General features: G+C 23.9%; 6 protein-coding genes across 9 annotated transcripts in view; 1 reads left to right on the forward strand and 5 right to left on the reverse strand.

Moving 5' to 3' along the window:
* Positions 1 to 6,028: 6,028 nt before the first annotated feature.
* On the reverse strand, positions 6,029 to 12,831 carry LOC127291581 (pyridoxal kinase). Its single transcript, XM_051320777.1, has 7 exons — positions 12,626 to 12,831; positions 8,949 to 9,048; positions 7,956 to 8,099; positions 7,635 to 7,755; positions 7,215 to 7,357; positions 6,859 to 7,038; positions 6,029 to 6,185 (listed from the first exon to the last, which is right to left on the reverse strand). The coding sequence occupies exons 1-7, from the start codon at positions 12,716 to 12,718 to the stop codon at positions 6,076 to 6,078; spliced, it is 891 nt and encodes a 296-aa protein (XP_051176734.1). The 5' UTR covers positions 12,719 to 12,831; the 3' UTR covers positions 6,029 to 6,075.
* A 4,124-nt stretch (positions 12,832 to 16,955) lies between these two features.
* Positions 16,956 to 27,889, forward strand: LOC127291557 (metal regulatory transcription factor 1). Its single transcript, XM_051320746.1, has 5 exons — positions 16,956 to 17,265; positions 23,327 to 23,550; positions 25,203 to 25,485; positions 26,213 to 26,399; positions 26,544 to 27,889. Exons 1-5 carry the CDS (start codon positions 16,967 to 16,969, stop codon positions 27,882 to 27,884), a joined length of 2,334 nt encoding a protein of 777 aa, XP_051176703.1. The 5' UTR covers positions 16,956 to 16,966; the 3' UTR covers positions 27,885 to 27,889.
* Positions 27,890 to 31,574: 3,685 nt separating this feature from the next.
* Positions 31,575 to 35,034, reverse strand: LOC127291558 (ATP synthase subunit delta, mitochondrial). The gene is made up of 4 exons (XM_051320747.1): positions 34,897 to 35,034; positions 34,513 to 34,655; positions 32,198 to 32,395; positions 31,575 to 31,951 (listed from the first exon to the last, which is right to left on the reverse strand). The coding sequence occupies exons 2-4, from the start codon at positions 34,630 to 34,632 to the stop codon at positions 31,784 to 31,786; spliced, it is 486 nt and encodes a 161-aa protein (XP_051176704.1). The 5' UTR covers positions 34,633 to 34,655; positions 34,897 to 35,034; the 3' UTR covers positions 31,575 to 31,783.
* A 1,828-nt stretch (positions 35,035 to 36,862) lies between these two features.
* On the reverse strand, positions 36,863 to 41,510 carry LOC127291556 (uncharacterized). Of its 2 annotated transcripts, XM_051320744.1 has the most exons (3): positions 41,273 to 41,510; positions 37,673 to 38,093; positions 36,865 to 37,588 (listed from the first exon to the last, which is right to left on the reverse strand). In XM_051320744.1, the coding sequence occupies exons 2-3, from the start codon at positions 38,082 to 38,084 to the stop codon at positions 37,158 to 37,160; spliced, it is 843 nt and encodes a 280-aa protein (XP_051176701.1). In that variant the 5' UTR covers positions 38,085 to 38,093; positions 41,273 to 41,510; the 3' UTR covers positions 36,865 to 37,157. The 2 variants fall into 2 exon arrangements, with proteins under 2 accessions (XP_051176700.1, XP_051176701.1); XM_051320743.1 differs by having other exon boundaries at positions 36,863 to 38,093.
* Positions 41,511 to 42,081: 571 nt separating this feature from the next.
* LOC127291582 (zinc finger protein 728-like) lies at positions 42,082 to 47,522 on the reverse strand. The gene is made up of 4 exons (XM_051320778.1): positions 46,829 to 47,522; positions 45,313 to 45,565; positions 44,544 to 45,189; positions 42,082 to 42,857 (listed from the first exon to the last, which is right to left on the reverse strand). The coding sequence occupies exons 1-4, from the start codon at positions 47,036 to 47,038 to the stop codon at positions 42,614 to 42,616; spliced, it is 1,353 nt and encodes a 450-aa protein (XP_051176735.1). The 5' UTR covers positions 47,039 to 47,522; the 3' UTR covers positions 42,082 to 42,613.
* Positions 47,523 to 70,806: 23,284 nt separating this feature from the next.
* LOC127291580 (radial spoke head protein 3 homolog B) overlaps positions 70,807 to 72,089 on the reverse strand; it is a 17,880-nt gene continuing 16,597 nt past the window's right edge. For all 3 annotated transcript variants that reach the window (XM_051320775.1, XM_051320774.1, XM_051320776.1), the window contains one exon: positions 70,807 to 71,028. The gene's annotated coding sequence lies outside the window, so the exon portion shown is untranslated. The remainder of the gene's footprint in view (positions 71,029 to 72,089) is intronic.

The following is a 72,089-nucleotide window of genomic DNA, read 5'->3' on the forward strand; positions in this document are numbered from 1 at the left end:
ACATTCCATCCAAAAAAATGGAATAAAATTGATTATTCTTAGTCTACAGCAATTTAGGTTCATTTAGTAGGTTTTTTTTAAGGTAATACGTGTTGTTTTAAGGTAAAAAAATAATAGAGACATGCTTATTAATTTTATTTGAATTTGTAAGGAATTTTTTCATTTTCCAGGAAAACATTATATCCAAAAAAATGGAATAATATTGATTATTCTTAGTCTACTGCAATTTAGGTTCATTTAGTAGGTTTTTTTAAGGTAATACGTGTTGTTTTAAGGTAAAAAAGTAATACAGACATGGTGATTAAGTTTAATTGAATTTGTAAGGAATTTTTTCATTTTCCAGGAAAACATTCTATCCAAAAAAATGGAATGAAGTTGATTATTCTTAGTCTATTCCAATTTAGGTTAAATTGGTAAGTTTAAGGTAGATTTAATTTAGGTTTTCAGCGAGTTTTCAGTAGGTTAAATGTATGTTTCAGGTATGTTTAAGGTAGGTTTTTAGTAGGTTAAAGGTAGGTTTCAGATAGGTTTAAGGTATGTTTTCAGTAGGTTAAAGGTATATTTAAGGTAGGTTTAAGGTATAGATTTAAAGTAGTTTTAAGATAGCCTTAAAGTTTTTGATTTAAAATTAAATAATGTTTCTTCCATCACTCTTAAATATAATTACAATAACGCAAATATTGCTTAACGTGTTAATATATATTAAATATTAAAAAAAAAAATCTTTCACTCTTTAATCATAATTGCGGTTACCAAAAAATAAACGATGTCGTCCTTTTATGTGACAGGCGCGATAAATGAGCAAAATTTATGAGTCAATTTTTGTTCATGGTCACCTTGAAAATGACGAGGGCATATTGTGAAACTATATATATATATATATATTATATATTAGGTATTTATACACATTGAAAAGAATATAGAAAAAGAGACTAAGAAAAAAAAGACGTTTTACGAGCCCTCGTAAATAAAAAAATAAAAGAAAAAAAGATTAAATACAAAATATAGTCGTTGGCAAAATGAAGAAAAAAAAGAAAAGAAGAAAAGAAGACATAAGCCATAAATAGAAATATATTATATTGTTATATACGTGTTGTCGGAGGTCGTTCAACGTCGAGTTGAACGAACGTATATTATACATATATACAATATAGAAAAAGAGATGCGCTGTTGCGTCTACCTGTCGCGCGTATTTGCCGAATCCGGAAACCTGCGGAATCCGGGACGAATCCCCTTAACAGTGCGTGCTAAAAGGCGACGAAGGAAATCGAGATCCCGAGATTCCTTTCACGATATATATATATTTCCACACGTTTCTTTTACTTTTTTTCATTTAGCCAAATATCTTATTTATTTAGCCAAATTTTTAATTTAGAAAAAAATTTATTTTACCGAATTTTCATCTAGAACAGAATTTTTATATTTAATTAAATTTATATTTTTTTTCTATTTAATGGAAACTTTTATTTAACCAGAATTTAAAATTGAGAAAAAGTTCTATTTCGTCGAATTTTTATTTAAATCTAATTTTTAAATTAAAATAAATTTTAAATTTTATTGAATTGTAATTTAGTGGAATTTTTTTAAGACAATTTTTTACATATTACCGAATTTACATTTAAGGGAACATTTATTTAGCCGAGTTTTTCAATTCAAAAAGAGGCTATTTAGTAGAATTTTTTATATAGCCAAATTTTTAAATTAAAAAACTTTTTTTAATAGAATTTTTTATACAAATTTTGTACATTTTCGCCAAATTTCTATTTAACACAACTTTTATTTAGCCAGACTTTATAATTTATAAAATGTCTATTACGCCGAATATAATTCACTCGACTTTTTTTTTATGGAACATTAAAAAAAATAAATTATACTAAAAAAAATTATACTAAATTAAAATTATGCTAAATGAAAATTATGTTAAATGAAAATCATTTCAAATAAAAATTATGAGAAACAAAAATTATTTCAAATAGAATTTTGCTAAAATATAAAATTATATTAAATGGAAATTATGCTTAATTAAAAGACATGGGAATTAGAAATTAGGCCAAATGAAAATGATGCTAAATGAAAATTAAGCCAAATATAAATAAATTTTATAAAAAAAATGAAAATGAAAAAAAAAACAAATGAAAATTCTTTTAAAAATTCTTTATAAAAATTAAATTTAAATTAATTAATATTTAAATATTAGTCAAAAAAATTTTTACTTAATCCTTTTTTTTAATAAATATATTTTTAGAATCATACCTATAAATAGGAAAATAGAAAAAAAAATTTATTTCTATATAATTACATATTTTTAATTTCTTTTTCTTTTATCAAAAGAGAGATGCTTGAACGTCCCTGAATTATATTGTGGTGGGGGGTCGAAGAGGATGAGAAGAGAAGCGCCTAGGTCGAAGACACGAGACGTGAGGCGAGTCGTTATGTAAGTAAGGTAAAGGATCTCTTTTGCTCTCCTTGAGCGATCCACATCCGCGATTATGCCACTTTCCATTGACCTCAACTCTATCCCCAGATTGAATGCTTTGCTTCTCACTTCTCTGTATTCAAAAAGTATAAGCACAGGCGTTTCTAAATAAACCATTTTTTTCTAAATGGTATTATATTATTTTTAAATTATTATTTAATATTATTTTTCATTTTTCCGAAAATTTCAATTCATCAAATTTCTATTTAGCCGAAATTTAAATTCATCAAATTTTTATTTAGCCGAAATTTTATTGATTAAATTTCTATTTAGCCGAAATAAATTTTATTTAATATGTAATTTAATTGTTACGAATTTTCATTTAGGAAAAAAATTTTCATTACACCAATGTTCTATTATGCCGAATTAAATTACAGAAAAATATTCATTTAACATTAGTATTGTTTTTTTTAATTTTCATTTAGCTAAAATTTTAATTAACAAAACAAAATTCTATTACGGTAAAATTTTATTTGTCAAAATTTTCCATTTTATGATTTTTATTTTACCACATTTTCTTAAGCCGAAATTTTAATTTATCAAATTTTTATTTAGCCGAAATTTCAAGTCATTAAATTTCTATTTTACTGAAATTTCAATTCATCAAAATTTTATTTAGCCGAAATTTCACCTTATCAAATTTTTATTTAGCCGAATTTTTATTTAATATATAGTTTTATTGTTTCGAATTTTCATTTTGGGAATTTATTTCATTATACCAATTTTCAATTTAGCCGAAATTGAATTATAGAAAAATATTCACTTAGCGTCAGTTTCATTTTGAAAAAAATTTCCATTCAGCCAAAATCTTAATTAACCAAACAAAACATTTTATTAAGTTAAATTTTTATTAGGCAAAATTTCTAGTTTATATCATTTTTATTTTACCAAATTTTGATGTGTCGAAGTTTAAATTAACCGAAACTACTATTTAGCCGAAATTTTATTTATCGATTTCCATTTTACATTATATTTATTAGGCCAATTTTTTAATAACTGAAATTATGTTTAACCTATCTTCTACTAAGCCAAATTTTTATTTAATAAAAGTTCCATTTTATGCGTTTTTTATTTCACAGAGTTTTTATTTAGCCGAAATTTATTTATTTACATAAATAAAAACTGCATCTTTTATGAAACAAAATTTTGTATATAAATAAACTTCTATTTTTATTTCAAATTTTACTTAGCAGAATTTTTCATTCCATTTCTTTTTATTTTACTAAATTTTATTTAGCCGAAATTAATATTTTAAAAAAGCAATTTTTTTATAGCAGAAATTTTGTGTAGCCATTATTTCATTTAGTCAAAATTTCATTTAACATATAATTTTCACTTTATCGAATTTTTTCTCAAACAAAATAATCTTATTTATTGTGGATGAATTAATATTTAGCAGAATATGTATTTTATGTTAGTATTATTTAACCTAATTTTATTTAGCCAAAGTTTTAATTAACCAAAACGTATATTTAGCCAAAATTTGGTTTGCCAATTTACATTTAACATTAAATTTATTACACCAAATTTTTAATAACAGAAATGTTGTTTAACCTAATTTCTATTTAGCCAAATTTTAATTTAGCATAATTTTTTATTTTAATAAATTTTCTTTAAACAAAATACCAATTTTTTATTTCGCCGAATTAAATCAAAGCAATATATTCATTTAAAATTAATTTTGTTTAAAAAAAAGATTCCATTTAGCTGAAATTGTAATTAACAAAACAAAATTCAATTTAATTAAATATTTATTTGGTAAATCTTCCAATTTATATGATTATTATTTTATCAACTTTTGTTAAGCCGAAATTTTAATTAACCAAAGCTTCTATTTAGCCGAAATTTTATTGATAAGTTTCAAAAAAAAATTTTAAGGCAATATTTTTATTAAAAAATAATTTTAGAAATTAGACTTAAAAGAAATTTAGCTAAATAAAAAGTAATTAAGACTACCAATTTTGGCTAAATAAAAATTATCTTACATGAAAATTTAATATTATTTTACCAAATATTATTTAGCTGAAATTTTAATTCACCAAAACTTCTATTTAGCCTAAAATTTATTCAGCAATTTCTATTTTACATTATACTTATTACACACATTTTTTAATAGCAAAAATGTAGTTAAACCAAATTTTTATTTAGCCACATTATTATTAGGCTTCATTTCTTTATTTTCATTTTAGTGTTAGATAATTTTTATTTCGCCAAATTTGTATAAATATTTGTTAAATAAATATAATAATAATATTAATAGTAATATAATAATATTTGTTATTTTTGCAATATTTGTTGTTAAAAAAAAACAAATATTTATAACGTTGGCTTAAAATAAATTTAGCTAAATAAAAAATTCTTAATAGTAATTTGGTTAAATAAAAACATTCTTACATGGAAATTCAGCTTAATAAATACATTGCTCAATGAATGTTTTAAATTAAATAAATTTGTACTTTTACATTTTCAGTTATGTAGAAATTTGGCCGAAAAAAATTTCAAATAGAAATTGTGCCAAATAAAAAATGAAAATTTGTATTAAATAAATATTACGATGATAATATTTTGTTTAAATAAAAATTAGAAAAATGTTAAATTGAAATAAGAAAAAAAATTAAAATAAAAAAAATTAAATTGAAAAATTGAAATTTATATTTAGCCAAATTTTCATTAAGCAAAATTTTTTTTGAGATAGTAAACATTTATTTAAAAATCTATTTTTCTTGTAATGTAAATTTACAAAATTCAATATAAAAATTAATTTTGTTTCATTTAAACCATTTTCAATTTGGCTAAATAAATATTCGGCTAAATAAATATTTTTTGCAAATTTATAAATACAAAAACATAATTTTAAAAATGTGAGAGGGAAATTTTTGGGATTTTTTTGAAAGTGAAATAATATTTTTTTTCTCAAAAAATTTGCATACATCATTATAAATATATTTTTTTGTTTAACAATTTCATTTATACAACATATTTTTCTAAAATAAACATGCGTACAAATTCCCGAAGCATTTTGTATAGTGTTATATATATATATATATATATATATATATATTTAAAAAAATCTAATCAAATTATGGCTCGTTTGATATGATTTTTTTTTATTAATTAATTATAAATATTATATTTTTTTTTTAAAATTGGCGTACATCACAAAATTTTCTATTTTTACTTTAAAACAACAATGACAATTTTTTTTTATTTTGATATATGGAAGACATTTTGCATTGGTCATTGGAATATTTTTTTTATATATTTTTTTTAAATCACTTTTTGTCATTCCTATATACAATGACGATTATTTTTTTTTTTTTAAATATAAATCCTCAATAATTATTGTAAGAGATTCCTAATTTAAATATTATTATTATTATTATGCACATATTAAGAGATTCTCAAATTAAGTCACAATAAAATTCTCTTTTTTTTCCCACTGAACACAATATTTTTAAGTACAATAATCAATTAAAAATTATTTTTCTATTTTTTTTATATAGAACATAAAATTTTTTTATTTATTTTATTATTTTTTTACTTTTTTATAATTTTTTTTATATTTTTTTATTATTTTCTTTTTATTATTATATTTTGATTTAAAATTTTTCAGCTCGAAGTTGAATGTTTGGATTTTCAATGCATTTTTTACTTTGAATTAATTGTAATTCTATTTTTCTTGACTGTTGCATTTTTTCGTCCTTTAATGCTGTAATTAAATGCATAAAGTGAAATTATATTTTTATATAATATTAAAATTTTTAATTTAAAAATATGTAAAAAAATTTAAATTTAATTTTAATATTATTTTGTGTGGCAAATATTCGAGGACATAATTATGAATATTTCACATATTTTGCAGTAATAAAATTTTCATTGGAGATGAATAATTTAAATTTCCATAAAGAAAAAAATAAATAAATAAAAAAAAGTCTTTTTACACCAAAAAGAAATTTTTTTTTATTCAAATAATCAGTTGACTATTATCAAATAAATATTTACTTAAACCAAATAATTTTTATTTGAATTAAATCAACTGTATTTGCATCAATAATTTCTGTATTTGAAGCAATAATTTTTATATTTGAAACAAATTCAGTTTATTTAATTCAAATAAAAATTATTTAATACAAATAAATAAATTATTTGATAATAGTCAAGTAAACAATTATTTAAATCAAATAAATTTTATTTTCAGTGTTTACAAATTAAAAAATTTAGTATATATTTCATTTGACGAAAAATTTTAGTTGGAAAAATTTATTCATTAAGTTTCCATTCTATGTTTATGTCGGTAATGTAGATGCAATAATATTGAGCGCGAAATTCAAATTTTTTTACTTTCTGAATAAAAAGTAGTTAAAAAATTTCATTCTACTTACTTAAGGAATGTTCATAGGTCTTTTGAAGAACTTCAAAAAGAGTATTTATTGTTTTTTCGAGGGCAATTTTTAGTCCCTTCTCCAAAAATGTATGCGCCAATAGTAAAGCGGCAAAAAGATCACCAGATCCCGTGTAGATAGCAGGAATTTTTGGTATGACAATTTTTATTATCGTATTGTCTGTAAAGTGAAAAAAAGAAAATAAAAAATTTATTCATTAATTACAAAATTTTATAAAATGAAATTTTCAATTTATAATTGTGTAAAAATAAATAAATAAAATTGTAATTTTTTTCGTTGTAACGTTATTTTTTAAATAATTTTTTTAAAAACAATTTTTTTTTTTTTTTTGTTACCTTTGCTTGAACTAGTAACTGAAATCAATTTATTGTCGATAAATGATGATGAAATTGCAACGGTTTTTGGTCCTTTCCCGTGAAGATATTCTATTGCCGTTTTTAAATCAGACATTGATTTTACAGTAAGCCCAGTTAGAAGTCTATGGAAAAAAAATTGAAGTTAATAATTTTTCTTAAATTCTGCAATTAATATATAAAATATTAAATATTAAATAAAATATTAAATATTAATGTATAATTATATTTACCTATTAATAATAAAATTCTGTAATAAGTAAAAAAATAAATTCAGAAAAATTTTTAAATTACGAAAACAAAATTTTCAAGTTGTTGCATCTCTGGAAAAAATTTTTTTTTTTATAAAAAATTCTCTAGTAAATAAAAAAAAAAATTTTTTTTTGAAAAATCAAAACTTACTCTAATTCAAATTGATTGGGTGTTATAATGTCCGCCAATGGTAGAATATCATTTTTGTAAATGTCTTTCAATTCTTCCGGTACATACATTTTTCCATCGTCTCCCATTACTGGATCGCAAACTAAATTTTTGAAAATATTAATAATTAATTTTATAAATTATAGAAAAACTAAAAGTTTGCAATTTTTTATTATTATTTCTATTTTTAAATATTATTATCTAAATATTTTTTTTATCAAAATACAGACAAATTTAAAAAAAAAGAGTTTTTTTTTTAAATTTTGAAAATTTGAAAAAAACTTGTTTTTATATAATGCTTACCGTAAATAAGATCTGGATTTTTCACTTTAAGGGCCTTTACAACCTGAATAATTTTTTTTAAGAAAGAAGAAGATCCCACATAACCAGTGAGTAGGTGAGTATATTCAGTGAGATCATTTTCCATTAAGCCATCTATTAATACATCTAAATAAAAAAGGGTAAAAATTAAAAATTTTTTTAAATAAAAAGTCATATATATATATATATATATATATATATATGTAAAGAAAATAATTGTAAAATAAAAATTCTATTTAACAAAAATTCGGTAGTTAAAAATTTTGTTATGTAAAAATTCCTATAAAAAGAAAATCAAATTTTAATTCGAAAATTCATTTAAAAAATAATTATTTCTATTAACTCTTTAACTCTGGCACCATAGGTCTAGTAGACCCGAGCATTTTTTCTCGCTAAAATTAATTGAATTTGGAATATTTTTTCTATTTTAATATATTATTTTGACATATATATTATTAGTAATTTTCTAAGTATTTTTCATACCAATTAATTTGATACAAAAGAATAAATTAGCTTCAAACATTAATAAATTAGAAATTTTTTTTTATTTTAACCTAAAAAGTCATATTTTATTCTGCAAAATAAATTCCCTTTTTTGCAAGTCCTACTGCGTTGTGATAATTTTTTCCCTAAAGAATAATACATCATAACCTTAAATTTTTAAATGATAATATTAAATTTTAAATAACTCATGAATTTTTATGTAAAAACACGAAATTTTTTGGTTTTTATTTTTCGCAATTTTTTTTAACCAACTTAAATTAAATTAATCCCTGTAAAACTAATGAAATTTAAAAAAAACACATCATATGCTACCGGAGATTAAATTTTTGTGCAAAAATATTCAATACCGGCTTTATAATACACACGTTTTAATACGTCGGGTCCAGCAGACCCATTGTGCCATTTACGTTCGAATTGTGCCACAGTTAAGGGTTAAATATAATTTCTATTATTTTTTTTATATATATATACCTAAATCATGATCATTAAGTACTTGTCCTTTGAAAACTTTATAACCCGTGTGGTTTGATAGTTGGACGGAATTAATAGCATCAACTTCAAATCCGAGCAGCTGAAAATTAAATGAAAAAAAAAAATTATATTTTTTAAATATAAATTGTGACGAAGTGATTGATCATGAGCTTCTTTCCTTTAAATTACGCGCCTAATTTGTGATTCCGGGATGTAGCGCCACCAATTGGGACAAATGTGAGTAAAAAGAGAATAGCAGACGACAGAAACTAATTGAAGATTTTTCATAGAGTTCGTGAGGAACCAGAGAAATATTTGTTTTTGTATGTAGTGATAGTCAGAGTTGCACAATGACCCTACCTAAACGCTACTGCGCTTGCGCTACGACAACTCTCTTATAGGTCGAAAAAAGCGCGCTTATATAAAATGCCTAATAATAAGAAAACTTTAATAAAGCAATATAAAAATATTTTCACTATTGAATTTTTTTTTTTTGTTAATTATATTGCTTCCTAATAAAAAAAATACTAATAGTTTTATTATATTTATATCATTATTGGCATTATTATTTACATAAAATATTCATAATCTATTATTATTATCAATATAATATTTATTATTATTATCATTATTTTCAATAAATTATTATTAAATATCTATGAATGTATTACATCTATATTTACATTTCAAAAAAATGAATTGAATTTTTTTTTGTACTTTTTTCCCAATTCAAATTTTGCTCATAAAAAAGTACAAAAAAATTTCGCTAAAGTTTTCAAAAAATATATATGTATATATCATAGATAATTAATTAATAACAATTTAATGATAATAAGAAAAATAAATAATATATACCTATTACATAATTTATTAATAAATATTAAATTTATAATAATAATAATAATAGATTATATATTTTATAAAAAAAATAATAACAATAATGATATAAATATAATAAAATTATTAATATTATAATTATTATTCTTATTATTTTTACATATACTTAAGTACATTAAGTAAATTAATATTTGTTTATTAAGAAGCAATATAATTAACAAAAAAAAATTCAATAGTGAAAATATTTTTATATTGCTTTATTAAAGTTTTCTTATTAATTCTTAAAATAGAATTTTTTTCTAATTCATATGTTTAATCTATGTGTAAATTTTAATGTTGAATCATATCTGTACATAAATGATTGAAAAAAAAACAATTTTTGTCTCTTTTTTTTCATTTGGAACAATTCTCGAGGGGCGGCAGCAAGAAAATTCTAAAAAAAAATTGATTTTCTTTTATATTTTAGGACCACCCTAAGGTCCAAAAGCATATTCAATATAGGGTCAAAGTAGGTCAGAATTTAATTAGGTCCAATGTAAAGCAGAATTATCTTCAATTCAAAAAGAAATTTTTTATTTAATTCAAATAAAAGTTACTTTTACCCTATTAAGAATTACTATGTTAGAATTTTTTGATTTAATTCATATAAATTTCTTTGAAACTAAGAAGCTTTTTTTGTTTCAAAGAAAATTTTATTTTGAGTTAAAGAAAACAAGTCAAAGAAATTGGTTTCTTTAAACCCTAATAACACAAGATATCTTGGGATATATTGATAATATCCCGCAGATATCCTAGGGATGTCCTATGGATATCAAAAGGATCTCTTAAGGATATCCAAAAAATTGGTGGTTTGGATATCCACAGGATATCTTCTGGATATCTCTATAGACTTTCATAAATGTCCTCCAGATATCCCACAAATATCGTCAGGATATCCCACAGATATCATCAGGATATCCCAAAGATATCATCAGGATATCCCAAAGATATCATCAGGATATCCCATAGATATCGTCAGGATATCCCACAGATATTTTCAGGATATTCTCAGTATATCTTCTGGATGTCAAGAAGATATTCTCAGGATACTGTTTTTAAAGTCGCATTATGAGACTACGAGTGAGAATATTCTGTTAATTAAATTTTATATAAATAAAATAAAATGCAACTTGTTTTTCGAGAAAGTTGTTTAATTTGAAAAATTATTAACTAATTTTTTTCTCATTCGTGATTCATTCCTTTATTCATATGCTTAATATTGTCAGAAAATAAATTGGCTTTAAACAATATAAATTCTTCCCCGCAAATAACGAATAACTATTAATATTAATTATACATTAAGTGCATGAGTTTATTTAAAAACTTTGAAAAATGCGTTTCAAATCTTTATTTAAAATAAATTAGAAGCTCATAAAATTTTTCTTTTTTTGTTATATTATTATTCATTATATTAGCTTAACAATTTTAACCTTTAAAAATATATGTTGAGATATTAAATATCCCGTGAATATCCTAAGAATATCCCACGGACATCCTGAGGATATCCCATGGATATCCTGCGATATAATATCCAATAGATATTTTGTGGATGTCTTAGGGATATCCTGTGAATATCCTATGGATATCCTGTTGATGTCCCACAGACCGGCGGTTTGGATATTCTAGGGATATCCCAAGATATCCTGGGGACCATTCTAGGATATCGACCATTGATATGGATATCCTATGGATATCCTAGGGATATCCTTTTGTTATGAGGGAATCAAAGAAATCTTTTTTCTGGGTGATATATATCGAAAGTGGGACAAAATCAGGTTAAAATGGGTTCAATCTAGGTCAAATTAGGTTCAATGTAGATTCAAAATTCAATTTAGGATATAAAAGTAAGTTTATTGTAGATTCAAATCAAATTCAAAATAGGATCAATATAATTTCAATGTAGGTCAAAATAGGCTTAAACTCAAACTCAAAATTAGTCAAACAAAATATAACTATGGAATAAAAGAAAATAATTCCTATTCGCTATATTTGCAGAAAACTTATTTCTATTTATAATTATTATCACTGATGGCTTTAAAAGTTGTAAAATTACATTTATGAGTCAGACATAACCTTGTAATAACTATTTAACATCAATGTTGTATAAAATTTAATTTAATTATCTTTTATTTTATAACCGATCAATATATATTTAAAAAATTTCAAATAAAACTAATATAAAAATTGGTCATACATTAATTTAATTTTCTCTTTTTACATATATTAGCATGTTAAATCAAATATAAATAAATAAATATATATTTTCTAAAAAAAAAAGTGCAAAATTGTATTTTTGTATTTTTGAATTTTTGTGGTAAAAAAAATTTCAGATATAAAATCATGTGATTGTGATAATAAATATTTAAAATTGATAAAGCGACCATAAATATTGATAACAAAAAGTATTTATTTAAAGATCTATTTAATGAAAGTCTAAAGTCGATTTTATATTTTATTATATACATAAAGTGTGACGAAATTTTAATTACATTATAAATACGTTATTGATTATTATTATGCGTGTATATGTAATTCATATATTGATGCTCCAAGAATGAAAATTCAATGACAAGGTCATATTAGGAGTGTCGTCTGCTAGGATATAAATGAATGAATATAATCATTGAAAAAGTATATATCTATAGATATATATATATATATATATATATATATATATATATATATATATACATGTTTAATATAGTAAAAGGCATGAGAAGAGAGTGGGGTAACGTGCGAAAATTTAAGATTCGTTTACAATGAAAAGTATAATATTTATTAATGAATTTATTTAGGCTCACCTGTAATGGAAATGTTGCACTTTTATTACCAACATAGCCAGATACAACATGACTTTGTATTGAAAGAACGCGTGCCATTTTTTTATTATTCATTTTCAAAATATCGACTGTAGTGTGCCAATAGGTTTCTCGTTATGGGCATTATATTCTTAAATAAATCTTTATTATCCATTCAATGATCACACGTGATCGCAGTAAACTTGCGCGACAAGCAGACGACGCACAGGGCCGTGACAATATAAGAAATTTCCCACATTTATTTTCGCATATATTTTCTGAATTTTCATTGAAAATAATTTTTTATTTTACTTCTTATTTTATAACCAATATATGCAAAACTATTTTATTTTTGAATTAATATAAAAAATTTTAACTACTATGAATTAGTTAAAAATTTAACTAATTTGAATAAGTAAAAATTTTAATAACTAATTTCTATATTAGTAAAAAAATTTAACCCCTCCCTGAAAATAAAGAAATTTTAATTTTTTGCCGCCACATTTGATCTTGCATTTTGAATTTTATAAAAACTAACCTAAAATTCGTTTTCAGCGACCTCAAAAACCACCGAGTAACAAAAAATCCAGACGAATTCAATGAATTTTAATTTTTTCGTCCGACATATTGGATCCGCCATTTTGAATTTTTGAAAGTCTAAGTTCAAATTTAAATTAAATGACCACAAAAACATTAAGGTAGTCATTTTCATTAGATTAGCTCAACTTTTTTAAATTTTGACGGCCATATTGGATCCGCCATTTTGAATTTTGAAAAACTAACCTCTATTTCGTAATCAGTGACCTCAAAAACCCTGAAGTAACAAAAATTCAGACGAATCGAATGAATTTTAATTTTTTTCGTCCACCATATTGGATCCGCCATTTTGAATTTTTGAAAATCTTACTTCAAACTTAAAACCAATAACCCCGAAAACCCAAATTTAAAATCTAACTCCGATAAAAAATTTATTTTGTCTATAAAAACATTTTAATTTAAAAATATTTTGATTTTGTACGTTAATAAATTATTATTATTACTATTATTATTATAGAAAAAAAGTTTCAATTATTATAATATAATTTTTATTATTATTTATAAATTTATTATATTATATATGAATTTTTTTATATAATGATTATTACAGATAATTATAACATTTTAACTTATAATTATTATTTTTTCATTATTCATTATTATTTATTATATATTATTATTTATAAATTTATTATTTTATTATTTATTTTTATCAATAATTATTAAATTGTTCTATTTATTTTATCTGTAAACATTTCGTATCAAAAAAAAAATTCTTTTTGATATAAAAATAAATTGTTTGCTTTTTTTAAAAAATTTTCAATTTGATTTTAATTTTTTAATTTAAGTTTAAAACATTACAAATTTTTTTTTAGGTTTTATTTTTTCAAAATTTTTAAATATTTTTTAATTGCTCAATACTTTTTAAAATATAATTAATAATTTTCAATTAATTTAATTTTCTTTTTGATTACATTATTAATTTTTATTAATTATCAATTATTTAAATTTTTTGAAAAAAAAACATAAATTTAAAATTTCCTATTTGCAATGAAATATTTATATAGAAAATAAAAAAAAATATTTAGCAAAACTAATTTTTATGTTATTTTAAAGATTATAAAATATCATCAAACATCGATTTTATCAAAAATATATTTATTTCTAAAATTTTAATATTTATAATTTTTAAAATTTTTATTTAAAAAATCTTATTTTTTTTACTATCAATTCACAAAAAAAAAATGATCTTACTCGTTATATACATTCTGTCAATAAGAAAATCCATTCGTCAATAATATCTTTTATCACAAAAATCTTTGCCTTTTCGTATACAGTATATACATAAATGACAAAGAATATTGTAATCATAATTGACATAACATAATTAATTTTTCTCGACATTTCAAGTATCAGCGGTAATGTTGGCGATACTAGAATTGATTTATCAACATTTACACCGCCAATTGTCACTGTTGGTTTTAATTTATGTTTTTCTTATCATCACTTTTTCGATAGATTTTTTCTTAGGTTTTCATTGTTGTTATACCGTTAACAATCGAACTAAAAGTTTTACAAGTTTAATAAATTTAAAAATTAACTTAGCTAAATTATTTTTGCTGTATTAACTAATTATACGAGCTGCCTTAACTAAAAAATCACTATTTATATAACATCAAACTGATTTTTCTCTGTGTATAAATAAATGATAACGTGAAAATTAGAAATATACCTATTATTAATTTATTACTCCACGGATGCAGAATTATTATTATTATTATTATTATAAATTTATTATTGAAAAATGCTTAATTTATATTTGCTCACTTTAAACACGGTCCTGATAGGAGATGTCAAAAATTTGTTATCGATTTTATCGGAATATTTGAAAATTTTTTTTTTTTTTTTTTTGGTAATATTGATGACCTTGCCGACTTTCTTTCACGATCATCTTAAAAGAATGTTATAGATCCGCAGTTATATATATGTAAATTCTTCTTATTCTTTTAACCGTCATTAACACAAAATGTTTGTCTCAACTTTTTATCTATATAATTACGTCATTTAAAATTTGTCCGTATTCGAATTCCCATTCTTTTTTCTTAATTTTTCAAATTTTCAATTTAAAATTTTTTTTTAAGTTTTATCCTAAATCTGAAAAAATCGAAATCTCAAATAATCGAATTTCTAAAAGTATATACAAATTTATATTTAGAAATATTTATAAATTCGAATTATCAAAATATATCAAATTATTAAAACTTCGAATAACCAAAAGATCGAATTTTTAAATGTATTCGAATTTTACTCACCCAAAAGTAAAAAGTTTCGATTTTTGATAATTCGAAAACTTGGAAATTCAATTAAATCAAAATTCGAACTTTTTGAAATTTATATATTCTTTTTAGAATTTCGATCCGTTGAGAATTCGAACTTTTAAGAAATTAATTTTTTTAGTAATTCGAATTAGTTTCTAAATGAAAAAAAAAATGGAAATAAAATTAATTGATTTTGTGATTTAATTTTTTTTCAAATTTAGATGATTTGTTTTATATATATTCAGAAACTGAAAATTATTTTGCAAATTACGATTGAGTTTTCTAACGACAATTTTTACTGCTACTTCCTCGTTGAATATTCCTTTTTTTCTTGAATTGTTTGCTTTTTGCGCCAAAAAGAAATCTGAAACATAAAAAGGTTTTAATTTAAAATATTATTTTATTATAGTATTATGTTAAGTTATTTTAAAGTAATGTTAATATTATGTTAAATGAATATTCGAATAAATAAAAATTTCGTTTCTGTTAACTAAATGAATTTTATGTATTTATTGAAATGAACCAAATTTTTATTTGAATCAAACTAAATTTTGCTTTCTCATAGAGGAAGCATTGTAATACCGAAATTTTTCGAACTTGATTTTTTTATGTATCTTTATGTTTTTCGACCTCTGGAAAATTTTATTCAGAGTTATTAACATTTTAAAATTGAAAATTTTGAATAACCTAGTACCTTTTTTGCATTATTTATTAAAAAATCTTTATGTATCTTTAAAAGTATTATGAACAATTTGGAGAATATAGTTAAAAACAAATCAATTGACCTACTATTTAACCTTTTATTGTAAACTATTACGAAGTTATTGATGTTAAAAATCTATCTCTACAAATACCCAAAAATACAACTTAACACCTTCTTAAAATTATTATAATAACAAATAAGTTACCATAAATTGATCACAAAAAATCTCCATGGGGAAACAAAAGTATTCATTTTGTGAATAACACAAAAATTTCATACTTTAACTTGGCAGCGATTTTTTATTTTCAGAAACTGAATATTATTTTGCAAATTACGATTGAGTTTTCTAACGACAATTTTTACTGCTACTTCCTCGTTGAATATTCCTTTTTTTCTTGAATTGTTTGCTTTTTTGCGACAAAAAGAAATCTGAAACATAAAAAGGTTTTAATTTAAAATATTATTTTATTATAGTATTATGTTAAGTTATGTTAAAGTAATGTTAATATTATGTTAAATGAATATTCGAATAAATAAAAATTTCGTTTCTATTAACAAAATGAATTTTATATATTTATTGAACTTTATAGAATTCAATATTTTGATAATTTCATCTTGTGAATTTTTAGGTTAAATTTGACTCAAAAGAAATGATATTTGAAAATTCTAACTTTTCTCACATATACGCAGTTTACTACCTTATCAACAGTTGGTAAACTAATATTAGTTCCAGATTTTTCCATCATCTTCGTATACTGTTTTGATCTATCTATAAGTGCACTGTTGATGTCGTTTTTTTTTTTTGGTGTAAAATCGACGACAACGTCGAGGAGAGGAGAGAAAAAAAAAATAATGGCGTCTTGTTGGGATAGTGAAAAATTTCGTGTTGACGATAAAACAAACGAAAATGAAGATGTTTTTGAAAATATTCTAGTGAGTCACGATCTGCAGGATTATTTTGACGATAGTCTTGATATTCCAAGTTTTGCCAAAGTTTACGAGCCATCCGCCATTTTTGACTATGAAAAAAATTCTGACGAAGAATCGTCGTCTTACATTGGAAGATTGCCCGATGACAGCACGGGGTGAGATTATCAAATAAAAAAAAGAATTTTTATTTTTCATCAAATATTTTTTCTCTCTACAAAAATTCGATTTATTTCTGAAATTTTAATTCTTTATAATTTCTGTATTTTTTTTTTTAAACGTTTTCTGGTTATTTTTCTCTCTTTTTCTCTCTCTCGAAATTTTCCGAAATCCTCCAGCCTTTCCTTATAAGGATATACGATTTTTTTTTACTTGAAACCTGACCTATTCGGTAGAATTTCATTCATTGGCAAATTTTCTATTTAGAAGAAAAAAAGTGAGTGCGGTTATTTTTAGGTTATGTTCTATTGTTTCGATTATAAATATACAAGTTTCTTTTTTTTTGTTTTGTTTATTTTCTCGAATATAGTAAATATTATACGGAAAAAAAGTACTTAGAGAAAAGAATAGAAAAATGAATTGAAATTTTTTGTTTTGTTTTTATTATTATTTTTTTTTATTGTGTAAGTAAAGACAAAAAAAAATATATCAGAGGGGAATTAGATATCGATATCTGATTGATATATATACAAAGTTTTACATGGAAAAATATGCGGTTTTATTTTTAATCATACGTTGTTATTTAGCTTTAAAATGATATTCCAAAAATATGTATCAATTTTTGTTGCATAAGTGAATCTTTCTTTTCTCTCTCTCTCTCTCTCTCTCTCTCTTTTTTTTGTGTGTGTAATTTTCTTGTCATAAGTTGTTATTGATAAAACAGGTGGAACTCAAGACTGTAACAAATTTAGTTTCTCCCTCGTCCATAAATAACAATATATCTCATGCGGGTGTGTGTATTACTCACTTTTAGAAAAGATTTATTTTTAGTTTTTGTTAAATAGCACATATTTTCATTCGCTCAAACGAACTAAATGTCCTCTTTTTGATAACCTTAACCTTTTCTAATTGGATTTTTGTGAGGCGCATGACTTTTTCCCAAAAAATTAAAAAGGTCGAAAATTTAATTGATCGAATTACATTAGGCTGAATCCATTTCAAAACATACAGGCCGACCACCTTCAGGTTGTAGATTTTTCTGTCGATGAAATATGTTATTCTACATGAAAAATAAAGAGACACGTAGTTTTTTATTTTTCATAAAAATTATGTTTAACGAAGTTATGGTCATTTGAAGTTTGAGTGGTAAAACTCGAAAGATTAATGAAAAAAAATTGTTCCGCCTGTAATTTTTTTTTCTAATGAATGCAATCAAATTATTTTTCTTGGATCTTGTAGGGGGGTATATTCCTCTTTAAAATACCATTTGAAATTTGAAAAAAGATTCAAAATTAACAAAACAGGAGATGATTTTCTAAAAATCATTAAAGTCAATTTTCTCAAAAACCCCACTTTTTTTTTCTCTCAAATTTTTACCATAAATTCTTACCAATATGAAGAACCAATCCTAGGAGTTTCAAGCGGGCTAAACAATCCTGGTAGTAAGGAGAAATTTTTTTCGAATTTTTTTTTTTACGAAATTTCAAATGGCTGACGTGCAGTTTCAAGAATAAATGAACTAACTGAAATGAGTCATTTTATAACCAACAATTTAAAAAATTTTTGAATGATAATTTGAATTGGAAAATATTTCAAGAGTATATTACTGAAAGAATCACAATATTTATAAAAAATATTTTTTCTTTTTTCACCTTTTTATTAACTATGTATTTATTATCATTGGTCTTAACGATATTAAAATGTCAAATTATAAATTTTTTGATGTTTAGAACCTGTTTGAAAAAAGTGATTTTATGGTTATTTTTTATACATACATTATTGTTGGTTATAAAATGACTCATTTCAGTTAGTTCATTTGTTCTTGAAACTGCACGTCAGCCATTTCAAATTTCGTAAAAAAAAAAAAATTCGAAAAAAATTTCTCCTTACTACCAGGATTGTTTAGCCCGCTTGAAACTCCTAGGATTGGTTCTTCATATTGGTAAGAATTTATGGTAAAAATTTGAGAGAAAAAAAAGTGGGGTTTTTGAGAAAATTGACTTTAATGATTTTTAGAAAATCATCTCCTGTTTTGTTAATTTTGAATCTTTTTTCAAATTTCAAATGGGATTTTAAAGAGGAATATACCCCTTACAAGATCCAAGAAAAATAATTTGATTGCATTCATTAGAAAAAAAAATTACAGGCGAAACAATTTTTTTCCATTAATCTTTCGAGTTTTACCACTCAAACTTCAAATGACCATAACTTCGTTAAACATAATTTTTATGAAAAATAAAAAAATACGTGTCTCTTTATTTTTCATGTAAAATAACATATTTCATCGACAGAAAAATTTACAACCTGAAGGTGGTCGGCCTGTACGTTTTGAAATGGATTCAACCATTAAGTCGATATTTTATTTGAACGAAATTCTAAATGATCGATATTTAAAATGGTCAACATTTTATTTAGTCGATATTTTATTTATTCGAAATTTTAAATGATCGATATTTAAAGTGGCCGATATTTTATTAAGTCAATATTTTATTTTATCGAAATTCTAAATGATAGACATATATTTATGAAGGTCGACATTTTATTCAGTCGATTTTTTATTCGGAAAAATTCTAAATAACCGACATTTATGAAGGTCGACATTTTATTTAGTCGATATTTTATTTGATCGAAAATCTAAATGGTCGATATTTAAAGTGGTCGATATTTTTTTTGGTCGAAATTCTAAATGATCGACATTTTAAGTGGTCGAAATTTGTATTAGTTAGATATTTTGTTTGGTAAATATTTTAAATGAACGACATTAGAGTGGTCGATATTTTTTATTTGTTCGATATTCTAAATGATAAAAATTAAGAAGTACCGAATTTTATATCCATCAAAATTTAATTTGGTCGATATTTTTAAAAGCTCGACACTTTTTTAGCTATATACGAGTTTCCTTTCTATGTAGTTTGTCGGTAAAGTACATTAAAAATTTTTGCGGGAAATTTGAAATTATTGATGTATGTAAATAATAATAACAACATAGAGAGGAAACTCGTATAGCTAAAAAAAATGTCGAGCTTTTAAAATATCGATCAAATTAAATTTCGATGGATATAAAATTCGATGCTTCTAAATTTCTATCATTCAGAATATCGAACAAATAAAATATCGATCACTTTAAATGTGGATCATTTAGAATATCGACCAAACAAAATAACGAAATAATAAAATTTCGACCACTTTAAATGTCGATCATTTAAAATTTCGATCAAGTAAAATATCGTCTAAATAAAATGTCGACCACTTTAAATATCGACCATTTAAAATTTCGACCAAATAAAAAATCGACTTCAAGTAATTCTAAAAGTTCGAACTTTTTAATTTTTGGAAAAAATCATGCGCCTCATTTTTGTAAAAAAAAAAAAAAAAAATTTCCATTAACAAATTCTAAATCATCTTTAAATTAACAAAATAATTTTTTATGTACTATTTTTTTTTTTATATTAAAGAAGTATGTTTTGGTCAAAAAGAAGAAGAATCAGATAATATTTCTCGATATATTGACGAAGAATGTGAAAAGCAAGAAAAAATGAAAATAAGAAGAAGTCGAGAAATGAAGAATTGAAAAATAATGAAATACAAAAAGAAGAAAGCAATATATACTTCGAGTAATATACGTAAATGAATTAGAAACAAAATTGGAAAATAAATGCAGTTGTAACAAGAAAGCAAAATCTATTGGTTTAAAAATTTATAGGTGCAAATTTATTAAAGACACAATTGAAAAATAAATTTTTAAATATCGAATTTTTCATTACAAAGAATTTTTATTTGCACGAATTTTTTATTGATAAAATTTTTAAATCGCCGAATTTTCATTTGACTAAATTTTTATTTACACGAATTAGAATTCTTTTTTAACACCGAATTTTAATTTGTACAAACTGTTTGTTGATAGAATTCTTTAAACGCCGAATTTTTATTTACACAAATTATTTATTAATAGAATTCATTAAGAACCAAATCCCCCTGAGTCCGATATTGTTTAATTTGTTGATGGTTGTCTTGGAAGAAAGAATGGGGAAATGTTTTTTTTTTTTTTTTTTTTTTTTTTTTTTTTTTTTTTTTTTTTTTTTTTTTTTTTGAGGGGGAATAGAAGAATTTATACGTTGGCATATGCGGACGATGTGGTTCTCTTAAGAAAATCTTAAAATATATTATTTAATTACATATTATATTTAAAGTAACTTTTCTTATTCTAAAATTAGTAAATGATTTAGCTATTAATATGCTCTAAAAATTATTAGTTCGAATTTTCATTTTATGGAATTTCTTTTGTCAAAAATTTTTAGGCCGAATTTTTATTTATTCGAATTAGTATTTTGCAGAATTTTTATATAACCGAAAATTCTCTTCACAGAATTTTTATTTACTCGAATTTTCATTTAACATAATAGGACATTTTAAAGAATTTTTATTGGCTAGAATTTCATTGCATAGAATTTTCATTTTATTCTTATAGATGAATTTTCATTTGTTCAAATTATTATTTGTTATAATTTCCATAAAATCGATTTTTCTGCAGAATTTTTACTTAATCGAAAAATCAATTTAACAGAATTTCTAATTGATAGAATTTTCATTTGTCCGAAATTGCAAATGGCCGAAAAAACAATCGATTTTGGCGCGATTTTTTAAATAAAAAATTATCCATAAAATTGTGATTGGTTGATTTTAAAAATCGCGCCGAAATCGATTGTTTGTTCGGACATTTGCAATTTCGGACAAATAAAAATTCTGTTAATTAGAAATTCTGTTAAATTGATTTTTCGATTAAGTAAAAATTCTGCAGAAAAATCGATTTTATGGAAATTATATAACAAATAATAATTCGAACAAATGAAAATTCATCTGAATGTAAATTCTATGCAATGAAATTCTAGCCAATAAAGATTCTTTAAAATGTCCTATTATGTTAAATGAAAATTCGAGTAAATAAAAATTCTGACAAATTATAAAAATTCAAATAAATAAAAATTCGAACAAATAAAAATTCAAACAAATAAAAATTCCAACAAATAAAAAATTCTGTGAAGTGAATTTTCGGTTAATTTAAAATTCTGTAATATAGAAAATCGTTTTGATGAAAATTCTGCAAAATACTAATTCGAACAAATAAAAATTCGGCTCAAAAATAATTATGACAATTCCATAATATGAAAATTCTAATTAATAAATTTTAGAAGATAATCATGCGTCCCCAGATTTTTTTCATTCTAGGCTTAAAATCTTTAAATTTTATCACTGAAAAAATTTCTACAAATTTTTACAAAAAAAAACTTTGGTTTAAACTTAATCAAGACCCGCCGTGGAATGAATGATAAATAAGAAAAGAATTGGCAGAAATGAGCGAATTTTGTTATTTAGAATATTAGTTTTCGAGTAATGGAGGGCATGGAGGATTTAGTTTTAGTAATTAGATTAAGTTAAGAATTTTTGTAGAGTGAAAGTATAAGATGAGGATTGTGTGTTGGTTAATGATTTATGTATACATTTAGGTTAAGTGTTTATGTATATTTTTTGAAGTCTCCAACCCTGCTTATTGCAGGGAAGAGTAATAAATTTATAACTTTAAATTACGAATTTTTATTTAACCGAATTTGTATACTTCTTGTTATTTGATAGAATTTTTAAAACGCCGAATTTTTTTCCAATGATCGAAAAACAACAGAAAGAAAAATTTCCACTTCTATTTCAAAATTTGACCAATTTTTTCAAAACTACACTGAAAAAAAAATTTATTTTATTCAAATACCGGTGTATTTGGTTATTATCAAATAAATATTTACTTGAATCAAATATTTCTTATTTGAATCAAATATATAGTATTTGAATCAAATATTTCAGTATATTTGAAGCAAATACCATTTATTTGATTCAAATAGGAAATATTTGATTCAAGTAAATATTTATTTGATAATAACCAAATACACTGGTATTTGAATCAAATAAATTTTTTTTCCAGTGTATTTCTAATTTGCCAAGTTTTGGAAAATTAAGTCTTAAAAATTCGTTCACTATATTAATTTTTGTCCATTTTGTTTCTCCTTGTAGATATATTCATCACACTATTAGTACCGATGATATTTATTTGCGAATACATCCGGGACAAAATGATTCAATGCCTGAAGATCCCTCTCATGCTGTTATCACAATCGAAAGCACGGATCCGGACACAAATCAAAAACATATCAGTCGTTATAATTGCGAATACGATGGCTGTTCGCGAACCTACAGTACTGTGGGAAATTTGCGAACCCACATGAAAACCCATAAAGGTACAAAAAAAAAATGAAAAATTTTGCTTGATTGATTTTTTTTAAAAGTTTGCGTTTTTTTAATAATTCATTTTTTACTCCTTTATTTTTGTCTAATAAATTTTTTGGATCTTGTCCAATTTTTGAAAAATGCTTTTCAACAGTGGTTTTCGGTATTACGCTTGTTTCATAATAACATTATTATATAGGTACATATATTATACACAATAACACAAAAACATTCATTTTCAAATATTTACAATTTTATAAAATTTCCGCAATCATATTTCACTTTGAATGCTTATTAAAATATTATTCATTTTGTTTGTTTTGCTTACAAAAAGGACTAACAGTTGTGGTAAGTATCAATGAATATTAAAGAAAATTTTAAATTGTTTGTGTCTTATTTCATTTGGAGTCGTAATTTTTTTTTTTTTTTTTTTTTTGAAAACAAAATTTTTTATTTTTAGAAAGTGTAATAATTATTTAAAAATAAAAATAATTTTTCACTTTTATTTTTTTTTTTTGATCCGACTCATGAAATAGACACTAGTTTCTTTGGTAAGAAAATAGAATATTTGATTCTTTAAAAAAAATTTTGAAAAAATGCTTAAAATGTAAATAAATTTTTAAAAAATTTAATATTTATTTTCTTACATTATTTTTCTTAGGTTTACACTACAGTCGAACTTTAATATCTCAAGTTTTTGTATTTTTTAAAATTGTAATTAAAATGATTTTTTAATACTAATGCCGAAAAAAATCACGTTTAGCGCCTTCTCGGTCTTCTGGACCGGGGTAATTTTTTTCTCTACACATTATTAAAGCCTTTTTAGTTAAATAAAATGATTTTTTAATTGGTTGAATAAAAATATTTTGTAACTCGAATTATCAAAGTTCGACTGTATCTCGTGCTCTCTGTGTGTCTTGGAATCGCAGTGTATTGTCGATCTTTTGTATCTGTTCGCGCCGCCCGTGATTGTCCGCTTAAAATCTGCTCTTAACATAAAAAATTTTGAAAGAATAAAAATAATTGAGACACATTTTTTTTTTTGTGATTACAATAGTCAAAATTGTTTATTTGACCAAAATTTTTTGTAGCCGAATACTTGACTTCTTCCCGTTTCTTTGAATATAAATTTTCTACAGTGAGTTTCCATTCTATAATGAGTCGATAAAACAGCTCAAAATTTAGGCGCCAAATTCAAATTCTTAAAATTAAATTTCAATTGTAAAATATAATTCATTTTAACATTTTTTTTTTCTAAATATATTTATTCCTCAAAGTCATTAAAATCAAATTTTTATTTATTCGAATAAAAATTCTTTCAATCGAGTTTCCTATCTATTACCCCCTTAGTCAATCAATCGGTAAAACAGCAAAATTTCAAGCGGGAAAAAATAAAATTTCAAATTCAATAATATAAAAAATTCTATTAAATCAAAAAAATCTGCTACAATGTTTCAAAAATAATTCTGATTATTGAAATCAAAACCCAAAAAATTTATGTGTCTCAAATAATATTGATAAAATTTTGCATGGCTTTCAAAAAAAAAAAAAAAAAAAAAAAAGAAATGCAAACAACGATGAAAAAAATTTTTTTTTTTTGGCTATTTTTCTCTTCTATTTTTTTATTCTGAGAAGAAAAAAAAAATCTTCGCAAACTTTCCAGGCGAATATCGATTTAAATGCTCAGAACCAAGTTGCGGCAAGGCATTTCTAACGTCCTACAGTCTTAAGATTCACATTCGTGTACACACAAAAGTAAAACCATTTGAATGTAATCACAACGGGTGTGAGAAGGCATTCAATACCCTTTACAGATTGAGGGCTCACCAAAGGCTTCACAGCGGTGACACATTCAAGTGTGAAGAAATTGGATGCGTTAAGTTCTTCACTACACTAAGCGATCTCAAGAAACACATTCGCACTCACACGCAAGAACGACCATACAAGTACGTTCCTTCGGGTTTTTCTTTCCCCTCCCATCCATGAGAATATGATTTTTTTGTGAAAAAAAACCAAATGGGGTAATGTGACACTTAAAAAAAATGGGGTAAAAATGACACCAAGCTGGGGTAAAATGTAACATTACCCCCATTATAATGGGGTAAAATGTCACATCGCCTCCATTAAAATGGGGTAAAATGACAGTAAGAGGGGGTAGATTGTCACATTCCATTGTAATGGGGTAAAATGGCAATAAATTCAGGTAGGTTTACTATGCAAATTAGGATAGTATGCCATTTTACCTCATTGCAATGGGGTAATGTGACGTACTTCATTAAAATGGAGTAAAATGACAGTAAGAGGGGTAGATGGTCACATTATTCCATTGTAATGGGGTAAAATGGCGACCATCTATCCCCTCTTACTGTCATTTTACCCCATTTTAATGGAGTACGTCACATTACCCCATTGCAATGGGGTAAAATGGCAATAAATTGGGTTAGTACGTCACATTACCCCATTGCAATGGGGTAAAACAAACAATAAATTAGAATATGTCACATTACCCCACTTTAAAATAGGGGTAGAAGGGCATTAAGCAGAGGTAGAATGTCACATTACTCCAAATTGTAATTAAAAATTTTTTCGTATGTAAATTCTCTTCTATAATCAAAAAAGGAAAAAAAAATTGAGATTTAATTTTTTTTTTTTAATTATGGTTTATTTTTCAAGGTGTCGGGAGAAAAGTTGTGGGAAAGCATTTACAGCCTCACATCATTTGAAAACACATAAACGAACACATACTGGTGAAAAGCCTTATGTTTGCAGTTTTGAGAGTTGTAGACGTTCATTTACGACGCCTCACAGTCTTAAAAGTCATTTAAAAACGCACAAGAAAGCTGAGAACGCTGAGGGAATTGTAAGTAATTTAATTAAAATTTTTTTCAAAAATTAAGAGAAATTTGGTGATTTTTTTGGGTATACCTAAATCCGCAAAAAATGATCTCTTTTCAAATGAATTTTGTTTGTAATTTTTGTTCTCTTTTTCGTATTTTGTCTATAGAAAACCAAAGAAACTCAAGAGCCAGAGACTGTACAAATTCAAGAACCACCGGAATTTACGACATTTTATTCCGTTATACCATTAATTAATTCAGAAAATGAAAATCCTTCTATTATCAGCATTAGCGAAAATGCTGAAACTTTCAATAATATAAATTTCATTGCCACCAATTCTACAACACCAACAACAACAATAACAACAACCCAAAGAACAAATTCACCAATAACAACACTTTTATACGACAATTGTCTGGATAATTTTTCTGAAACAGTAAATCAAGATTTTAATAAACTCTTCCCAGAAATGTCTGATGAAAATCTTATTAAATTACCAGAACCACAGGATTCATTGATACTCATCAGTTCTATTAATAATTCCAATGATGTAGCTTCCAATCATCATCAAACAAAAACACTTAGTCTTCAGGAGAAAATAATGCAAAATGGTTTACAAAATACAATAGTTGAAATGACACAAAATTCATCATCATCATCATTTTTGGAGAATACAACATTGTCACAGGAACAAGAAGTCTTTGAAAATCTCAGTTTTATTCATCAGGAAGAGGAATCAAATAATCCAATAAATGAACAAGAAGCAGTTGAATTGGCAATTGCCTCAGAAGAAGAAATTCCATCGCCATGGATTGATGTAATGACAATGACAGCTGAACCAGCATTAAGAACCGAAGAATCATGGCCTGAATTAAATGCCTTTCCAACTGCTGTTCATTCGCTTGTTGATCTTGTTGGTCCTGAACCATATCCATTGGAATTGGAGACAGAACGCAATGTTAATCAAACACTTATGGATAATGTTAATATTGTCATTAACGAAGCGCCTAGTGAACAAATTATCCTTAATTCAACAAGTGTTTGTAATTCAACGAATCAATCAAATATTTCAATGGAAACATTTCCAATAAAGGAATTAACGAATCATAGGAGAAATATACTTGAGAAAATAACAGCCGATGCTGATATTTGCCATTGTGAAAATTGTGATTGTTCAGAGACAAAAAATTGTCACAATTGTTTATCTACGTCATTAGCGTCAACAACATTGTCTTCATCATCATCATTATCATCGTCAGTAGAAAATTTTGATAATCCCAGTGAATTATTACCAAATCTTGTTGGTAAATGTCCTAGTGATCAGACGAAAAATTGTGATTCATCGTGTGCTGTTGTTATTTGTGTTAAAACCCTACAACAATTACAAACGGTTTTAAATACATGCTGTAAAGTGACGAGTAATTGTGCCGTTGCATGTACAAGAGGGGAATTATTTTCCGGTCATAATATGACATTATTGACAACACAATTAGCTGGGAATCATTAATTTTTTGTTTTTTTGATATTAGTATAATTTTTATTTCCAAAAAAGTTTGCTGCTTTTTTTATTGTGTTCGTGTAATACTATAATATATTATTGCCATAAAAAAGTAGCTTTTCCATTTTCTGCGGCAATTTTTTTTTTTTTTTTTCGTTCTGTATCGAAACTTTTGTTTAAAGAAAAAAAATGCATAATAATTATAAAATCAAGAATTAAAGGAACGCATGAATATGTTTTGAAAATCATCAGAATTTTCATTTTATGGAATTTAATTTGTCATAATTATTTTTGAGCCGAATTTTTATTTGTTTGAATTAGTATTTTTGTAGAATTTTCATCAAGCCGATTTTCTATATTACAGAATCTTTATATAACCGAAAATTCACTTCACAGAATTTTTATTTGTTCGAATTTTTATTTGCTTGAATTTTCATTTAACATAATAGGACATTTTGAAGAATTTTTATTGGGTACAATTTTATTGCATAGAATTTTCATTTGTTCGAATTATTATTTGATATCATTTCCATATAACCGATTTTTCATACTACAGAATTTTTACTTAACCGAAAAATCAATTTAAAACAGAATTTCTAATTGATAAAATTTTCATTTATCCGAAATTGCAAATGTCCGAACAAACAATCGATTTTGGCGCGATTTTTAAAATCTACCATTAAAAAATTATCCATAAAATTGTGATTGGATGATTTTAAAAATCGCGCCAAAATCGATTGTTTGTTCGGACATTTGCAATTTCGGACAAACGAAAATTTTATCAATTAGAAATTCTGTTGTAAACTGATTTTTCCGTTAAGTAAAAATTCTGCAGAAAAATCGACTTTATGGAAATTATATCGAATGATAATTCGAACTTAATTCGGCTCAAAAATAATTATGACAAATTCCATAAAATGAAAATTCTACCAAATGATTTTTATAACATAATCATATACGTCTCAAATTAAAATTCTTTTTTTCGCGAGTTGGAAATAAAATTTAATTTATTGTAATGTAATTCAATGTTATTTGTAAAATACTTTTTAAAAAATAGTGATTTTTATCCTATGATTAATATTTTATTTATTTTTATATTCCTTTATTTTTTCTTCTATATTTTTTCTGTCCAAAAAAGCGTCAGATCGGTCAAATAGTAAAACCTTTTTTTTTACTTTTTTTTTTGTAATATTCAGTGAAGAAATATATTTTTCTAACTAAAATGGACGGAAAAGTTTAAATATCGACATTTTTTTTTAACATTTTACAATTTAACATTGAATTTTTTGATTTTGAGATTATGTTCAAGCGCTTTTTTGTGAATGGAAAAATTAATAATAAAAAAAAAGATATTACCTAATAGAAAAATTCCAATTTTAACTAAAATTGTAAAAAATAACAATTTTTCGCCATGAAAGTTTTTGTGCCATTAAAATATGTAAATTAAAAAATGTTTTTTTATAATTAAGTAATAAATTTTACGAATAGCGAGAAAAATGTTAAAATCGATTTCTTGAAAAACAATTTCTTTTATGAAAACAATAATATTTATAGAAAAAAATAATTTTTTTTTAAACTGATACTAAATGTAGTTTTTAAAAAAACCTTTGTACATAATGTTATTTCTGTTATACGCTTTTTAAATTGATATATATGTCACTGTACAAAAAAAAAACGAAAAAAAATCATGAAAATGATGTTATAGTTATAAAATCATATCTTAGAATGCTAATATATTTATTTACTGTTTTTTTTTTTTTTTTTTTGTTACATTTCTATATATGTTTTATCGAACCAAAGTTCATTTATTTAGATAATAAATAATAAATAGTTAAGTTATACATTTTTCTTTTTAATGTATTTACAAAAAGTATTTACAAACTTTCAGAGATGTTTAACTATTATTTTTAATGTTATTATAATGAAAATGAAGAATAAAATTTTTGAACTCTGGAATTTTTTGAATACTTTGAAGACTCAAAACAAATTTTTCCATTTTTTTTTGCAAAATCATTGAAAATTTCGTTTTCTATTTTAATTGAGTGTGAAGTTTTTTTTTTAACAGTTATTCGCTTTATATATACTGTTAAGTGTAATTGGTTTTTATTTCGATGTTACCCTAACAAATAGAGAATGTTTCCGAACTTCGCCTGTTAACCGTCGAATAATAAAACAAAGCTTTTTAAGAAAATAACGAATATTTATTTTTAAAAAATCTTCTCTGAATTTTGAATATTAATTAATTCGATTTCTAATAATACGTAAATTCTTTCTTTCAAATTAAATATTATTTTTAAAATGCAAATTAAAGAGCCAAACCGTCATGCGGAGATGTTTGTCATTTACGAAACAAAAATAAATATTTTTAGCAATATATAATAATAAAAATAATTATTGGTATCAGTTTTTTATTGTTTTATTTCATTCTTGAGTACTAACCTTGAAGATTATATGTTAATTTTTGTTAAATTGCAAAAAAAAATATTTTTTAATAATAGCAATAATTAAATTGTACGCTACGCGGAGAATTGCCCATAATTTCATTACTGGCTTAAAAATAACAAAAGCAAGAAGTCATGAAGAAAATCCGTTTGCCTTTTTTGTTTTTGAAAAAATTTAACAATTATTCCTATTAAAGGTGCAAGATTTAGTCATGAAAAATCATTTGTTGCACCTTTAATAGAAATCATTATTGACGTTTTTCCGAAACAAAAAACGCAAACCCAGTTACAATTTTCTTCATGACTTCTAGCTTTTGAAATTTTTGAGCGTGCAGTAATAAAAATTAAACAATATTAACAAACATTGAGTATTAATTCTGACACTTCTAAATTGAATACTTGACAACTTTAGAGAGAATTGATTCATGATTAGAAATCGAATTGATTATAATATTCAACTGTTTCAAAGTAAAAAAAATTTACTATAAAAAGTTAAAAATACACAAAAGGCTGAATCCATTTCAAAACGTACAGGTCGACCACCTTCAGGTTGTAGATTTTTCTGTCGATGAAATATGTTATTCTACATGAAAAATAAAGAGACACGTATTTTTTTATTTTTCATAAAAATTATGTTTAACGAAGTTATGGTCATTTGAAGTTTGAGTGGTAAAACTCGAAAGAACAATGAAAAATAATTGTTTCGCCTGTAATTTTTTTTTCTAATGAATGCAATCAAATTATTTTTCTTGGATCTTGTAGGGGGTATATTCCTCTTTAAAATCACATTTGAAATTTGAAAAAAGATTCAAAATTAACAAAACAGGAGATGATTTTCTAAAAATCATTAAAGTCAATTTTCTCAAAAACCCCACTTTTTCTTCTCTCAAATTTTTACCATAAATTCTTACCAATATGAAGAACCAATCCTAGGAGTTTTAAGCGGGCTAAACAATCCTGGTAGTAAGGAGAAATTTTTTTCGAAATATTTTTTTTACGAAATTTGAAATGGCTGACGTGCAGTTTCAAGAACAAATGAACTAACTGAAGTGAGTCAGACAAATAGAAAATTCTGATTGTTAAATAAAAAAAATTACAATTTGTCTTTTTAAAGAGCACTTTTTTCTTGTTTCAATTATTATTTGTCATTTAATTATATTGAAAATCGCTTTATCCGCTGACATCTGAAATCAAAAAATAAATCACAAATTATTATTTATAAAAATATAAAATAAATAAATAAGATTGCCCCTTAAAGTAGAATAATAAATATTGTATTTATTGAGATTGAGAGGAAATTTTTTTTTTTTTTTTTTTATAGATTTTCTATATTGTCTTTATTTTTCGTGTAACATTACATTAACAAGATCGGATGCTTTTTTGTCTTAACATTTATGTTAATGTAGACAAACTAAAGTAACGGTGACTCGAATGCGATTTTTATTTAGATTAAATTGGAATTAGAATTTATGCGGAAGCAGAAACAAGAGCCTCGGCAACTTCGACGGCAATTGCTGCCTCCGCTTTGTCCTTTTCAGATGACGCTGACGATAATTGTTGTTGTGCTTTACTTAAAATATCTCTTGCCGCTGAATTGTCAATATTTTCAACTGGATGTGCTTCCTCAGCGAGTACCTATAAATAGAAGAAAAGAAAAAAAAATTCATAAAAATGTTTCCTATTCTTATCATTACTTTGTCAAATTTTTTGTGATTTATTTTTTGCTCACAATTTCAAAAATAAAAAATAACTTTTAAAATTCATACATTTTTAAGAAAAATTAGCATTCTAAAATCAAAAAATCTTTAAAAACTTGAAATTTGGAAAAATTTATTATAAAAAAAAAAAAAAAAAAATCATGGAATACTTTTTTATATATACCTGAACACTGGAGTCTTCGTTAATTGTGACTGTTCCGGAGGAGACGAAAATTTTTTTTGTCTCGCCACTCTGCTCAAAAACAGTGACAACTCCGGGTTTTAAAACAGCCAATGTTGGAACGTGTTTTGGCAAAATACCAAATGATCCTGAAAAAGATGGAACGTCCACTTGGCGAACATTTGCCTGATCGTAAAATACCTGTAAAAAAAGTAAATTTCGATTTTTACCAAAAAACAAATCTTAATTTTTGACAATTTTAGAATTTATTTTTTTTTTTAAATACAAAATTTTGAAAATCCATACGAAAAATTCTAAAGAATCATTAAAAAGGCGTCAAAAAAAAAATTAGCGATGAAAAAATTATTATGAAATTTTATTTAAATAATATTTCAAATTTGAACAGGGACAAATTTTCATAATGCACAAAAAAAGGCTTTTGAGTCAATTTATATTCCAAAAAAAGTCGATTTTTTTTTATTTTAACAAAATTTAATTGGTTAATGAATATTTTACTTTAAATAACTAATGTTATTAGATATTAAATTTTTATTTTATTAATTCTGTAATGAGAATAATTCTATAATGAATATTATCAAGAATATTTAATTCCAATATTTCAAAATCAAACTAATTATAAGACAAATTTTCAAAATTTTATTTAAATAGGACAAATTTATAAAAAAAATTCCAGGCAATACTTAATTAAGTTTTACAGATTTTTAAATAAACATTTTTTTTTTTAATAATAATAATCTTGGAAGAATTAATGTTGAAATTATTAGAAATAATTGAATTTACAAAGATTTTGTTAATTTTAAGACAATAATTAAATTTTACAGAACTAAAAATAATTTATCAAATAATTTTAAAGATAACATTTTTTACAAGTAATTGAATTTTCAACGGTTTAAAATTTTGATATTTGAAATTAATTGAACTTCAAGTGATTTTTAATTTCAAATTTTTGATGATTTGACTAACAAATTTATTAGAAATTGTAGACAAAAATACAATAATTTAAAAACCATTTTTAAGTGAAAAATGGTTTCAGATAGTTTAATTTTCCAAGAATATTATAAAAATCATTAAAAATAATTGAATTTCAAGAGAGTTATAATTAAAATTATCAAATTTAAAAAATTTTTAGAAATAATTAAATTTTAGAAGCTTTTAAAAAGAAATTTTAGAATATAATTGAATTTTAATTAATTTTGAATTGAAAATTTTGCACATAATTTAATATAAATTGAAATTTTGGAAAATAATTGAATTTTAGTTGATTTGGAATTGAAAAATTTTCAAAATAATTTTATATTTAATTGATTTTGAAATTAAATTTTGGAAAATAAATGAATTTCAATTAAAATTTTGGAAAATAATTGAATTTTAGTTGATTTATAATTAAAAATTTTGAAAATAATTGTTTTTGAATTGAAATTTTAGAAAATAATTGAATTTTAGTTGATTTTGAATTGAATATTTTATCAATAATTGAATTTTACTTTGTTTTAAATTAAAAATTTTGAAAATATTTCATTGAATTTCAAATGAAATTTTGGAATATAATTGAATTTTAGTTAATTTGGAATTTAAAATTTTCAAAATAATTTGATATTTAATGGATTTTGAATTAAAATTTTTAAATATAATTGAATTTAAATTGATCTGGAATTGAATTTCTCGAAAATAATTGAAGAATTTATTAGAAATTACAGACAAAAATTGAATTTAAAAATTTTTTAAATTGCAAAATGCTTTTAGTTAATTGAATTTTCGAAGAATATTATAAAAATCATTAAAAATAATTAAAATTTTTGCAAATAATTGAATTTCAAGTGATTTTGAATTGCAATTTTTTTTTTGTAAATTTATTTGCTAATTTTTTTTTTTTTTTTTTTAATTATAAACAATTATTAAATTTCATAAAAATTTTAATTGAAAAATAATTTAAGATAATTGAGTTTGTGAAGAATTTTATTAAAATTATTAAAAATAATTAATTTAGTGAAGAATTTTAGTTAAAAATTTGTTAAATAATTGTAATAAAGAAAATCTGCATTGTATACTTAAAAAAAAAACCTTATTTTCTTTAAAAAATGTAAAAAAAAAGTGGAAAAAGTCGTATTTTATTAAAAAAAAGTCGAAAAAAGTCGTGAAAAGTCGTATAATCCGAGGCCTGTTTTTTTTAGTTATTCGGAAGTGAAAATAAAAAAGAAAAATTCAAAAAACTTATTTCACTAATTAATTTTCCATTATTTCTAAAATTATTCTAATAAAAAATCATAAATGAAAATGAAAATGAAAAATTACGATACCTGATTAGCTCCGGAAAATGTGAATTTCATTTCATTGCCCGATGCTTCGGCAGCAAAGGCACGAATTTGTGATCGTACACATTGCAAACAAGGACGTAATGTTCTTGCTAGTGCCGTCATTTTCTTTTTTTTTTTGAATAATTCTGTAAATTTGAAATTTCAATAGAGGAGTGCAAAAAAAAAGATGTAGGACAAAAGTCAAACTTGAGAATAAAATAATTTGGTTACATCACAGATGAAATTAAAGATAACCTCACTTTTTTTTGTGAGGGACGACAGAAAATATATTCGAAAAGTTTTAAACGATAAGCAAAATAAATCTACGATCATTCGTTATTAATTAATATTAATTAATTGAAAAAAGGTTATATTAATAATCCTTACCTTTTTGTATTTGAAATTTATTCTATTATTTTTTTTTTTTTCTAAAATCCACAAAAAAATGGAGCAGCAGACAAAATATAAACGATACTAGCGCTGTGGGAATAAAAGGAAAGAAGTGACTCGATATCAGTTGGTAATGAAGAAAATTTTCAGTGGGTAAGTTATCAATTGACTTTTTTATATTTCAATTATAGGGGAGTTTAAATTTGGCGGTTGTGAATTTCGTGCTTGGCGGAGACAACATTTTACAGGCGTTTATCGAAAAGTGACGCGCATCAAAGTTTAACGAATAATATTGTAAACTCTTTTATAATTAGTTTATAGTGATACAATTCAAATAGAAAGAATCTTTTCAAGTGTTGTGAGTATATCATGATTATTTCTCTAACTAATGAGTATATAAATATTAAGTGACAGTGTTGAAATGTGTCTGAAAATGGAAAATTTAACCGACGCGTTTAATTATAGGTTAGATTTCTCACATTTTGTATTTGACATTTTTTGTTCATTATTTTTTTTTGTATTCTCAGATCGAAAAATAGTTAATTATTGTTTTAAATTGCATTGATTTTCTATTGTTAAATTATGGTTGGGAAAAAATGTTATATAGTTATGGATTATTTTTCAACTTTGATGAGAATTTTCTCATCCAACGGAAAAAAAAACTTCGTGTATGGTGACAATGAAATATTATTATCAAAATTTTCTAAAGTGAAGTGAAGTAAAAATTTGTAAAGATTGTACATTTTTTCGACTTTTTTTTTAAAATGCGATTTCTTTTGACTTATTTTAATAAAAGACGAATTTTCCTTGACTTTTTTTTACAAAAATAAAAGTACAAATTAATTTATTAAATTAATAATAAATTACCAATGACTTTTTTTTAGTAAAACTATAAAATTTAAATTAATTTAAATTAATAAATAATAGGTTATAATAATAATTTAATAAATTTAAATTTAATTATTTTAAAAATGTGAATCTAAAAAGTTTTTGCGAAAGTAAATATTCTCAATATAATTTTAAATAAATTCTTCGGAAATTAAATTACTATTATTATTATTGTTTCAAATACAGAAATTATTGATTTAGATACAATTTGTTTAATTCAAAAAAAAAAAAAAAAACATTATTTGATTCAATTAAATATTTATTTGATAATACAGTCAAGTAACCGATTATTTAAATAAAATAAATTAATTAATTAAATAAATTATTTTTCGTTGTAAATTTATAGAATGATGTCATTATTTAAACATTTTTTATGTAACAAAAAATTAGAACCGAAAAATAATTTATTTATTTAATTAATTAATTAATTTATTTTATTTAAATAATCGGTTACTTGACTATATTATCAAATAAATATTTAATTGAATCAAATAATGTTTTTTTGAATTAAACAAACTGCATTTAAATCAATAATTTCTGTATTTGAAACAATAATAATAATAGTAATTTAATTTCCGAAGAATTTATTTAAAATTATTGGTAATATTTACTTTCGCAAAAATAATAAACCAATAATTTTTATTATCTTCAATTTTTTCAAGAAACCTATTTTTTTTTTAATACATATATACTTTTTAATATATTTTTTTTCGTTTTGTAATAATTCAATATTATCAATATTTAAATATCTTATTTCTTCATAAAACAAATTATGACGTCACTTTTTTTTTAATATTGATTTACATTATTTTTACTTCTTTAAAAAATTCTATTTCAAAACTATAATCATTTATATTTTGAACACAAAATTAAAATTCAATTGAAAAAAAAATATGTACATTGTGCGAAAAAATTACTAGAGTTTCCCAGTAATTAATTTAGAGTATATACTTAAAAATTTATAAAATTTTTAGAAAAGAATAATAATTTAATAATTTATTTCTAAATTTTTTTTTATGCAAAATATTTAATAATTTATTATTATTAATTTAATTAATAAAAACTATATTGTCATATTAATTGTTATTAATATTATTTTCTTTCAGTGTCAAATACTTTGAAACGATAAACAATCAATTTTTCAAACAAGTAGAAGAATTTTGAAAAGTTAATAACAAAAGCTAACAAACTAAATAATTATTGGAAAGATTTTTAATTACAGAGTAATTTTTATGTTCCGGACCCTCTAAAATTTTTTTTTTAATTCCCCCCCTTTTTTTTGTTTAAAAAAACGAAAAAACATTAGATTACAAAATTTTTTTTTAGGATATCCGGTATATAAAAATCACATTGACAAATATATTTTATTTCTAACAATCTACATAAAATTGGGTACCAGATTCACGCAATTTTTTAAATTTCCTCATCACTTTCTTCTGTTGCTCGAATAATTCCATATTTTCATTGCTATATGTTAATTTTATTTTTAAATTAATTCCTGAATCGTCATTTTTCCAAATTGCATCAACGAATTTGAATTTAGTATTCGGTAATAGAATTATTTCCTTGTCATAGCTATAGATAGTTATATTATCAATATTTGCACTCAAAAATGGTTTTGAAAAATTCATTTCAAAAATAGCTGCAGTCATATTTTGTTGATAGCTACCAGCTCTTTCAATTGCATATCTTTTTGCTGTATTTTCATCCGGTGATGTTGAATTAAATCCATTAAATTGAAATTCCTTTATTGTTTTATTATTAAATTGTTCTTTAAACCACATTGTTGATTTACCAAATCCTTTAAATAATTTAGTATTATAATTATTTTCATATCTTGATTGTATAATTGCTAATCTATAAAAGGCATTTTTCATTCGTCTACCTTCAGCTGTATTTTTATTTATTCTTTGATAACCACGATTCGTATAATGTTGAATTGCAAAAAAATCTTCAAATCTTAATAGCGAAGGTATACTTCCATTTTGATATTCATTAAATGAATCATTAAGCTCATCAGGAAAATATCCAGCAAAATTATTATTTCTTTTAGATTTTTTATATTTATAAAGAATTGTCATTTTTTCTTTTAGATTCGTACAATTTCTATTATCAAAATTATCTATTTGCGTTAAATTGTAAAACAATTCTGGTTCATCCATTCCAGAAGCTGTTAAATTTGCAATTTTTTGCTCCTTTAATTCTGATGATTGTTTCTCGGTACTATTAGCATTTATACAGATGCACAAGATAATAATATAAATAATTTGCAGGATTACAAAATTTGTTAAAGCCATAATTATAATCTGAAAAAAAAAATTTTACAAAAATTTTGACATTAAATTAACGAAAAAATAATTTTTGAATAAAATATCATTATTTTTCTTATAAATGAATTTTTTTTAAATTTGGGCACGATTTTTTTTTATTTATTTTTACATATCTGAAAATAGTGAGAATATTTTACAAAAAAGTTTTAGAGTAAGCTTTTTTAATAAATTATTATAGTTTTAAAAAAATTTGTTTTTCTTTTTTTCACTTTTTCAGGCCTTGGATTATACAACTTTTTTCTACTTTTTTCAAAAACACGCACTGAGAAAAATAATAATGTAATGGTAATGAAATAATTTGGTAGAGCACTTTTAGTTAAGATTACAAAAATTTAGTTGACATAACAGTAACGAAAAAAGCAATCAATCAAGAAATTTAGTTAGCTGTACCAAAAATTTCGTTCAAGCTTTTGCGTCTGTTAACTGAATAATTTGGTTCTCCAAACCAAACCGTCTGAATGCTCAATTGCGCATGCGCTGTTCTCGTAAATATGGCTTATTTCTCTGTTTACGGATGTCACACGTTAACCATGCTTCGCTCTTCGTGTCGTCCAGTTTTATTCAAGTGTTTTCGGGATTTTTATGTGTTTCAGAAATTGGGTAAAAAAGTGTGTTTAGTGATGCATATCGAACAATATGAGTTAGGTTTTTCCGCAATAGAAATTAATTTAAGTAGGCATAGGGTGGTAGGTAATATAAAGCGAAAAGAATAAAAGAGGATAACAAAAGTGATAAAATTAAGTGAAAAATAAAAAATATAAGTGTGAGCCAAAAAATAATTTGGTTGAGAAAAGAAAAATTTTTTTTTCATTTAACTAAATTTTTTGTTTGCTTAAAAACAATAAGTTAGTTGTGCAAAACAAAAAATTTGGTAGACCGAACAAAATGATTCAACGAAAAAATTTAGTAGCCCGAACCAAACGGATTAGTTACACATAAATATCAAATAAAAAATTTGGTTTGGAGAACCAAACTTCAGTAGATGATACCAAACAGTTTTCTCAGTGCGACTTTATTTGACTTATTTTAATAATAGGCGACCTTTTAGATTTTTTTTTACATTTTTCTTAAATATTTTAAAACAAAATACGTTTTTTTTTTTAGTTTACAATGCCGATCTTCTTTAGATCTATATTTCAATTATTTAACAAAATTTTTAACTACAATTATTGACTAAATTAATTATTTTTAATAATTTCAATTAAATTCTTCACAAATTCATTTATCTTAAACTATTTTTCAATTAAAATTTTTATAAAATGTAATAATTGTTTATAATTTTAAAAAAAATTACCAAACATTTTTAATTAAAAATCACTTGAAATTTAATTATTTACAAAAATTTCAATTATTTTTAATAATTTTTATAATATTCTTCAAAAAATTCAATTATCTGAAAGCATTTTGAAATTAAAAAATTTTTTTAAGTTTAATTTTTGTTTGTAATTTCTAATAAATTCTTCAATTATTTGCGAAAAATTTCAATTCAAAATCAATTGAAATTCAAGTATTTTCCAAAATTTCAATTTAAAATCAACTAAGATTCAATTATTATTGAAAATTTCAATTTAAAATGAATTACTTTCAACATTTTTAATTCAAAATCAATTAAACATCAAATTATTTTGAAAAATTTCAATTCTAAATCCACTAAAATTCAATTATTTTCAAAATTTTCAATTCAAAATCAACTAAGATTCAATTATTATTGAAAATTTCAAACCAAAATCAATTACTTTCAACATTTTTAATTCAAAATCAATTAAACATCAAATTATTTTGAAAAATTTAAATTCTAAATCCACTAAAATTCAATTATTTTCCAAAATTTTAATTGATTTTCAATTATTTTCAAAATTTTCAATTAAAAATCAACTAAGATTCAATTATTTTTGAAAATTTAAATTCGAAATCAATTACTTTCAAAATTTTTAATTCAAAATCAATTAAATATCAAATTATTTTCAAAAATTTCAATTTCAAATCAACTAAAATTCAATTCTTTTCAAAATTTCAATTCATAATCAATTAAATATCAATTTGTTTTGAAAAATTTCAATTCAAAATCAACTGAAATTCAATTATTTTCTAAAATTTCAATTGATTTTCAATTATTTTCAAAAATTTTAATTAAAAATCAACTAAAATTCAATTATTTTCGAAGTATTCAATTCAAAATCAACTAAAAATCAATTATTTTTCAAAATTTCAATAAAAAATCAATTTTTTTAAAATTGTCAATTCAAAATAAACAAAAATTCAATTAATTTCCAAAATTTTAATTCAAAATCAATTATCTTTAAAATTTTCAATTCAAAATCAACTAAAATTCAATTATTTTCTAAAATTTCAATTGAACTTCAATTATTTTTAAACGTTTCAATTCAAAATCAATTAATATTCAATAAATATTTTAATTTTAATTCGAATAAATTTTTTTTTGCTTTAAAGTATTTCCAGGTATGTAGAAACAAAAAAGAAAGTAAAAAAAAATTGTGCTATATATTTTTATGTAACTGATTACTTTTATCAAGTTATAAAAATTTTAAATGTTTTGTTTTGTTTTTTTTTTTGTTTTACTTTACTGAAATATACATTTTTATAAAATTTTGTATCTCGTTACATTGTTACATTGTTTTTCGAAATCTATATGAAAAATATATAAAAATAAAAACATATAAAATAAAAAATAAAAAAATAAAAACACTTTCGCAGATAGGGAAAAAAATTCTTCAATCATCAGAGAATGTAATGCAAAAAAAAATTAAAAATCGAAAATGTCTCTTTTGAGAAAACTCACTTTTTAAGTTTAATTTAAACTTTTTTGTTGCTTCTCTTATAGGTACGTTATTTTTTAGCACATATTTGAAAAATTTGTGAAAAAATGAACAAATTTCATATATAGCATAATTTTTAATTTATTAGTACAATAGATTAAAAAATGTTCCAATAAACACACTTTCTTCGTTGACGTTAAATTTCAAAACATCATAACTTCCTTCATTTTCATCAAATAAAAAAATAAAAAAAATACGCATTTCCTTATTTTTCATATAGATTTCGAAAAAAAAAAATTTTCAATGAAAATTTCCCATAGAATGCGCCATATGTTTCTTTAGTTTTAATAATTATTTAAAAAATATATTTCTACTTACTTTTTGTTTTCGAATTTATATGCTTTTTTTGTATACAGATATAAGGAGAATATATTGTTAACTATGTCTTATTACTTTGAGTATTATTTCTAATATTTTTTACTATTTATTATTTTACACTACAAATATTTTTCACTCACTAATAACTATCTTTTAACAGCGCTTTTTCAGCTATACATCTCTGCGTATATTGTGTTATGTATTCCTTTAATATTTCCAAGCTGCGCTCAAGTATATATCTGTGCGCGCACTAAATTCGTTATACCTTAACTTTTATTTTTCTGGTAAAGTTTCGTAATATTCATTTGTTTTTTTTTTCGAGACGTATCAATAATAAATAAAATTAATTTGTTAGAATTTTTATAATTTCATTAGATACAATTTTTCTTTTATCAGAATTTATATAATTGTTTGATTTATTTTTTGACTGAATTTCCATTAAACCGATTTTCTATTTTATAAAATTTTTATATAAGCGAAAATTTACTTTATATAATATATAATTTTCATTTTTTGAATTTTCATAAGTCAAAATTTGTATTTGTTCGAATTTTAATTTTTTAGAATTTATATTTATTCCGAATTAACTCTTATCAGAAAATTAGCGCCAAAATGTTTAGTCAATAAATAAAAATTCTTTAAAGTGAATTTTTGTTTGAAAAAAAAAAAATTAAAAACTATTTTTGATGTGGAAAAATGAAAAATTAAGTTATAAAAAAACGTATTCATAGATTAGTTTTTGGTATATATAATAAATTACGAATTAATTGTCAAAAATAATAATTTACTATATTATATATACAAAAAAAAAATTATATACAATTCATTGCTTTATATATACATACATTTTGAGGTATATTAAATTGAGAATAATAATAAAAAATAATTTATAAATAATTTTTAATAACATCGTTTATCCTTTGATGCGGAGATTCAAGAAAACTTAATTACAATTTATTGCAATATTTACAAAATTAAATACACATTATAGTGTTCTCTCTTTTTTTTAATTATTTTAAACAATAACAATATTAAAAGAAAAATAATAATAATAATAATAATAAATAAATAAAACAAGGACGGCCCTTGATGGTGCAAACTGCAAAGGATTTTTTATCTTATTTTTTTTTTTAAGAATAAAAGAAGCGTTTGAGATAACAAAAAAAAATTACAAAAAAAAATCGCTAATAATTTGCACCTTACAATTTTAAAAATCAATTTACTTTTTTTTAAATGTAAAAAATTAAATTTTTTCGCATTCATTCAAATACAGACAATTTCTCTTATGGTGTAAAATTTGATATATATATATATATATACCATAAAAGAATTATAAATTTTTCAGCCACTTATATCTAAATCCTCCGATGCATCTGAACTATTGCCAGAATTCTCCTGATGTCTTGATCTTATATGCCTGTCAAGATCCCTTCGTCTCACGAGATTTTTACCACAAATATCACATCTATAGGGAGAATTTCTTTCTGTGTCCGCGTGTAGTCTCACGTGTTTATTTAAATTGCTTGGATCACCAAATGGTCGTAGGCAATATTTACAATTTAATGGCTTGTAGCCTGTGTGCGTTCTGCAAAAAAGAAAAAACAAGATTTAAAAAATTAAAAATAATGTTCAAAAAAATATTAGCATATTGGGATTATAATATAATATTATTGAATTTTGCAAAGTAAATATTTAATAGATATTTTAAAATGTAAAAATATTTTATATACAGAATGTTATGAATGTAAAAAATCTTTTTTAATGTCAATTTTTTTTGCGAATTGTTACTTTTCATTACATTTTATTGCAAAAATAGTTAATTTTGAAAAAATGGTATCGAATTCGTATTCAGTGACCCCGAAAACCCCCGAGTAACGATTTTCAAGCGAATCCAATGAATTTTTGACAATTTTTCCGCCATTATAGATCTGATATTTTGAATTTCAAAAAACTAACCTCAAATTCGTATTCAGCGACCCCCAAAAACCCACCCGACTATCGATTTTTAAGCCAATTCAATGAATTTTAGAAAATTTGTCCGCCTTATTGGATCCGTCATTTTGTATTTTAAAAATCTGACCTCGAATTCGTAATCAGCGACCCCGAAAACCGCCGAGTAACGATTTTCAAGCGAAACCGATAAATATTTTAAATTATTATTCGCCATATTGGATCCGCCATTTTGAATTTTGAAAAACTGATATTAGATTCGTAATCAGCGACCCCGAAAACCCGCGAGTAACGATTTTCAAGTGAATCTAAAGAATTTTTGTAAATTTGTCCTCCATATTGGATCCACCATTTTTTAATTTTTTAATTAACTAATGCCACAGTAACTAATGCCGCAGTAACTAATGCCGCAGTAACTAATGCCGCAGTAACTAATGCCGCAGTAACTAATGCCGCAGTAACTAATGCCGCAGTAACTAATGCCACAGTAACTAATGCCACAGTAACTAATGCCACAGTAACTAATGCCACAGTAACTAATGCCACAGTAACTAATGCCACAGTAACTAATGCCACAGTAACTAATGCCACAGTAACTAATGCCACGGTAACTAATGCCACAGTAACTAATGCCACAGTAACTAATGCCACAGTAACTAATGCCACAGTAACTAATGCCACAGTAACTAATGCCACAGTAACTAATGCCACAGTAACTAATGCCACAGTAACTAATGCCGCAGTAACTAATGCCACAGTAACTAATGCCACAGTAACTAATGCCACAGTAACTAATGCCACAGTAACTAATGCCACAGTAACTAATGCCACAGTAACTAATGCCACAGTAACTAATGCCACAGTAACTAATGCCGCAGTAACTAATGCCACAGTAACTAATGCCGCAGTAACTAATGCCACCACAGAAAATTAAAAGGCATTAAAATAAGCTGCAACGCTTATTATTTTAATCCAATTTTACTTATTTTAATCCATTTCGGTATTAAAATAAGCAAAATTAGATTAAAATAATAAGCGTTGCAGCTTATTTTAATACCTTATAATTTTCTGTGTATGCGCTTGCTTTAAACAAAAATTTTGTTTCTGTTAACTAAATGAATTTTATGCATTTATTGAAATGAATCAAAGTTCTATTTGAATTAACTATAATTAACTTTTTTAATTATATCAAAATAGATTAATTAAACTGTTTGGTTAATTCAAATTAACTTTTTTTTTCTCTGAGTGTATTAACTATATACTTAATTCGATAACAATAATTTCAAAAATCAAAAAAAAAAAAAATTTTTTCCAAACATACCTGATGTGAATTTTGAGACCATATTTCCTTGAATAAATTTTCCCACAATAAATACATTTATGACCCTGTTTCAATTTTCCCAAATTACTGCATATTGTCTCGAGTTGCGCAGCATGAACACCAGGCGACAATGAAGATGGCGGCGCCGGTGTTGGGACAACTTGATAATGACTCATTAATGGATCATCCATTTGTGATACACCACTAAACATCATTGGTTTATTTTGATAGGGTTTAAATGCTGAATGATGATTTGTTAAATTTTTTTTAACTTGTGAAATATCCATTGAACTTGGTGGTCGTCTTTCATTGATAACTGATTCTGGTGAACTTTGTGCCGATGATGATGATGCCGAACTATGAAGACTACCTCCACTTTTAACAATTGTCTCCGGCGATGTTCTTGAGGCAAATAATTCATTATAATTTGTTTTTGGCGTGCCAGATAATTGAAATTTAAATGGAATTATTGGTGTAAATGGATTTAATATTAATGATGCTTTTTGTGGTGCATTATATTCCTTAGCCAATTTTGTCCATAAATAACTTAAATCCAAACGATTGCATTTTAATGCCAAATGAATTTTCAATGGATTTGGACATTCAAAGGCAAAATTACACATTTCACATGTGTAACGATTTTTTCCTACAGAAAAATAAAGAAGAACAAAATTTATTTATTTTCTTTTGTAATTTAATTTTTATTGTATGTGATAAAAATGTTTCTTGATTTTAAAGTATATATATATATATATATAAAAAAAATTACCTAAAATGTTTCTTGGCGTTAAAAATGGAATATTCATCATTGCTAAAATATTTTCCGTGAACCACATTAAAAGAGGTTCACCTGGATAAATATTTTTTATTGTTTTTAAAACAACACCCCTTTCAGCATTCATTAGCATGACATTAGGACTTTGGCAGTCTTTTGCCAATGGTACCATTTTTAACCAACAGGAAGTATTTACAAAATCATTTATACAATGTAGACGTCCTTCTCTGGCTGTTATTTCCACTATCTGTAATAATCGAGAAAAAAATTGCGAATTATTAATTTTTGCCCTTTAAATTATTTTAACAATTTTAAAAGTAGAACATTTTTTAATTAGGTTTTAAGATTTTTTTGTTTGAAATTTGAGGATTTAAAAATTTGGAAACTAGAAATGAACGCACTGGCGAATTTTCAACTCGATAAGCATAAAATTCCAAATTTTTGAAATTTTAAAGCGTTTAATTTTGAAATCTTTTAAAATTTTTGATGTTTAAATTTAAAATTTTTGAATTTTGAGACTTAAATGTTTTTTTTAAAAGCTTTAAAAATTTTAAAACATTCTTGAAAGGTTTTGAAAATTCGAAACATATTAAATTAGCAAAAATATTTCAAAAATTTGAATCGCTTTGATTACAGAGAGCGTTTAAAATTTTTGAAACTTTTAAATTTTAACTTTTTTATAAAATTTTAAACTTTCAAATTTGAGTGTTATATAAAAGAAACGTTTTCAATTTTTGAAACATTTTTAAATTTTAAACATTTAAAAATTTCTAGACTTTTATAAATTTTTAATGTTAAAATTTAAAAGCTTTAAAAATCGGAAACAAGTTTTTTATTTAACACTCAAATTTGAAAGTTTAAATTTTTTGTGAAAGATTCAAATTTAAGTTGACAAAAATTTTAAACTTGTAAAGTTGAAAAAGTTTTTTAATATTGTGAAATAATTTTAATACTTTCTAAAATTTTAAAATATTTCAATAATTTTTTGGCATTCAAAAATTTTTAGAAACTTTCCTGAAAACTTTTTAAATTCGAAACATATTCAATTAAAAAATAAAATTTGCCAAATTTTAATCGCTCTTTCTTTTCAAATGTTTAAAATTAAAGTTAAAATTTAATTCAAACTGAAATTTAATTTAATTTTCAAAAGATTATTCATAATTAAAAGCCTTAAAATTTTGTGGAGCGTTAAAATTTTTTTTTCAAAGATTTAAATTTTCAAAACCTCGTATTTTATATTTAAATTTTTGAAACCTTAAAATTTTTAAACATTCTAAATTTAAAATTTGAAATAATTTTATTTAATAATTTCAAATTCTTAAAGAAATTTCTAATTTTAAATAATTTTAATTTAAAATTAATAACAAAAATTCTAATTTAAAAGCCTTTTTAAAAACATTAAATTTTTGATTTAAAAACAAAATTTTGCTCAAAAATTGCAAATAAAAAAAAAATGATTCCAAAATTTTTGAATTTTATTATGTTTTTCGATAAATATTCTTTTCCTTACCTTTTCGTATAATGGATTTTCATTGTGTGCCAAACAATCAATGTCAATAACTTCTGTCGCTGAATCTGATTTCAATTCAGTTGCTGCTTTAACATAAGGTCGTCCAATGTGTCCAGAATATTCTTCTTCTTCGACACGTGGAAATTTTGCAACTAATGCACTTTCCGTTTGCAATGGAAAATTATTTCCACTAATCATTGTGTCCAACATATGAAAGCTGTTTTTTTTTACCTGGCAATTCTGCCTTTTTCAAAAAAACTTTTTGTACCGACAATTTTTCTTGATTACTCAAAAAATTTATTTTTGCTCTTTCTTCGCAAAAAATTTCCCAAATAAAAATTGTTTTTTGTGGAAAATTTAAAACAAAATTTTTATTTTATAATACTTTTGTATTTTATAATAATTTTATATTGTATAATATAAAAATTTTCGATAAATATATTTTTAAATAAATAATTATGTATATATTTTCATTAAAAAAAAAATATATATAATTTTTGGATTTTTTTTTATCACTGGTTACAAAACACACTGTACACATAAACACATAAAATTCCCAAAAAAAAGATTTGCGAGGCACTTTAAAAATTGTTTCACAATTTGATGATTTTTCATTAAAACGATGATTTTTGTTATATCTATATATATATATATACTTTTTGAATCACACACGTGGTGTAATTTTTTGATGTACGTTAGTGAAATGATACTGATAGAGTATTTAAAATTTCACGTTTGGGTTTATATATATTAAGGAGGTGTGGGCAAGGGATGTCTAAATTTTAGCGATCCCCTTCCCACTTTTTCGGCCGGTTGATCTGTGATTGGTCGACTCGGTCCCACTTCTTCTCACTCAAGTAAATGCGTAATTGTATTTAGAAAGCCATTGGGGGGAATCGTTTGACGTTCTTTGGTTTATAATTCCTAACCCCAAATATATAAGGTTGAATGGGGCAACGTACCACGAGGGGTGAAAAAAAGAGAGAGAGAAAAGTAATGTGCAAGGTGCAATAGGATACTTTTGTTTTCTTTATAAACAAACATTCTTTTAGTTACAAAGTTCAAAACTGATTTTTTTCTTTTTCATTAATTTAATTACAATTTTCTTTAGTTCTTTTTCAAAATTTTGTAGAAATGTTTCTTTTTCTGTCTATATGAAATGTGGTAAAAATTTTAGAACCCCCTTTTTATCTCATGCTAGGAAATAATTATTTATAATTAAAAACTGGTATTTTGTGATTCAAATGATGTTGAAATTTTAAACTTCGTTTTTGGGTTTATTTCCATGTAAAAAAAGTTGAAATTTGAACCTGAATAACTTAGAATTTAGCAGTTTTTGTTGTTAAAATTTTGCGAAAATGTTCCTTTTGGTATCTATAAAATGTGGCAAAAATTTCAAAATATTTGCAATTTTACAAAACGAGATATTTATAGTTTGGAATTTTTAATTCAGTTCCAAAAATTTTTAATTTGAACTAAAATAACTTAATATTTATCATTTTTTGTGGTTGAAATTTTGCGAAAACGTTCTTTTAGGTATGTATTAAATGTGGCGAAAATTTCAAATTCTTTCCAATTTTACAAAACGATATATTTGAAATTTATAATTCAGTTTCAAAAATCCAAAATTTAACCCCAAATAACTAATATTTAGCATTTTTTATTGTTGAAATTTTGCGAAAATGTTCCTTTTGGTATCTATAAAATGTGGCAAAAATTTCAAAATCTTTGCAATTTTACAAAATGAGATATTTAGTTTGAAATTTTTAATTCAGTTTCAAAAAAATAAAAATTTGTCCCCAAATGACTAAATATTTCGCATTTTTTGTTGTTGAAATTTTGCGAAAATGTTCCTTTGAATGTTTAATTAATGTGGTATAAATTTTAGAAAAAATTGAAACGAACCTGAAAACGAAAAATTTACTTTGAATTTTTGAATTCGAATCCAAAAATTTAAAATTTGAACCTAAATAAGTTAATATTTACCATTTCTTGTTAAAATTTTTCCAAAATATTCCTTTAGTTAACTATATTAAATGTGTCTAAAATTTCAGAAACTTTGCAATTATAGAAAACGGGAAATCTCTAGTTTTTTAATATTGCAATTATTTTTATAAATTTATACCATATTTAATAGATCGCTTAAATGAACATATTCGCAAAATTTTAACAACAAAAAATGCTAAAAATTTGGTTGTTTATAGATTAAAATTTTAATTTTATGTAATTGAATTAAAATTTTCAAACTTAAAAACCCGTTTTATAGAATTGCAATATTTCTAAAAATTTCACCATAGATTTAAATAGTTAACTAAAAGAAGATTTTCGAAAAATTTTAACAAGAAATGCTAAATATTAAGTTATTCAGGTTCAAATTTATTATTTTTAGAATTGAATTCAAAATTCCAAACTAAATGTATCTCGTTTTCTAGTTTTTTAATTTTTTGTGAATTTCATACTACATTAAATAAATGTGCAAAAGAACATTTTAGCAAAATTTCAACAACAAGAAATTATAAATATTTGGTCATTCGGGGTCAAATTTTTATTTTTCTTAAATTTAATATAAATTTCAAACTAAATATCTCGTTTTGAAAAATTGCAAAAATTTTGAAATTTTCGCGACATTTAATACGTTTCTATAATTGCAATCATTCGGAAATTTTCGTTACATTTAATAGATACCTTAAGGAAAATTATCGCAAAATTTCAAGAACATAAAGTTATAAGTATTAAGTTATTAGGGGTTAAATTTTGATTTTTTGAAACTGAATTAAAAATTTCAAACTAAATATCTCATTTTGTAAAATTGCAAAGATTTTGAAATTTTTGCCACATTTTATAGATACCAAAAGGAACATTATTCTTTAAGGAAAAAATTACCACAACAGCGGCACTTGCAAAAAAAGGTATTTAGTTTGCAGAATAAAATGTGACTTTAGGTTAAAATTAAAAATTTGTAATTTATTAATGTAGGAAGCTAATTTATTCTTTTGTATCGAAATAGTTATATCAAAAAACTTAGAAAATTACTAATGCATCAAACTAATATATTAAAATATAAAAAATATTTAAATTCAATTAATTTGAGCGAGAAAAAATGCTCGTGTCTACTGGACCTATGGTGTTAAGGGTTAAATTTAAACTTTTTGGAATTGAGTTAAAATTTCAAACTAAATATCTCGTTTTTTAGTACTACATAATGTTTCTGAAATTTATACCTTATTTAACAGATAACTTAAGGAACATTTTTAGAAAATTTCAACAACAAAATATATATATATATATTATTTGTCGATTTAAATGCGAATAAAAAAAAGTTCAAGTGCAAAATATGGGTTGATGATAGTACAAGTACAATATAGGGACATTCAGTGGGTTTGATAGGGCTGTAAAAGCTTCATGTGAAAGGACATTGTTTGGCTCAGCTGCACACCAATGTGTATATATATATATGTCCCATCATAGACGCAGTAGGTTATATATATATATATATATATAGGGGTGGAATCTGTCGACAGGCCGAAAGGTGCATCTGAATCAACGGTTGATTAACAAATTAAGTTCCTCATTCTTCTCGCTCGCGTGCCATGCTACGCAAAGTGCGATATCCCCCATTGATAACAAAAATCCCCGCTCGATTAAATTTGCGATAAACTTTTGACAGATATATCGTTTATTCAATGGGACTCTTCACATATACATATATATATATATATATATCTAAATACACACTTTGCCATGCGGTGGATGTCAATGAAAATTATATATACATATATCTTCTATGGCATTAGTTGCGATTAATAGAAACTGAGAATCTTTTGATTTTTTTCTATTTTTCTTTTTTATGAATCACTCTGTTGATTTGAAAATATCAAATTGATACTGATACTAAAATTATCAAATTGATCCAAAAATTTTATATCAATTTGATACTTTCAAATTAATAAATAATAATAATATATAATAATAATAATTTTAAGTTTTTACTTACATTTTTTTAAATTTAATTGTACTTGAAAATATGTTAAATTTGAGTACATAAATTTGAAAGTTAATAATGTTTAAACATAAAAACTAAAAATTTTATAATTTACAAGTTTCAAATTGCGAGCGTTATAACAATTTTTAAGATTTAAAAATTTAAAATTTATTTACTTACATCTACGATCGTTAAACATTTTTAAGCCTTATAAAATTTAAAAGTTTGAAATTGCGAGTATTAAAAATTTTTAAGCTTTAAATTTTACAAGCTTATTAAGATTGCGAGCATTAAAAATATTTAAGCTTTATAAATTTTCGGAGTACTAAAATTTGAAAGCTTTTAAAATTTTTAATGTTTTTTTTTATCTAAAAAGCCTTCCAAATTATTTAACAGCATTTAAAATTTTGAAAATTAATTTAAAAATTTTAAAGCATTGATGAAGTTAAAAGTTTTTTTTTCAAATTTAAAAAGCTTAAAACTATGTAAGCGTTGAAAATTTACAAAATTTTAAATATTCAAACCGCTTAAATTTATTTGAAAAATTTTCAAATTTTTAGTGCCAAAAGTTTTAAAATAGCTAGTAGTTTATTACTTTTTTAATCTTTTAAAATTCAATGCGTTTTAAGATTGAAAATTATTCAATTTTAAATATAGATAAGTGTTAAAATAAGTGTTAAACTTCTCAAATTTGAAACCTTAAAATTTTTAATTTTATTTACAAATTAAAATAACAAAATTGTAAAAAAAAATGAAAAAATTTAAATATTTTTAAAAAATAAGGTTCAAAATTTTTAATTTTGTTTAATTTTTTTTTTTTATTTATTTACATATTTAGTATTTATAATAATAAATAAAAAAATCATAAACTGTTTTATGTTAAAAATAAAATGTAAAAAAAAACTGAAAGGTGTAAAAATCAAATGATTTCCGAACATTATTAATTGAGTGAAAAAATTTTGATTTTTAACAAGTTTTATCAAGTATTATCGAGAGAGAATGAATGAGTGAGAGAGAGAAGAACAATTTGAAGGATACCGCCTTTTGTTATAATAAGGCGAGGGAAAGTTTTTGTTGTTCATTCAGTAGTCTCTATTATATTGTATAAAGTTTCTAATCCTATTGGCGACACAGAACGGCTGCTAAGGGTATTTAAGGTAAATTACCTTCTTGTGCCTGTATACAGGTCGTTTGGTTATAATTCTAATCTAACCACTTGCAATTACTTTTGTTTTAGATGAAATTGTTGATTTTCAATTAAAAGTGCATTTTTGTTTTTATTTTCCATTAAATCTCTATGGTAAAGAGAAACAATTCGACTTTTTTTTTTTTTTTTTTTTGTTTTATATTTCAACTATTTTTAGAATTTGGAAAATAAATAAATTTTTCAGATTATGTTTTAATGTAAAAAAAATATATTTATTTATTTTATTTGAATACAAAAACTCGCTGGCTTTGAACTATTTTATCGAAATTTTAGATCTATTTTTATTGGGGCATTCAACGTATGCAATTTTAATTTTAAAAAAATTTTCAAATTTTTTTTGCAATTTTTATAAAAAATAAGAAAATACGTATTTTTTGATTTAATGAAAATTGTGCAAGTTATGATTTTTTTAAATTAAACTTCTGTTAATAAGACGATTTTTAAAATGTGTTTTTCTCCGTTATATTGAGAGATAAAAAACAGTATTATATGTATAAATCGCCCCATTTAACTGAATTTAAAAAAATCATAACTTGAATAATTTGTATTAAATCAAAAAATCAATTTTTTATAAAAAATTCGAAAAAATTAACCCTTAACACCATATGGGTCCAGTAGACCCGAGCATTTTTTCTCGCTCAAATTAATTGAATGTGTAGTTTTTGAATATTTTTTATATTTTAATATATTAGTTTGACATATATATTCTTAGTAATTTTTTAGTAATAAATGATGAATTCAATGAATGAAACGAATTTCTGAAAATGCAAGAGGAAAAAAAATTTGCCAAAGAGAAGTTAATTTATTCTATAATTTGTGTTTCAAATTTAAAAAAAAACTCAAAACAGTTATACAAAAAGTGTTTCAATTACTGAATAATAATTTTTTTGTCCTTTTTCTTCTTCTAACCTAAAAACTTTTAGAATTTGTTTACAGATCCGTCGCCGAATTAATCCGAAAATGATCCGTATTAGTCGCAGCAATTAGTTCGGACGAAAATAAGTCCGGAATTGACAAATCAGCAATTAGTTCGCAACAATATATGTTGTAAATAATATAAATAAACAATAGATAATTTTTCTTGGGTGAAATTCTCAGCTAATGAAAATTGAACCTAAAGAATATACTTCTTCTTAAGATTTGTAAAATCAGTAAAATTAAAATAAATAAGTTTTCTTGGGTAAATTTCTGAGCTAATGAAAATTTAACCCGAAACAAATTAATTAACCCTTTACACTATAGGTCCAGTAGACCCGAGCATTTTTTCTTGATTAAATTAATTGAATTTTAAATATTTTTTATATTTTAATATATTAGTTTGACGTATCAGTAATTTTCTAAGTTTTTTTGATATAACTAATTCGATACCAAAGAATAAATTAGCTTCAAACATTAATAAATTATAAATTTTTAATTTTAACCTAAAGTCAAATTTTGCGAAATAAATACCTTTTTTGCAAGTCCCGCTGTTGTGATAATTTTTTCCTTAAAGAATAATACATCATAACCTTAAATTTTTAAGTGATAATATTAAAATTTAAATCATGAATTTTTATAAGTAAAAAACATGCAATTTTTTGGTTTTTATTTTTCACAATTTTTTTCAACTAACTTAAAATAAATTAATCCCTGTAAAACCGAATGAAAATTTTAAAAAACACTTTATAAGGTACCTGAGATTAAATTTTTGTGCAAAAAAATATCCAATACCGAATGTACAATACACGTTTGAATATGTCGGCTCCAGCAGACCCGTTGTGCCATTTATGTTCAAAATTGTGCCACTTAAGGGTTAAACCTTAATAACTTAATATTTAGCATTTTTTGTGGTTAAAATTTTGGCGAAAACGTTGTTTTAGGTATATGTATTAAAAGTGTCGAAAATTTCAAATTCTTTGCAATTTTACAAAACTATATATTTGAAATTTCTAATTCAATTTCAAAAATATTTAAATTCACCCCAAATGACTCAATATTTATAATTTTTTATTGTTGAAAATTTGTGAAAATGTTTCTTTAGGTATATCTATATTAAATGTAACGAAAATTTCAGAATGATTGCAATTATATAGAAATCAGGATATTAAGTTAGAAAATTTTAATTCAATTACATAAAATTAAAATTTTAACCTAAACAACTGAATATTTAGCATTTTTTGTAGTTGAAATTTTGCGAAAATGTTCCCTTAGGTATACCTATTAAATGTCGCGAAAATTTCAAAATTTTTGTAACTTTTCAAAACCTGCTGTACAATACACGTTTGCATACGTTTGGTCCAACAGACCCGTTGTGTCATTTACGTTCCAATTGTGCCAGTTAAAGGTTAATTTTCAAAAAGGGGTTAAATTTTTAAATTTTCGTTAGAAAAAAATATTTTCCTTTATTTGAAAGAAGAGAAAAAAAAATACATTTGGAAGTTGTATAGGTCAAAAAAATTTTAACCATATTTGTATACAATATAGTTATGACTTTGCCTACAATCCACTGTTCTCATTTTTAATTTTAATAATCTCTCAAATGAGAAATTTTTCCCCACATATAAAAATCTGAAGCAACAATGAAAAGTTAATTATTTTTTCATTTAAAAAAAAAGAATCATTAAAAAATCATCAAATTCATGTTGCAGATTTTTGGAGAACAAAAAAAAAAAAAACTATGTAAATTCATAATATTATTTAAATCAGTGTTCAACAATAGAAAATGAGAGAATCTTCTAAAAATCATTTTATAATTTGTAGTGACTAATTTTTTCATATTATAACTATTTTCAAAGAATTAGATGTATATGGTATATATATATATATATTATATTTATACTTTGTAAGTTCAGCTGTCGTTGTTTTCGTAAAGATGCATCTTTAAACAAGCCATTTTCACCTGTTATTAGGAAAGTTGACGCAGTAGCTTTAGACGGTATCGTGTCCTCGTCTTCGTCGTCGTCGTCGTCATTACTGGAGGGTTCGAGAAAAATTTATGATTCTCATTTAGTCATTATATATTGAGTTTAGTCTATATAATAATATACATATATATACAAAATTCGTGATGTTTTCACTTTTGGGGGTTTGCTGTTTAGAAACGGAAACAAACCAAAACTTATACAAAATGTTTTTTTTATTTCTTGAGAAGGTGTGTGAAAATCTTGTTAACTGTATGCGTAAGATGAAATCGAAAATTTATTACATATACACATGTTAAATTTTCTTTTTCCCAACAATAATTCTACTATTTATAGTAATTTCTTTTTATTTTTTGTTTAAAAAAAAATTAAACAAATATTTTAATCCTTTTAGATATCCTAGAAGTTAGACCAGTATAAAGTTAAAATTTTTGAGAAACAAATAGTGTGAAAGGTTTAAGGTTATGTTACATTCTGCACTTATACAAAATTTTGCAAATTTATTTAAAATTTCCATAAAAAGTATAGAAATGGACCAAAATTTTTTTTTTAAACATAACCTAAAAATCATTTTTTTAAAATTTTTCTTCCATTTTTTTTTTGCATTTCAAGAACCAAAATTTCTTATTAAATTATTTTTTAAAAAAATTCAGAACCATATATGAAAATAATAATAATTGATTTCACTAATAGAATTAAATGAAACAAAATGCGAATGTATATATATGCTTGAAAAAAGGAAGAAGGGAAAGAAAAAGTAGTAGATGGTTCCTCGACGGGTATATATGTATGTGATTCAACATCCCCCCATGTCGATTGGTGTTGGACCAGAGAATGACACGAGTGTTCACAAGCTGTACCATTCCCCTGGTATATAATGAAATATCCCTCCCTTGAAATTTGAGCACGAGTGTTTGTCCCCCTTTCTTTTTTCCATCCTCAACACACCGGTGCATCCTCTCTACAAGAAGCAAGTGCTCCAATGCATTAAAGTTCCCCATTCCACCCCCCCCCCCCCCGTTGAAAATATATTTCTCTATTTCTCCTAAATGCCCCTAAAAGAAAAATAAAGTTGACTGAAAATTGTTATCCCAAGTATTAGATATATCCAGGTGGTAATTATTTTTCTTCACTTTTTTTTAAGAAAAAAAAAGTTAATATCAAAAGTACGTGATTTTATAGGGGTCTCTTTTTTATTTTTAAATTTTCAATAATCCAATGGAAAATCTCTGTAGAAAAAATAAATCAGATTTTTTGTCACTATGATGGGGTTAGTTGAGAGCTATATGATATTGTAAATTATTTCCGACGGAAATTTTAAGCTTCAAAAAAAAAAAAAAAAGAAATAGTTAATTGGGGGAAAAGTAAATTGTGACAATCTGTTTAGGAATACCGTAATTTTAATTTTTCTATTGTAATTTTTACAAATGGATTTTAGAATCAATTTCTTTTGGGAATTTAGGATTAAAAATTGATTTTAATATTAATTTTTTTGGAATTTAAGATAAGGTAACTGATTCCAAATGGATTTTTGAATCAATTATTTTGGAATTTAAATGGTACTGTTTGTAAAAATTGAAATTCAGATGGGACCAATTATGTTGTAGGCAAAACAACTCACCCATGTGGAAAATAGTCATGGCACTATAACGATACTCTCTAGTTTTTCTTGATACTATACTGGCGCGACATAGATAATCTGTACAGAAACTATCTAAAAGTGTAACGATTTGATAGGCTAGTTACTATGTAGTTTTAATATATAGTTAAACTAGATAGAAACTATATCGTAAATCTAGAATTATCTAGCAGACAGGAGAAATCCATCTCTATTATTGGTCCTCAGCAAGTAATGGACAAACAAGAAATGGAAAAACCAATGAGAAGCTTCATTTATTAAAAAGTGTAGAGGGGAAGAATATTTTATTTAAAAAATAATTATAATAATGATATAAATATAATAAAATTATTATTATTATTGTTATTATATACTTAAGTATATTAAGGAAATTAGTATTTTTTTATTTGGAAGCAATATAATTAACAAAAAAAATTCAATAGTAAAAATATTTTTATATTGCTTTATTAAAGTTTTCTTATTATTAAGCATTTTATATAAGCGCGCTTTTTTCGACCTATAAGAGAGTTGTCGTAACGCAAGCGCAGTAGCGTTTAGGTGGGTCATTGGCAACTCTGACCGTGACGCAAGCGATATTTTAGGTTATGATGATTGTTTTTGTTAGCAGTGTTGGAAGAAAGTTAATATCAATAAATCACTTTTCAGAAGAGTTACTAAAATAAAAGTAAAATTGTTGACAAGTTTATATGAATAAATTATATTTTACTGAATTATTTGTGTTATTATTTGTCGTTCAAAAAGTATTGGTCAGAGCATCAACATTGCCTAAGAAAATAGTAATTAATTTTAAAAATACAAAATTTAATATAATATCAACTGTCTCAACCTGCATACATCTCCCCTATAAAATAATTAAATAATAATAATTTATATTACATAGTTGTATATAGTTTACGAATTTATAAAATTAATTAAATATATATGCTAAAGTAATAATAATTATAATTTTATATGTATTTCATGTATATATTTTAAATAATAATTTATTATTTATTCTAACATATAATATTTATAATATAATATATTCTTAATATTGAAATTCTGTACAATTTCTATACAATTTCTATACAGTTAACTACAAGCAAAAAGGTTATGTTAATTCTGTTTAAACTAGGACTTTTCTAGATAGTTTTGTCACAATTTAACTAGACAGTGAAACTAGATAGTTTCACTGTACAGATTCATGATAATATCTGTATAGTTGTACGTTTCTTGTTAAACGTTACAAAAACTTTATAGATAATATGTCGCACCCAGTCTTCCATGATTATTTTCTACATGGGCAGATAGTAGATAGTACTAAGTGAGTATAGTAGAAATTACAATTTACATTATAGATGGTAATGTGTAGTAAAAATTACAACATATACAATTTACAGCAGAATAATAAAACTTAGATGGTAATCATAAAATTTAGATTTTGGTAGATGGTATACTAAAAGCGTTAAAAATTAGCGGATTATATTTGGTACCAAATGATTATAGGAGATATTACAAATTCTAAAATCATTATAAAATTTTGATTTTGGTAGTATAGGTATACTAAAAGTTTTATAGAAATTAGTGGACTTTAGTTGGTAATAAGTACAGTAAAAATTACAATTTACATTGTTGATGGTATTAAGTTGTAGAAATTATTAGAACATAAAACTTGATTATAGATGTTGTAGAACTTAAAATTTATTTTTTAGATGCTTCTAAAAATCCATAGCAGAAATGAAATAACTGTGTTAAGATGGTACGGAATAAATAAATTTATTACAAACTTTAAAATTATTCTACAATTCTGATTTTGTTTTGTATAAAAGTATTAGGAATCAAAATATATTCTACTCGTATAGTAGAAATTACAATTTACATTGTGGTATATCAAATGTTTGTTGAAATTAAAATTCGAATTACCAAAACGGAACCAAACGTATGTTATATAAAATTTACAACATTATTATACAGAATCTACTTAATCACACAGAAAATTATAAGGTATTAAAATAAGCTGCAACGCTTATTATTTTAATCCAATTTTGCTTATTTTAATACCAAAATGGATTAAAATAAGCAAAATTGGATTAAAATAATAAGCGTTGCAGCTTATTTTAATGCCTTTTAATTTTCTGTGCACTTGTAGAAATTACAATTTTTCAGACGGTACTATAAATTTACAAAAATCAGATATTATATAGAGTACCATAAATATTTTTCAGAAAAAATTTGTATCTCCAAAAATACATTTTCATTTAAACTAATTTTCTTTTCATTTTAATAATTAATTTGTTTTGAGTTTCAGGCTTCGAAGAAGAAACATTTCAGAAAATTATAAGCACATAAAATATGATGAATAATATACTAATTTGAAGATGAAAAAATGGATCCATTTCTAATTCTAAAGTTACACGGTCTTCTTGTAAGATTGTATTAAAAATTTTGTATTTTCCACTATATGGATGATGGCAATTTTTTGATACTAAATCTAAAGAAGGGATCTCCGTTAACTTTTAGGATTAGAATATAGAAGATGCGCTAATTTTTCTACTTTCAAAGGAGACTGTATAATTAACAACGAGCTTATGACTCGCGCTTACTGGGAATTTTTTTATTCATATAAGGAAATTAATTAAAAGCCCAAAACAGTTAAGGGCATTACAGACTTGTTATTGCACAATCTCACACTTGAGGGAATTCCTCGTGTTGCTATATAAAAAATAATAATAATTGAAAGCCCAAAACATTTAAGGGTATCACTGACCTGTTATTGCTCAATCTCGTGCTGCTATATAATATAGAATTAAGCCATATCTGTCCCTCTAATTGTAAGAAGATTTATTAGTTCAAAACCTCTTGGTTTTTTTTTAAAGGTCAAGGAATTTGACTTTTGAACAATAAACTGAAGGCCTGGGGACAAAATTAGTAGACTAGGTTAAAGGACAAAAGGCGATCGTAAACTTAAAATTTGTGTTTAGTTAAGAGGTTAAATAATAAACATAACCCTAAATCATATGTCTAGCCAAATCTCTAACCTTTTAATATTTTGAGGAGCAAATTTTTTTTTTCTTAAAAAAATTACGATTTTTGATTTTCTAAACAATTTTTTTTTGGTAAAACTAATTAAAAACAAGAAACGGCTGTATTTTGGGCTATGTTAATGCAAGATGGTTTTTGGGATAATAATAATAATAATTAGTATTAGTATAGTAAATTTTACGATTCCTTTTTTTAATAAATTGTAGATACTGTATATACATACAATTTGTATGGTAAAATTTACAATTTTTATTTAGTAAATTTAACACTATTTTCTATTGTAAATGCTTTAATTGATTTTTCTTAGTAATATATTTTGATCATAATCAGAATTCGCGGACAATCAGTAATTTTTTTTCATTTGTAAAAAATAAAATGATGCGTTTATATCATTGTGAGGTGGCTTTGCAGGTTTTCATTGAGATTCCTTTCGTATATATATATATATACATATCTGTTTTCATTTTATATATATTATAATGGTGTGCGAGGGATGGTGAGCCGCACGATCATCACTCCCCGAAAATCAGGGTGTATTCAGAATATAATATGTATAAACCGCGAGGCCAGTAAGCGAGCAAGTGTTCCGCCGTGACCAATGAGCGCTTGCACGCATGTGTGCACTTCCCAATGCGATATTAATATCACGATTATCATCTACGTATTATCGACCAACCCCTATATACCATCTATATGTATATCTATATATATATATAAAATCCCCCCCCCCCTGCTTGTACGGTGGTTCAAATATATATAAGTTAGCTTCATCCCCCTATGTAACATTCTCCCTATGACCTCACCTCCCCCAATTGCAAGGTGTTCCCTTGATTTTTTTTTCAAAAAAAAAATTTTTCAATTTTCAATATAATTATTGAAATTTTTTTCTTAATGAAAAATAAAATTTTTATTTACTCAAATTTTCATTTAACATAATAAGCATTTTAAAGAATTTTTATTGGGTAGAATTTCATCACTGTAAAAAGAAAGGTATTAATTTAATACTGACTTCAGGTACTAAATTGTCATTTGATTCTATTTTGATATATCTAAAATCGGTACTGTTTTAGTACTTTTCGGTATTGTTTTAGTACTTTCTTTTTACAGAATTTGAATTTTATTCTTTCAAATGAATTTTCATTCGTTCGAATTATTATTTGATATAATTTTCATATAACCGATTTTTTTGCAGAATTTTTACTCAACCGAAAAATCATTTAACAGAATTTCTAATTAATAGAATTTTCATTTGTCCGAAATTGCAAATAACCGAACAAACAATCGATTTCGGTGCGATTTTTAAAATCAACCAATCACAATTTTATGGAGAATTTTTGATTGGTTGATTTTAAAAATCGCGCTGAAATCGATTGTTTGTTCGGTTATTTGCAATTTCGGACAAATGAAAATTCTATTAATTAGAAATTCTGTTAAATGATTTTTCGGTTGAGTAAAAATTCTGCAAAAAAATCGGTTATATGAAAATTATATCAAATAATAATTCGAACGAATGAAAATTCATTTGAAAGAATAAAATTCAAATTCTATGCAATGAAATTCTACCTAATAAAAATTCTTTAAAATGCCAATTATGTTAGGTAAATGAAAATTCGAGAAAATAAAAATTTTGACAAAGAAAAATTCTGTAAAGTGAATTATTGATTACTGAAAAATTCTGTAATAAAGAAAATAGTTTTGATGGAAATTCTGCAAAATACTAATTCGAATAAATATAAATTCGGCTTAAAAAATAATTATGACAAATGAAATTCCATATTAAATAAAAATTCTAACTAATGATTTTTTAGAACATATTCATGCGTCCCTTTTAATCTTATTTTTTGAAACAACTTTTATGTATTATATATACTCTTTAACTTCTTTAACAGTTTAAAATTTTCTTCGTTAGAAATATTTATTTCGGCAATTTTATACTTTGGGACATTTTTCTTTTTGCGCATTTTAGAGTTTAAATATTTTGTACTTTGGAAAAATAAATTTTGTAACTTTCTTTTTGTTGAAATTTTTGTTTTTGAACTTTTTGTACCCCAATCTGATTTTTTTTAAAAAATAAAATTCACATTTGATAGAAAAAAACAAAATTCAAAAATGTTAGGGACAAACGCACAAAATATTGTCTGCAAGTCAGGGAATAATGAGGAAAATTATAATGAAAATTTTGTAGCAATCTTCATTAATTTTTCTTTTAAATTATACCATCTCTTTTATTTTACATCTTTTTAACGTTGGTCATTCAATTTTTCTTTTTTAGTGATAATGTCATTATTATTAACAATTCGTAAAATAATAAATTATTATTTTCAATGGTACTTGCGCTTTATTTTAATTTGAAATAATAAAGATTTGTGCTATATATATATAAAAGGGATGTCCGGATATATAAAATGGAGGGAAATTAATAATAGATATCACTGTCGTTGCGCGCTGTGGAGGATCATTTATATATACAGAGACTTTTGACACTTGCAGAAGCGCGACGAATCACCTTTATAGTTTGCTCTCCCCGCAAAAACAGTCATAATTCAGATTTGTGCGTGCGTGGTTGCGTTATATAAAAAGGGGGTTGGGGGGGGAAGGGGGTGGGTTCTGTAGAGAACAATAAGATCCTATAAACTTGTGTCAAAAAGATCCCATTCCATATATATATATATATATATATATACGTGTTTTTACCCCTCGAAAACTTATAAATATGATAGTGGGCGTTTCAAGTTTAATAAGCATCTATTCTTTTCAATTTATCAACGAATTTAGTGATTCATTCATATATTATATATCTGTAGGAAAAATTTAACAAATTGTTAAAATTTTATGTCTTGTTTTGTTAAATGTACCATTTTACCCCATAGATCCGGGGTAAACTGGGTATTTTTTCAAAAATATTTCTTATCAATTTTAAATGTCTAAACTATTATGTATTTTGTATATTCAAATTTGACTGCAAAATTTGTCTGCTTATTGAAAAAGGGACGCATGATTATGTTCTAAAAATCATTAGTTAGAATTTTCATTTTATGGAATTGTCATAATTATTTTTGAGCCGAATTTTTATTTGTTCGAATTAGTATTTTGCAGAATTTTCATCAAAACGATTTTCAATATTTACAGAATTTTTATATATAACCGAAAATTCACTTCGCAAAATTTTTATTTGTTCGAATTTTCATTTAACATAATATGACATTTTAAAGAATTTTTATTGGTATAGAATTTCATTGCATAGAATTTTCTTTTTAATCTTTCAGATGAATTTTCATTTGTTCGAATTATAATTTGATATAATTTACAAAAAAACCGATTTTTCTGCAGAATTTTTATACTTAACCGAAACATCATTTAACAAAATTTCTAATTAATAGAATTTTCATTTGTCCGAAATTGCAAATAACCGAAAAACAACAATCGATTTTTGGCGTGATTTTTAAAATCAACCAATCACAATTTTATGGAGAATTTTTGATTGGTTGATTTTAAAAATCGCGCCGAAATATTTTTGTCGATTGATATTTTCAATAAAATTTGACAAAAATCTAATAATCACATTTCGGTACAAAAGGATAATGTTTATATTTTTGTAATTAATGTCATTCGTATAATGACAGATGATTCAATGTTGATGTTTAGAGGAATTTTTTTTTTTTTTTTGATAAAGTCATATTTGGATTCTTAGGTCACGTGGCGCCGACTGTATATATAGATGTATATTGTTCGGAGCCTAGCTGGCAACAACACCATGTAATACGACACGTGACCGTACGAACCCCATGAGTGCTCTATTGCCAGCCATTAGGAACTGTTTACTTGAGTTTAAGAGTCAATTCAATTTTAACATCAAATCAAATTGAATCCTATATAGATATACAACAATATTGTATACGGCTTATTGCAAGGTTATATATATATACTTCAATTTTCATTTAAAAAATTTTTGAATTTTATTTAACGAAATTTTTTACTCCTATTTTTTTGTAATTATTTTAATTTTACAATGAAATATTTATTTAATACTTAAATTAAAGTTTTAATCGCACACTTTAAGATCCATATGTGCAAGATAAAAAAATAGAAAATTTTGAGAAAAGTGGGGGTAGAGAGACTGAGAAATTTTTTTTTTATTTTTGCTATTGGAGTCGTTTCCAACGTATTTTTGTACGCTAAACACGGTATCGAGTCTCAAAATTTTCTAGCACATCAAAATTTTGAAAAAAGTAGGAGTAAAGCCCAAAAAATCCTATTTTTAGGGGTTTTACCCCACTTTTCTCAAAGACCTGACATGTTAGACTATTTTAACACTCGGGATCGTATTCAGCGGTCAAAAAAACATTGGAAAGCACTCCAATATCAAAAATAACGAAAAAAAATTTTTTAGGGTCTCTACCCCCACTTTTTTCAAAATTTTCTACTTTTTTTTGTCTTGCGTATGTGGGTCAAATTTATAAATTAAATAACACTGGCTAGAAAAATTTGAATTTTTTTTTATTTTCAATATCAAAGTGGTTTCCAATATATTTTTGTCCGCTGATGCCAAAATTGCCGCAAGTACATTAGGATTTTGAGAAAAGTGGGGGTTAAACGAAAAACACGTTTTTTTTGGGGTATTTTCAGTATTTTTTTCTCGCTGTTACCCGACGTGTTAGAAACTTCGGTAAGACCTTTAATTAACGCTTAAATTGTACAATTTAAGACCCTCATGCGCAAGACAAAAAAAAATAGAAAATTTTGAAAAAAGTGGGGGTAGAGACCCTAAAAAATTTTTTTTTTGTTATTTTTGACATTGTAGTCGTTTCCAATGTATTTTTGTACGCTGAACACGTTGCTGGATCTCAAAATTGTCTAGCACATCAGTAGTTTGAAAAAATAGGGGTAAAACAAAAAAAAAACGTGTTTTACCCCACTTTTCTTAAAGTCTTGACATGCTAGACAATTTTTAAATACGGGATCGTTTTTAGCGGACAAAATTACATTGAAAACCACTCCACTATCAAAAATAAACCAAAAAAATTGTTTTAAGATCTCTACCACTAAACATAACCTAAAATTTTTCGCGGCTAAGCGGTTTAAATTCTCGATTTTTTTGTTTCTCACAGATAATATTTTTTAGAGTAAATTTTAGCAAACCTTTTTACTTGCTATAGCAAATTTTGTTTCAGACAAGCAGTGTTAATTTCAGACAGCAGACAGACAGACAAAAAAATTCTGTATACAAAAATAGGAATTTTTTTTTTGAAAATAAAAAACCCAAATTTTACCTAATATAAAAATAATTTATTATTATTATAAACAAATAATAAAAGTAGAATATATAGAATAAAAAAAGGGTTTTTTTGATTAGATATGCTCGATCTTAAATTATGCATAATGTAATTTTACTTTCGGATGAATTGAGACAAGATTGTAGGAAAAAAAAACCTGTCTCCTCCAATCATAGTATTATAGATCAATCATAACAGGATAAAGTTTTACAGGGGCAAAGTTGGGAGGGAGGAGGTGGGGGGAACATTGATGTTGGTACAGTTTTAAAAAGCCACCCACCCTCTTTTAATTCTCCTTAGGTGACCAAAAGAGCGGACACAGCCGCAATATATTCTACGGGGGTTGATTGGATGATAGGGATGAGTCTCTCTCTTTCTCTCTCTCTCGCTCTTTTACTTTCTCTTTATATATTGTATTGGATTAATTTAAGCAAGGGGTCGGCGTCGTTTGCAACCACATTCGGGGAACCTCGGCATTATGTGCACAAAACTTGTGTGCCAAGTGAATCGTGTTTTAGTTAGGGCATAAAAAAAGAGGGTGGAGGGAGATGAGCATGTCACACATCTCCATATATACTAAAGCTGAAGTTTTTTTTAGGGGGAGGGGGAAATCAGATCTAATACTATTTTGTCACGTGACGCTCGTGTCACCTGCCTTGTACATGTGATTTTTTTTTAAATTCAAATACCAAACAACGAGCTGGAGGTTGATTGTAACAAATTTTAGAATATTGAATAAATTATGAAATTATTTTCTTTAAGAAAAAAACTTAGATGTAACAACCTGCCCCAATACGGGGTAAGTTGTAACAATTACAATGAAGACTGATAATTAATTATAATTGTTACAACTTACCCCGTGTTGGGGCAGGTTGTAATAATTATAATTAATTTTCTTTTATTTATAGTAAAATCGAAATTTATATTTTTTTCTAATTTGAATAGATTTTAAATTTTGAAACCCCTAAATCTTGACAACCCGTCATTATTTTGAGAGATGGTTTTAATTCTTATTTATCCTATAATGTTAACTTTGATCAAATTTTTCTTATTTACACTAATATTTATATGAAAAAATTTTGTATTTGTGGTCTAATATTTATTTAACCTAATTATTATAAAATCTAATTTTTATCAGGCCTAATTTTTATGTAATTTTATTTTCATTTAACATAATAGTTATAGACTGGATAAAAATTTTGCCACTTAAGAAATGTGTCAAAAATAGTAAATTATGTCACACTGAGAAAAAAATTAGATAATTATTATGCCGAATAGGATTTAGGCTAAATAAATATATGGCCAAATAATAATTTAGTCAACTGAATATTAAGAAATATAAATTAGGTTAAGAGAAAAATTAGGGAAATAAAAATTAGGTTATGTAAAAATTCGGCCAAATGAGAATTAGGTTAAATAAAAAGTAGGTTAAGTAAAAAGTAGGTTGAGTAAAAAATTAGGTTAAATAAGAATTTGGTTATGTAAAAATTCGTTCAAAGAAGAATTAGATTCAATTAAAATCAGGCTAAATAAAAATTAGATGAAGTATGAAATCAGGCCAAATAAGAATTAAATTTAGTAAAAATCACGCTAAATAAATATTAGTTTAAGTAAAAATTAGCCCAAATAAGAATTATGTTAAGCAAAAAATTAGGCTAAATAAGAAATAGGTTAAATAAATATTAGGCCAAGTAGGAATTACACTTAGTAATTAGGCCAAATAAGAATCACATTAAGCAAATATTATGCCAAATTTCGGAAGTAGGTTGAATAAATATTATGCGAAATAAAAAATAAGTTAAATATAAGGATTAGGCCAAATGATAAAATGAGTTAAATATTAGGCCAAATAACAAAGAAGATAAATAATAATTAGGCGAAATAATTAGATAAGGTAAATATTAGACCAAATAAGAATTAGGTTAAGTAAAGATTAGGCAAAAAAAAGAAAATCGATTACGTAGAGATTATAAAGGCTAACAATAAGTAGGGATTAGGGTCTTTAAAAAATTAAGGCGGATAACGATTATGACAAATTAAGATTACTAAATAAGAATTACTTTACAGAAAGATTAGGTAATTAAAAGAGAATTAGATATACAATTATTGTGCGGAATAAGAATTAGTTCAATTAATATAAGGCTGAATAAGAATTAGGTTAAATAAAAATTATGTTAAATAAATATAAGGCCAAATAAGAATTAGGTTAATTAAAAAATAGGCTAAATAAAAATTCGGTTAATTAAAAATTAGGCCAAATAAGAATTTGGTTAAATAAAAAACAGATCAAATAAAAATTACGTTAACCCTTAAATGGGACCATGGGTCTAGTAGACCCGAGTATTTTTTCTCGCTCAATTGAATATTATTTATATTTTAATATATTAGTTTGACATATTCTTAGTAATTTTCTAAGTTTGATACAACTAATAATAATAATTTTCTTTTTCAGATTTTCATATTAAATGAAGAAGAAATTTGTTGAATGTGATTAGTGCGTCGTATTGGATTAAGTGGCTAAAAGCAAGTGTTTCATACTAGATAATGAATAATTGGGGAAAATATATAATATGAGGAAACAGGGAAACTTTTAACTTTTTTTTTAAAACAAATTTTGTTTTTGATTTTAAAATTTTTAATATAAGGAAGTATTTACACCTTTCTAATGATTTTGGTTAGTTATAACTTCTATTCTTCCGACAGGATTAAATTCTTCCTAAAATAACATAAGGGTTAAAACAATTAGTAACTATTATAAAAAAATTATTATAAAAATTAGTAATTAATAATTATTTATTAATAAATTAATTACTAAATAATTATATCATTATATCATAATAAATTTATTTATTAATTAATAATTAACTATGTTATAATCACTGTAAAAAGAAAGGTATTAATTTAATACCGACTTTAGGTACGAAATTGTCATTTGGTTCTATTTTGATACCTAAAATCGGTTCTGTTTTAGTACTTTCTTTTTACATTATTAATAAATAATAATCATAATAATAAGGAAATATGAATAATTTTAAAATTAGAAATTAGGGCAATTAACTATTTGGGCATTTTTAACAAAATTTGAAGAATATTATCAAACTACAGTTTACTGTTTTTTCTTTTAAATTTATTTATTACCGTACAGTAATAATATAAAAAATGTATTTTTTTTTTTAGAAAATTTTGTAAGAAAAAGAAATAAGTTTTATTTTTTAGTTTTCGATTTATAGCAATAAAAAAAGAAATTTCTTTTGCTTGCAATATTTAGGGGGGAGAGGGGATTCGAGATTATAGAATACAACATTGTTAACTAATTTAAATTCTAGGTAAGAGCATTAGAAATTTTGGGACACTCTCTCTTTCTCTTTCTTTTAACACCAGTGAACCCGCTGCGAGTACCAGTGACAATCAAGATTATGAAAACTTGTCGTCGCGCAAAATGACATATAAGATTTTGTCCTTCAATTGTTTCTTTCAATTTTCTCTCTTGCTTCCCTGTGGACATCATGACGAGACGTGGCTGATTGCACCGAGGGTGGTGGCGTCGCCACCTTAATGATCATTTTATTATACCCTCAAATTGTATTTCTTTTTCATGAATTTCGCTATACTTTTGTGGACCCTTTCCAAAATATATTGTACGAACCAATGTTGTTTTGGTTTTTGGAAGAAAATTCAGTTTTATATTTATAAATATATATATATTCTCTTGGAATTTTGAGACAAAATTTTAAAGAAAAGGTAAAAATATATAACCATACACTATTATTCTAGTGCTTGATTAAATCTCTTGCCATTACTTTTTCATTTGTGGCACGTTCGTCGTGAAAAATTTTTGCACCTGTCCGTTTCTAATCGCAGGTTTTCCACAGGTTCTCTTAAGGTAATCTAATAAACGAAGAGAGAGAGAGGGAGAATGAAAAAAAGATCGGTGCGTTGAGATAATTGCGGGATTTTTTTTTCTTTTTTTTACCGATTTTCCTATCGTCAGTTACATTTAGTTTAAAGCGATTTTTTTTAACTTAATGATACATATTATGCCTCTGTCATTTTGAAAAAATTAAATTTTTTTATCTTCGGATTTAGAGTTCTGGGAATTTTTTTTTTGATTTTAGTTTTTTTGTACTTTTTTGAAAAAAAAAACAATTTTTATAGAGGAAGCAAAAATTTTTAAAAAGTTGCCCTATTTTTTGGGAATGAATTTTTTTTTGAATTTTCATAACTGCAAAAGTTTGAAATTTGAAATTTTTTTTTGACTTTTTCAAAATTTAAATTTTTGGGAGTTTTGATAGTATGAAATTTTATACTTAAACTCAAAATAGACAAAAAAAAAAATTACAAAACTTTAAAAATTCTAAAAAATTTTACTTTTTTAAAATATTTTACCGTTATTATGAAATATAATTTTTAAATTTTATTTGACCTTTTCAAAATTTAAAATTCCAGAAGTTTTTCTAAGAATTTTATTGGCCCTCCACGGAAAAAAATTGTTATGAAATTTTTTATTAAAAAGAAAAAACGACAGAACTTTAAAAATTTCAAAAAGAAATTAATTTTTTCAAAATACAGAGAATTTTAAATTATCTTACCATTATTTTTAAACTTGAACTAGAAATTTGATTTTTCTTTTAATTTTTAAAAAATTAGAATTCCGGGAATTTCGTTAAAAATTTTGTTATTACAAAATATACCTTTCAGTTATTTTTAAATATGAATTTACAATTTTTTTTTAGAATTCCTGGAGTTTTTATAAGAATTTTTGATATCTCTTTACGGAGAATAAATTGTTATAAACTTTTTCCCTGAATTCAAAATATAAAAAAAAACAAAACATTGAAAATTCAAAAAAAATTTACTTTTTCAAAATTTAGAATTCTGAAATTTTTGATAACAATTTTGTTCTTTCATATCTTACCGTTATTTTAAATTTTAAATTTTTTGAAAATGTAGAATTCTTGGAGTTTTAAAAAGAGTATTATTAGTAATCCACGGACAAAAAATTGTTGCAAAATTTGTTACCTGAACTCAAAATAAAAAAAAATTCAAAAATTTAGAATTCCAAATGTTGGGATTAGTATTTTTTGCCATTCATAAAAGTGAGCAAAATAAAATGGTTTAAAAATTTTTCCCGAACTCGAAATTAAAAAAAAAACTACATAACTTTAAAATTTCCAAAATTTTTTGATATTTTAAGTGTTTTTTATTTTTTTTTGTTTTTTAAAAATATTTTTAGCCATTTTTTTCGCACTTTTTCCCAAACTAAAAATTAACAAAAAAAAACTACAGAATTTCAAAAAATGGTAAAATTTTTCATCTGTTTAAAAATTCAGAAATCCAACATTTTTCCTTAAAGTATTGACGGCAAAATATGATTTGCCACCGAATAAATAGAAAATTATATTAGTTTTTTTTGAAAGAGAAAAAAAAGTGAAAATCATTTACTAAAGAAAGATTTTAAAAAACGTTTAAAATTCACGGTTATATTTGAAATAAAAATAAATAAAACACTGCTATATATTAGGTATATTATATGTTAAATAATTGCAACCATAATAAGATACCAAACTTTCTGATTTTATCGTTAAAAGAATGTTTAAAAAATGATTTAAGCGATAAAGAGATATTATAAAGAAGATTTTGTGAAATTTTCTTCAAATGACACAAAAAAAAGTAATTTACTTATAATTGAAAATTATTATCGTTTTTTGATTATGTCGGTTATAATTATATACAATTTAATATATTGTCAAAAACGGAATTCACATAAAGATGACTAATTCCCTTTTTTTCCACATTTTTACAAATTACATATTATATTAAGTTGGGGAAAAAAAAACTTTTGCAAGGAGTAAACCTTTTTTTAATAGAGGTGCCGTAAAAAAAGACATTTATTTCTTTTTAGTTCATTTTTTCAGTCTTATCTAAAAAAAAAGAAGGGGAAAATGAAAAAAAAATGTTAAAATTCTTAATTCTTTATTCACTGCATGAAACAAACACATTTTCAAAATCAACAAATTAAAAACAGCCTTTTTTTCAACAAGAAATTTATTGCACACAGTCGTTTTAATTTTTTTTTTCGATGATCATTTAGATTTTATATATAGTATAGAGTGGACGTAAATTAGTTTGTGATTATTATTTAAATCACAATCCAGTTAATGTTCTTACGCAATTGAATCTGAAAAAGAAATTTCTTTTTTTAAATATAAAGTGATAATTATAATCATAAATATTTTCATTTTTATTATATTTGTAAATACATTTATTTATATATTTTGAAAATATATTTATTTATATTGTAAATATATTTATTTATATTGCAAGTAGATAAAATATAAAAAGTTTTTTTTTAAGAAAAAAAAAATGATTGCACTCATGAAGAATCGAACCCAAGAAGCTACTCTCGACAGTAGAGAAAGTTAGCCACGTGGCTAAGTTCGATATAATATTTTTTTATATATTTTTCAATTCATTGACGATACAATTTTGGATAATTAACAATAAATAAGTGATAAATACTAATAAACGATTCTGTAAAGAAAATTCCTACTTTTTTTTCAAAAGTCAACTTTTTGTAAATAAATTAACTTTAAATAAATAAATAATAATAATAAATAACCATTATAATATTTTAATAAGTTTTTAAAGGAAATTTATTTTTTTTATTTATTGTTAAATTAAAATTTCAAAACTTTTACTCAATTCATTTGTGCTGTAAATTACTTAAAAAAAATTTTTTTCACAAATAAGTTTGCAAAGAAAAAAAAAAGTAAAAAAAAAATTAATTTTATAAAGAGACAAGAGATCGATATAATTAATTTTCGATTGGTGACCCTTTAGGGATATTTTGTTTGTACATCAAGAGAGAGAGAGAGAGATTGAACTGGATGGATTTGTCGTGCAGCTGTGTACACTGCTTAAATGTAGGAAATGTTTAACTGGGGGTTATTTCATTTGCTGGTTAAGGTGTCCCTAATCCAATGCTAACTATCCTCTCGTTTAAAACCTTGTATCGGATCAAAAAGAGTAAAAAAAAAGAAAGAGAGAAAGAAAGAGTGCCAAGATCATTGCGCACAATTAGATTTTAATCCGATTTTCCCGTTCTAAATAGCTTTTTATATTTATTTTATTTTTAATTTTTATTTATTATATTCTCATTCGAATAAGACTTTAATTAACATTTTCTAATATTCACTTTTACCATTTTTTTTGGACGAATAAAAATTAAATTCGTAATTA

This window comes from Leptopilina boulardi, unplaced genomic scaffold (assembly GCF_019393585.1).
Source record: "Leptopilina boulardi isolate dan_hultmark-lab unplaced genomic scaffold, ZJU_Lbou_2.1 LbouV2_144, whole genome shotgun sequence".
Classification (NCBI taxonomy): domain Eukaryota; kingdom Metazoa; phylum Arthropoda; class Insecta; order Hymenoptera; family Figitidae; genus Leptopilina; species Leptopilina boulardi.

Bases quoted from the DNA above. Each gene is read 5' to 3' on its own strand.
- LOC127291582 (XM_051320778.1), bottom strand. From the start codon at position 47,038: ATGTTGGACACAATGATTAGTGGAAATAATTTTCCATTGCAAACGGAA. The intron at 45,190-45,312 runs GTAATTTTTTTT...ATTTTTCTGTAG, and splicing joins AACGCCAAGAAACATTTTAG to GAAAAAATCGTTACACATGT. The intron at 42,858-44,543 runs GTATGTTTGGAA...TCTTTTTTGCAG, and splicing joins GGTCTCAAAATTCACATCAG to AACGCACACAGGCTACAAGC.
- LOC127291558 (XM_051320747.1), bottom strand. From the start codon at position 34,632: ATGACGGCACTAGCAAGAACATTACGTCCTTGTTTGCAATGTGTACGA. The intron at 32,396-34,512 runs GTATCGTAATTT...CTTTTTTTACAG, and splicing joins CATTTTCCGGAGCTAATCAG to GTATTTTACGATCAGGCAAA. The intron at 31,952-32,197 runs GTATATATAAAA...TTCTATTTATAG, and splicing joins ACGAAGACTCCAGTGTTCAG to GTACTCGCTGAGGAAGCACA.
- LOC127291557 (XM_051320746.1), top strand. From the start codon at position 16,967: ATGTCGTTTTTTTTTTTTGGTGTAAAATCGACGACAACGTCGAGGAGA. The intron at 25,486-26,212 runs GTACGTTCCTTC...TTATTTTTCAAG, and splicing joins ACGCAAGAACGACCATACAA to GTGTCGGGAGAAAAGTTGTG. The intron at 26,400-26,543 runs GTAAGTAATTTA...TTTTGTCTATAG, and splicing joins CTGAGAACGCTGAGGGAATT to AAAACCAAAGAAACTCAAGA.
- LOC127291556 (XM_051320743.1), bottom strand. From the start codon at position 38,084: ATGGCTTTAACAAATTTTGTAATCCTGCAAATTATTTATATTATTATC.
- LOC127291581 (XM_051320777.1), bottom strand. From the start codon at position 12,718: ATGAATAATAAAAAAATGGCACGCGTTCTTTCAATACAAAGTCATGTT. The intron at 8,100-8,948 runs GTATATATATAT...TTTTTTATTTAG, and splicing joins ACTTAATGATCATGATTTAG to ATGTATTAATAGATGGCTTA. The intron at 7,039-7,214 runs GTAACAAAAAAA...TTCACTTTACAG, and splicing joins AGTTACTAGTTCAAGCAAAG to ACAATACGATAATAAAAATT.